This window comes from Apium graveolens, chromosome 5, assembly GCF_009905375.1.
Source record: "Apium graveolens cultivar Ventura chromosome 5, ASM990537v1, whole genome shotgun sequence".
NCBI classification, from domain to species: Eukaryota; Viridiplantae; Streptophyta; class Magnoliopsida; order Apiales; family Apiaceae; genus Apium; species Apium graveolens.
The window spans coordinates 9,407,542-9,479,630 of record NC_133651.1 but is presented as its reverse complement, the minus strand read 5'-3'; the positions used below and the strand labels follow the sequence as shown (position 1 = coordinate 9,479,630).

The window sequence follows — 72,089 nt, the reverse complement described above, 5'->3', positions numbered from 1 at the left end:
ATTTCTTGAAGAGGTCTTTGGAAAATCATCTAATCTCCTTGTTGCCTCTATGTCATCTGGTATCTCACACCCGTAATTCCATTCTAATCCGCTGATGTGTGTGTAATGAGTTTTATAAATTTTCATTTTACATGTAATCGTGGACTACCACATAATGAGTTTTACTTATGATACTAAAAAATATAGCTTGACCACATTCAAATGCGGTATAGGAGTGTTACAAACTACTATTTGAAAATGCTAGTTTATTATGACTACATGTCAAACAAGAATTTCTGAAATCAATTATCGAAGCGTCAACATATTAGAATGAACTCGGGTGTCTGATACTAAGTAACACTGGCAGCTGCAGGGATTGAAGTTTCTACTTCATGATGGTGATATGCCTCTAAGTAAACCCGATGAATATAATCCCTTATAATTTAGAAATTCAGTTTAATTCAATTCTTTTGATGGTCCTCTCTTAGTAAAATGAATAATGATATGATAAATAGAGGAGGTAACTCGAAGGAAAACTGGGATTGATTTGCAACTGTTATGATGGAACTAATGGAGAAGCACTCTGCATAAACTACACGGGTTCACTCTTACTCTACCCTTTAGTGTAATGCATGGAAGCGGCCAAGATCAATTTATACTTATGGTCCGTGTATAATATTCTCTAAAAAATGGTTATAACATCAAAAATAACTATTATGATGACTCACTAATTGGTAAACGCATGCCCGTGCCAAGCTCAGCTAGTGTCGTGTTTATGTGATCGCTAGAAAATTAAGAAAAATTTAGGAAGGTATGTAGTTATGCTAATTTTTTTACTTAAATCTTAAACTAGACTCATTCCAAAGGTAGCAGTAATAAAAATTACGCAAACTATATATGGTATAAGTAAGTTCTTTTTGACATATATATGTTATGGGTAGCGACATGAATAAATAGTCAACCAAAGAGGAAGCAAGCTTAACTGAGAGGTGGTGTAATCAAATATCACTATGAAAAGAAGTGTTTAGGCCAAATGACAAAATTGATCGATTTAATAAATTTGGTCGATTTAAAGATTAAAATTGTCTATAATCAATGGTCGATTTTAAAGTGGTTGGTTATAGTATAGGATTTGAATTTCAAAAACATCTTTTTCAATTCAAAAATATAAATTAACACTATATCTTTATATATCATTAACTCGAAATACGAGATTTAATATACATCTGAATTTAAAAATTAATAAACGCAGCGTTAGTTTGGTTGTTATAATTTTATCGAGTTATAACTCGTAGTTCATATACATTAAACAATTTTTAAGTTTATTTTAGAAAACTTACTTTTAGGTTAATAAATTATGAACAAATTTTGTATTTCACATAATTTAGACATTATATATATAAAGTTGTTATATAACTTTATCAACAATATTTTAGACATTATATATATAAAGTTGTTATATTTAATAATCAGACAATATTTTAAATTTTCATAATTTTTAAAATGATAGATTAATGATCCGTGAATCGAATTGAATCTCAACATGAACCGATTTTCAATATGAAATGAAATTGATTGGATCTGAAATTGACCCTAAACGACGTCAATTTAATACTCAAAATTTTATAGCAAAATCAATGTAAAAGTAAAACTTGTTAAAAAAATCAGTCGCTCTAAGATTCAAAGGAGGTGTTAAGATGAAAATCTTTCAAGGATCTTATCTTAATATTTTAACAAAACTTAAAGTACATACAACAACCATCATATAATTTTTCTTTACCCTTCTCTACAATATATAAAATTTGAGCAAAATATGCAATGAGTCAAAAAGAGAAGCGTTTAAATATAATTTTATCATAATTTTAGATCGGGGTATGTTTGGCTAATATGATAAATCAGCATAATGACTTATAAACCCGTAACAAAGCTTATCGTTCGACGAGTGTTTGTCAACCCAACTTAAAAGTTGAATCTACAACTTATAAGTTGATAATTTGAATGTTAGTAACAACTTACTTTTTCTCAAATTATTTTTAATTTATTGTTTTTTATTAATTTTACTTTTTTTAAAATATTAATCTAAATTAAAATATATGAATTAAGATAATTATATTTAAAAATTATATTTAAAAGTTATATTATTGAACAAGTCAAAAACAAAAATAAAATCAAAAGACAATTCGTTAGTAGGTATAATAGCCTCGGAACAAAAAAATATTAAAAATTATATACACTATCCATCCAAGTTTAAATAAAACTATACTATTGATACGGGCTATAGAAAAATCGAGTACATATTTAGTTGGATTTGCTAAATCGGGATAAAATAAAATAATAAATTCTTTTGACGCAATTTAAAAATCTATACTATAATATAATATACTATAATATAATAATCGGAATGAGTTATATTTTGTTTCAATGATTATCGTCTTATTTTGGTTATTAAAAATAAAATAAATAGTGTTATATACATGCTAAACTACTAAATTATTAAATTACTAAATATAGTCTAGTTATCCCGCTAAATTATGACGAAAACTTATCCTACTAAACTACGATCACAGCTCATTCCTCATTCTTTTATTATTTTTATTATAAATCTATACTTATTATATATTCATATAAATATATTAAAATTAATATATGATTGGATAAAAAATTCAAAATTTATTAAAATATTAACGGAAACCGGAATTTAAGCTAGTATAATTTATAAGCATTTCTCAACTTATCATTATCAATTTAAGTTATAAGTCACTTTCAGATTTTCCAAACCGGAAGTATCTAATGAGAGCGTTATGTTGAAGTACATGCATCGTTTCAAAATTCTATAGGGCGGGTAAAGATAACGACAAGCTTGAATCATTTCCTTCGCGCACACATACACTTAGGCCATGAACATGTTTGGAAGGATTATAATCCAGGGATAATAATCCTTTCACTATAATCCCCTCCTTATTTTTTTAAGGATTATAATCCTTTAAAATAGTACAATCCCGTGTTTGTTTCTAAACATATCTTAAGAATTATAGTCCTTTAACTAGTCCTATCCCTTGTTTGTTAGGTAAAAATTTATAGATAGGATTAATCATATTTTAAAAAATAATTTTTAAATTATATTCAGATCATAATCAATTTGGTTTTATGTAAAAGAATAAATAAACATATGTTTGCAGAAAAATATATAAATTTTGCATACATTTGAATAAACTAGAAATATTTCATGATCATTAAATATTAAAACATAATTCAATAATGTTGCAATAATAAAAGGTTCCAAAATGACTCCATTAAAATAGCTTATACAAAGTTACTGTTATGTCCTGTTACTGCACTGAGTTGAGAAATCTAGAAATTAGCATTTTGGAGTAGTCTCACACGTGACCACCTAACTTTAAATGCACGAATTCAGCTTGCATTTCTTCTGGGATGCTTAAAAATAAATCAACATTAGACGGGTTATCAACTATTTTTGATGCTGCAGACAATTTTTGTTTGTTGTCCAAATTGCTAATCTTGTTAATAATGCCATACACCTCTGTTTGTGACTTGCCCAAATCATGCTCATATCCAATTCTTTGACTCATGACACCAAATTGTTCTACGATTGTTTTCAATAGGCTCTCAACATTTTCTTGCATTTTTTCCATTGATGCCAACAGAGCATCTTGTAACTTTCCTTTTTTCCTTTTTCCTTCATTTACATGTGAATCACCGGTAGAGCATGAAAATTCAGCAGTTTCACATTGCTCCTTATCCAGATTTTCAATAATATCCGCAGGGGCCTCTGCATGTTCACCAGTAGCTCTGTCCTTGCCAAAAAATTTCTGCCAATCATCATACCACTCTACGGGCTAGTTACGGAGTTTAGCCAATTCTTAATCTCGCTCCAACAAAACAATATTGAAGTGTCACAATCACATATGTTTTTGTTCAACTTAAAAAATAGAAAAAGACGGCATAAAGCATCTCAACTTTAAATTTCAGATTCAAAATTACACATAGGTATTAGCAATAAAATTAAACATTGAGCTATACTAGAGCAAGGCAATATTATAGTCTATAGATAATAAATCCACTACTAGTACTTGTACTAACCAGACTAAAAAATAACTAAAACCGTCGTAGCCTTGAGTTAAATAACTAAAATCAGACTACTACTAATTTATTCTTTTAAATTAAAAAAGTTATTATTAAATTGGTTCGCGGTACTTGATTTATATATATTTCAGGTAAGCCAGCAGATATGCATCATACATATGTGCAACTTTAATACTAAAACACAAGTCATTGCTTGGCTTATAGTATCCATATACTGAACTCAGAACAGAACCAAAGATATGTCAACTAAATTTACTAAAAGATTTTATAAAAATCCAATTACCTTGCACATTTGAGTCCACACATCTTCATCATCAATACTCAACATTTTATTAGAGTCATTCCAAGCAATACCACTGGTCGCCAAAGCACTGTAGACGGAACCCCATAATTTTTTCCACGTCTTTATTTTCGACTCTATATGTGGCTTTTCACGCAAATCAGTACGCGGAATGAGTTTGATCATATATTTTTCCAACTCGATTAGATAGCCAGTTTTGTATTGCCCATTATCCAACTTGTAGCCATCTGCAATTATTAGATAATAAGAATCTATGAAAGCCCTTTCTTGTACTAATGTCCAAGTCCTCCTATTCCTTCCTTCTCTGGGATGTTTTCCAGAGGATGCCATTAGAACTTCAGCAACAGACAACACGATGCCATTAGATTCTAGTAAAAATCATAACATCAGGGTCAGGGTCACATGGGTCACATTCTACTAATGTATGCTTTGATACATTTAGGCATATAGCCAAAGATACACTGGTTCACTTTCTATCAAACTAACAGATTAATCTATTTTAAAATGCAGAAGTAATATTGGTAAAATTTTGTTTTCAATTCAGTGTTGCAAGCCAAATGCATTTTCACAACATACAAAAAAAATCAGACTCAAACCTAGCAGAATGTAGTATATAGGTTTGTTAAAAATACATTATCCTTAATTTTAAACAAACAGTTTATCTACATTAAAAATTAAAAAAATAAACTACTAAAAAATAACAGAAACATATCACACAAAATAAAATAACATAACAGATACATAACATTGCATTATCTGAAAATTGAACTTGTTTTAAATTAAAAAATTATTCTATAATCAGAATGCATCAACAAGAATTTATCTGATACACAAAAACACAAAAACTGATATCAATGTAAAAGATTCTTACCAGATAATAATAGAGATTGTAGTTATTTAGAACCAGAAGGAAAGTTGTAGGTATATATTTGTTTGTACAGAAGCCATGGAGGCGGCTATGGAGGCGGCTGAGTAGAAACAAATGAATGAGAAATGGAGGGTTGTAGATATACATTGGTATGGCCGTAATTATTGTAACAAAATAAGGGTAGTTTTGTCTATAAAATTTTAATATCCTTGTTATACCTTCACCGACGAGGTATTATATTATCCTGTTGGATAGTAGAAAATGTTATCTAGCTCTTATCCTAGGATTATAGTCCATTGCTCTAATTTGTAAAACAAACAAGGGATAACTTTTTTTAAGGATTATAATCCAATCCCCTCCTTTATCCCATTAAACAAACATGGCCTTGCATTATAACAGAAGTTCTAGTATTTCCTGCTGTCAAATAATTCAGGCGAGCTCAAATTTCTCCTACACTTTTTTTTCTTAAAAATTCTTTGCCAGTGGTCACCTTTTGTATCAAGAATATTGGAAATTATTAATTGCAGTAATCTATTCTTTTGAATTTTTTGTTTTAGAATTAGTTACAATCAGGTTCTTCTCACAAAGGGAAATAAAATAATTGTATTTTGGCTGTTTATTAATAGTAGGTGGTAGATGTTGTATATCTTGAATTGTTTGTTAATCTTGTTTGATCTCAAATTACGTGTACTTAATTTGTGCGTTTATGTGATGTTAACTAGATTTTAATTATTCAATCAGTTGGTTTAAGGGATTAAGAGGTTGAGCCATTTCTGAATGCTGAATTTTTATCTGGATTTTTCTGCCTAATTGATTAGGTGAATTTGTTTGTTAAACTTTGAGCACATACTTTTTTATGTTTTTGGGGAATTGGGGTAGATATGAATTTGGGGGCTAAAATCTGGGAAGAATCAATACGATTCTGAGAGATTTGGGGCTAAAAAAGTTTACTTGTCACAAATTTTCCAAGGTCAGCTTGAACCGGGGTTTAATTCATTTAATTTAGTAATTTTTTAAAGATTAACTTTGTAAGACTTTGAGCATATAGTTTATTTTGGTATAGGGAATGGGGGTAGATATGAATTTTAGGGTTAAGAATCGAAGAAGTCTCTAATTTTTGTTTAATTAATTTATTTACCGATGTTTGAAGACTGTTCAGAGTTTGAATTATTTACTATGTTTTTAGAGGAGGTCAGATTAGAGTAGCCTCCCATCGGTGTGACTATTGAGATCTCAACCCAAATCTCACATGAGTGAAAGGAAAATTTTCTTTAGATATATCATATTAACACATTATTAACTCCTTTCCTATTAGTATGAGAGTCCAAAAACAATTATTTGCGGGCTTGACACAAAATGAACATTATCATACTACTGTGAAGTTATATATGAGTGCTAGCGGCCCAACATGTGTTATCAGAAGGTAAAGATTTAGAAGCTAGAACTTGAGGGTTGACGGGCTGTAAGTCCTATATATGGTGGAGAACCTTAAGTCTACTCGCAATTGAAGATTTAAGGTTGATGCATTCTTTCGAAAGTCTTCATGCTAGAGGTCATCTGACAGTTTCAATAGATGAATAGCGGCTGTACAAGATGATCAGTCAAATTTATCGTAGGAGGTAAAGCCCCCAGAATTGTAGCTCTTGGTTTGAGGGGAGAATTGTAGGGGTATATTTTAACCCAATATCAGCATAGAGGAATGAAGGAAGAATACCCTTTAATATAAAGCGTTCACTTTATTTGTTAGTATGAGGACGTAGCAGTCCCAACCAATGACTAGCACCCAGCATGTTACAAAGGAAAATAAACTAAAATGAAACAAAGGTTTTAATACATATAAATGTTGACACACAACGCTCTACCTTCCATACATAAAGTTATTAGACATTTCTACATCTATTGTAGTTTGTCATGTCTAAATACCGTATTGTTATTTTGACTTATGTAACCTTTGATGATCTTTGGGTACAAGTTTATCCTTGATATTGTTGATTTAGCTTAAGTTTCCTATTTGTTAGTTACATGTTGCCTTTAGTCTTTAATAACTTTCCTCACATGTAGAATATAAAATCAACTTAATTTTTCAATTTTCGGGTGTAGAATCATGATAATTAATCATTTCCACAACTGTGCAATATCTTGTGTTTTCTAGGGAAGTTGGTATTGGAAGAAAGGATCTCACTCAAACTCACAAAAGACAATTTAGGAGAAGAAATGTATTACTTGAAAAATTACTTGATTACAAATGACTTGGTACAAAGCTTTATATAGGACTCCATAGAAAGATCTAGATAACGCTTAGACTCCAATAGACATCACTTGACCAAGATACATGTATCTAGAGATTACATGTACCTACACCAATATATTGAACATAGAAAAATATTAATACATGTACCAAGATTATTCTAGAGACTCCCACACAATTCTATTATTTTAATAGTCAAAAATATATTATTTATTTTTAACACCCCCCTTAATTTTGACTATCCCAAGTAGACCTCGGAATTTGTTGAAGGCGTCACTTTTGAGAGGCTTTGTAAATATGTCACTAATTTGATCTTGGGACCATATAATTCAACTCCACTTCACGCCTTTCGATGCATTCCCGAATAAAGTGATATTTTGTGTCAATGTGCTTGCTCTGTTCATGAAACACTGGATTTTTGGCCAAAGCTATTACCGACTTGTTATCAACCAATACTTCCGTTGACACATTTTGTGGCATGTGGAGCTCTTTCAAAACTCTCCTTAGCCATATAGCTTGACAAACACAAGAACACGCCGCCACATACTCTGCCTCACAAGTGGACAATGTAACAATGGTTTGTTTCTTTGAAATCCATGAAAAAGATGTGTCACCAATAAAGAATACATATCTGGTGGTACTCTTTCGATCATCAATGTCACCGGCCCAATCACTATCACAATAACCAACAAGTTTGAACTCATTTAAGTAATGATACAACAATCCACAATCCATTGTGCCTTTAAGATAACGAAGAATTCTCTTGGCCGCCTTCATGTGTGTTATTGTTGGAGTCTCCTATAGCGACTAATAAGTCCAACACTATAGAGTATGTCGGGCCTCGTGCATGTAAAATATCTCAAACTTCCCTCAAGACTTTTGAAATATGTAGGATCCACCTTCTATCATTCTTTAAAATTTCGACAACTTCGTTCCACTTTACGGCTTGACAATTTTCCATCTTGAATTTCTTCAAAATCTCCCTTGTATAGCTTCGTTGTGATATTTATATTCTATCATCCATTTGCTTTACTTCAATGTCAAGATAATATGACATAAGCCCAATATCGGTCATCTCAAATTCTCTTATCATGTCTTGTTTAAATTTCTCAAACATACTTGGACTATTTTCCATGAATATTAAATCATCCACATACAAGCACGCAAGAAGAAATTCACCATTTTTAGCAACCTTGGCATATAGAGCATGTTCATGAGGACACTTGTAAAATCCTTGAGCTTGAAAGTATTTGTCAAGTCTACAATTCCAAGCCCTCGGCGCTTATTTCAATCCGTACAAGGCCTTCTTTAACTTTAACACTTTTCCTTCTTGTCCTTTTATGATGTATCCCAATGGTTGCTCCACATACACGGTTTCTTCAAGAACACCATTCAAGAAAGTGGACTTCACATCCATTTGATGAATTTTCCATCCATTTTGAGCCGCTAATGAGATGATTAGCCTTATAGTGTCCATTCTTGCAACCGGGGAAAAGACTTTGTCATAATCAACTCCATGTCTTTGATTGTAGCCTTTGGCCACCAATCATGCCTTATATTTTTCCACTTTACCTTGGGCATTCTTCTTCACCTTATAAATCCACTTTACACAAATAGCTTTTTGTCCTTTTGGAAGTGTTGCTAACTCCCATGTGTCATTCTTCTTTATAGACTCAATCTCGTCGTCCATTGCTTTCTTCCACCTTTCATCTTGCACGGCTTCTTTGAAGCTTGTTGGTTCGGTTTCAGCTAAAAGACAAAGAAGTGTTAAGTCGGAAATAGTGGGAACCTCTTCCGTTTCATCGTATATTTCTCCAAGACTTCTATAACGTCTTGGTGGTGTATCATCATTATCACTTGAAGAAGATAAAGGAGTTTGTCCATCACTTGTTGCTCATGGTGATGTGGGAGGAGTGATATTTTCTTCACTTTCTTCATCAACAAATGGGAAGAAACTATAATCTTCTTGTGTGTTGCTCCAATCCCATGAGCTCTCTTCGTCAAATACAACATCTCGACTAATAACAATCTTTTCATTGATGGGGTTGTAAAGTTTGTACCCCTTTGCTCTTGCATCATAGCCAACAAACACATACTTTTCACTCTTGTAATCCAACTTTGTTCTTAGCTCATCATCAACGTGTGCATAAGCTATGCTTCCAAAAACTCTTAAGTAAGCAATAGATGGTCTCTTTCCTTTCCATGCTTGTTGCGGAGTTATGACTTTAACACTTCTCGTGGGACATCTATTTGACATGTAGAAGGCACAATCTACCGCTTCGGCCAAAATTCCTTAGGCATATTCTTGCTCTTTAGCATGCTTCTAGCCATGTTAAGAATGCTCCTATTTTTTCTTTCGGCGACTCCATTTTGTTGTGGTGATCTTGGAACCGTTGCGGGTCGTCTAATACCATGAGCTTCAAAAAATTGCAAGAACTCCTTTCAATTGAATTCACCTCCTCGATCCGAACGAATGGCTTTTATTTGATACTTGGTCTCTTTTTTAACTTGGGCTTTGAACTTTTTGAAGCATTCAAAAACTTGAGACTTCTCTTTGAGAAAGTACACCCATATCTTGCGGCTAAAATCATCAATGAATAACAAGAAATAGCGATTCTTACTAAAAGATGGAGGATTAAAAAGCCCACATACATCGGAATGAATGAGTTTAAGTGGCTCCTTTGCTCTAGACATAGATTCCTTTGGAAAGCTATTTCTTGATTGTTTTCCGAAAAGACATCCTTCACAACTTTGGTTTGGATGGTTGATGTGAGGCAATCCATTCACCATATGCTTCTTTGATAGTGAATTTAGTCCATCAAAGTTCAAGTGCCCAAACCTAAGATGCCAAAGCCAAGAAGAATCTCTAACACAAGCCTTAAGACATTTTGCAACATTATTTTGAATTTTGAGAATAAACATACGATTCTTGGTCATAGGCACCTTTGCAATTAAATTATCATTAGAATCTCTCAAATTGAGAAATCCATCTTTCATGGTGATGGTATAGCCTTTCTCCATTAGTTGCCCCAAACTCAAGATATTATTTTTCATGCTAGGCACATAATAAACACTTGAAATAAAATTATGATCTCCATTTTTCAAGTGAATTAAGATGTTACCTTTGCCTTTGATGGGTACTCCCGAAGAGTCTCCAAAAGTGATTTTTCCATTCACTTTCTCATCAAGATCCACGAACAAATTTTTATTGCTATACATATGATAACTTGCGCCGCTATCAAGATACCACAAATTATCTTCACAATTTACTTCTCCTTTATGCACTAGAAGCAAAGTGGGCTCATCAACATTGCCTTTATCTTCAACAAAATTAGCTTTCTCCTCCACTTGATTTTTTGAAGCGTGACACTCGGAAGCATAGTGACCAAAATTTTGACAATTATAGCATTTAACATTTGACTTGCCATACCTTGGTGTAACTCTTCCTCTTCCACGGCCTCTTGAATTTCTTGTATCGTACAATCTTTCATACCTTTGACTTTCCTCCCTTTGTTGGCCACGCTTGTCCATATAGAAATCCTCTTTCATGTCCTTGTCCAAGACCTCTTTGGCTCCTCATATACCTTACATTATTATCTTTAAAAGATAACTTTGATTATAAGGCTTGTTCAATTAGCTCCTTCTTTAACATTTTTTCTTCATGGGCTTGTAATGATCCCATAAGCTCATCAATAGTCATTTCATCTATATCTTTAGCCTCCTCAATTGCCACAACTTTGTAATCAAATTTAGAGTGAAGTGAACGAAGAACTTTTCCAATAACACGAACATCATTTACCTCTTATCCATTGCTTTTCATTTGATTGACAACGGTCAAGACCTTTGAAAAATAATCTGAGATTGATTCAGATTCCTTCATTTGCAAAGCCTCAAACTCGCCACGAAGTGTTTGTAGCTGAACTCTCTTTACTTTAGCATCGCCACTAAAAGAAGATTTGAAAGTATCCCAAACTTTCTTTGATGTTGTTGCGGAAGCCACTTTTTGTAACATAGAATCTTCCAAAAATTGATGAATGATCATGATCACCTTTTGATCCTTCTTTCTTTGGGCTTGAAGTTGATCTTTTTAAACTTGATTGAAATTTCCTTCATTTTCGGGCACCTCCAATCCTTTCTCCACAATTTCCCACACATCATTTGCTCCAAGGATCGCCTTCATACGAATGCACCAATTCTCATAATTATCTTTGGTGAACTTTGGCATTTGCCATTGAGATATTCCATTTGCCATGATCTCCTTCTTCTTTACACCACACAAGCCTTCTTTGAAGACAAGTAGAAGTAAAACCTTTGGCTTTTGATACCACTTTGTTGGAAGAAAGGATCTCACTCAAACTCACACAAGACAATTTAGGAGAAGAAATGTATTACTTGAAAATTTACTTGATTACAAATGACTTGGTACAAGGCTTTATATAGGACTTCATAGAAAGATCTAGATAACTCTTAGACTCCAATAGACATCACTTGACCAAGATACATGTATCTAGAGATTACATGTACCTACACCAATACTTTGAACATAGAAAAATACTAATACATGTACCAAGATTATTCTAGAGACTCCCACACAATTCTATTATTTTAATAATCAAAAATATATTATTTATTTTCTATAGTTGGGGTTAGAGGGATTGTTTTAAATATTAAAAGTGGAATATAATGTAGTTTGTGCTAAATTTGTTTCAGTAAAATTTTAACTATCTTCTTTCCATATGCAAATGTGTTGACGAGCATGATGCTGGGAAAATAGGCCGATATTTGTTGCAATATAAACAATTTTATGAATGAAAACTAAGAGAAACATAGATATGCCGGAACTTACTATTTTATTTCAAAGAGAACATAACATGTAAATAGAAAGAGCGTACAAAAGATAAGCTGGAAAATAGGAACTAATGCAACAACTTTCCTAATAACAATATGCCACTACAGATTATTCCACTACTTCTCCTACAAACATGCTAATGCTGAATGACCAAGTCCCATGTATCAAACAGTGCTGCAAACCAGCAACACCAGCAACAAAATAAAACACCTTGGCAAATATAGTTTAGATTAATAATGTCAACAAACTCCCCCTTAATCTAAACTTGCACAGACAGATCCTTCAAGCCAAGTAAGCCTCGCATTTTCTCGAACTTGAATGCTGCAAGAGATTTCGTCAACACGTCTGCTCTTTGCTTCTCTGAGCTAATATGCTTCACCAGAATATCTCCCTTCTCGACACATTCTCGAATGAAATGATAGCGTATATCTATATGCTTGCTTCTTCCGTGAAATATCGGATTCTTAGCTAGATCAATAGCCGACTTATTGTCTATATACAACACCACATGGCCAAGACTCTCACCTGTGATTTTGGATAGCAAATTCTTCAACCATATTGCCTGGCATGCTACAGCTGTAGCAGCCATAAATTCAGCTTCACACGAACTAAGAGAAACACATTTCTGTTTTTGTGAAACCCAAGTTATCAGACTCTTATTCAGGTAAAACACCTTGCCTCCAGTGCTCTTACGATCTACCAAGTTCCCAGCCAAATCACTATCTGTATATCCTGTCATAATGTTGTTACCACTGTTCTTTGTATATACAAGCCCGTAGTTCAAAGTTCCTCGCACATATCGAAGCACACATTTTACAGCATTTAGATGCATTGTAGTAGGCTTCTCCATGAACCTACTAATTATTCCAACGGAATAAGCAATGTCTGGCCTGGTGTGAACCAGGTAACGCAGACCACCAATCAAGCTTTTATAAAAAGTCGCATCTACCTCCTTTCCCCCTTCATCCTTAGTGATAACTTCTTTGGGATCCATGGGGTACCTTGTTGGGTTACACTCTGCTAATCCCGCCTTCTCCAAAATGCTCTTGGCATATGTCGTCTGTCTTAACTCTATATGTCCCATGCTTTGCTTTACCTCAATACCCAAATAGTGAGACAATAAACCCAGGTTGCTCATGTCGAATTTTTGATTCATCTGCATTTTAAAATCTTCAATGACTGACTTGCTGGTTCCGGTTATCAAGAGATCGTCGACATACACAGCTACTATCAACGTCTCCTTCTCAATTCTTTTGGTATAAACAGCGTGCTCATGTGGACATTTAGTGAAACCAAGCTCCTCTAGGCATTTATTTAATTTCGAGTACCAGGCCCTGGGCGCCTGTCGAAGCCCGTAGAGAGCCTTATGAAGCTTATACACCAAATGTTCTTCTCCCTTCATAACGAACCCTTCTAGTTGAGACACGTACACCTCTTCTTCAATCTCACCATTTAAAAATGCCGTCTTTACATCGAGGTGATGAACTTCCCAACTATGTTTAGCAGCAAGAGCGAGTAGTAGTCGCACTATTTCCAATCGAGTCACTGGAGCAAAAATCTCTTCAAAATCAATTCATTTTCTCTGTACCTAACCTTTTAGAACAATTTGTGCCTTGTGTTTTACTATATTACCAGCTGTATCTTTCTTTAACTTGAACACCCACTTCAAATTTATTACCTTTTGTCCAGGTGGCAACGTTGTCAAGCTCCAGGTTTTATTCTGTTCGTCTGACTCCAGTTCATTCTTCATAGCTTGTTTCCACAGTCGATCCTTGGATGCCTGTGCATAATTTATTGGCTCATCTGTTGCTACAAAAAATAACTCATCATCCTCCAATTCTACGTGTTCAGCATCATCATATATATCTGAGAGAGACCAGTATTTATGGGGTGCACTACTCGAGTCCCTTTCTGTATTTGACACTTGAGAATTTGTCGAAGATAAGGATTCTACTGATGCATCAGAACTCGAGTCATATTCTGACTCTCTTGAGTTACCCACTTCATCACTCAACGTGTTGTCTTCACCTCCTGTTTCATTATCTCGAGATTCACCAGACCCCAGCCCAAACACTACGAAATTTCCTTCATCAGATTTTTCACTCTCAAAATCACATGCCCAAGCCCACGACCTTGTTTCCTCAAAAATCAAGTCCCTGCTTACGTGCACCCTTTTGTTAACTGGATCATAAACTCTATACGCCTTGGTTCCGGGTTCTTTCCCTAAGTGTACTACCACCTTGCTTCTGTCATCCAACTTCTGCAAATTAACATTAGGAATACGCATATAAGCTATACATCCAAACACACGTACATGTCCTATATATGGGTTTTCACCAGACCACGCCTCATATGGAGTAATTCCTGACACTGCTCTAGTAGGCAAACGATTTAACAAATAAATGGCATGTCGGATAGCCTCACCCCAAAAATAACTTGGCATCTTCATTCCCTTAAGCAAGCTTCTTGTCATCTCGATCAGAGTTCTGTTACGTCGCCCAACCACTCTGTTTTATTGGGGTGAATATGGTGCTGTGAAGTGCCTGTTTATTCCATTATCTTCACAATAATTCAAGAATTCCTTGGAGCAAAATTCACCTCCTCGGTCCATTCTAAAAGTCTTGATTTTTCTCTCCTTACCATCTTCAACTAAGGCCTTAAAGCGTTTGAATGCTTCAAATGCCTCATTCTTTGCCTTTAACAAATAAGCCCACATCACACGTCTATAATCATCAACGAATAAAAATACATACCTATTTCCAGCTGTTGTTAAAGGCGTGATTGGCCCACACAAGTCACCATGCACCAATTCTAACTCCTTGCTTGCACTGTAATTACTTTGTTGAGGAAATAATTTTTTGATTTGTTTCGACATTAAACACCCAGTACATACCCCCTTCAAATGTTGTAACTTTGGCAGCCCGTGCACCATCTATCTCATTCCCATCTCTTGTATTGCATTAGCATTTACATGACCGAGTCTTGAGTGCCATAGCCATTCTTGGCCTTGAATTCCTTCCGAGAGTAAACAACCTGCATCTCCAGTATTAATTATAATCTTATATAATCGATTCAAGGACCTTTTTACCTTCATGAACAGAATGTCTTGCGTGTCTCTAACCCACAGAAAATCTCCATTCATTGATATCTTATATCCTTCCTCAGTCATTTGTCCTAAGCTGATGATGTTACTACAAAGTGCCGGTATGTAGTATACATCGTGAAGAATTCTCTCGTCCCCTGCTATCGATCCCTTTCCTTTTATCTGAACCAACGAGCCATCACCAAATTTCACCTGCCCTTTTATCTCTTCATTCAATTCCTTAAATTTTGATTTTTGTCCGGTCATGTGGTTGCTTGCTCCGTTATCTAAATACCAAAGGTTTGACACTACCTCACCAGCTCCTTTGTTAATTTTCGGACTCATCTTCTCCTCATTTATCAGCATCACATTCTTTTCTCCTTCGTCACATTCTGTCAGAAGAAGGGCTGGTTCATTGTCTGGCACTTGCACCATGTTAGCTTCTTCTCTTTGCTCCTTGACGCGTTTCGGCTTTTTACAATCTGCAGCAAAATGGCCATACCCAAGGCAATTCCAACATCTAACTTTACTTTTATCACGATTTCCTCGGAATGTCTCCTTTCCCCTGAATCTCTGTGAGCTACCTTCACCTCTATTGGACCGTTTAATCCATTCCTCCCTTGTAAGCAGCAATTTACTCTCCTCCTTCTCCTTCTTCCTCCATTCTTCCTCCGTGAGTAGCAACTGATTAGTGCCCCCACTCGCATCAGGTTGTCCATAGAGCCTTTCCTCATGCGCCTTCAATGAACCTATTACTTCCTCAATACTCATCTTCTCCAGATCGCCAAATTGCTCGATGGCGGAAGTAATTTGCAAGAATTTATATCGCATTGCTCTCAATACCTTTTTAACAACATACGCCTCAGCCATTTCATCACCCAAGGTTCGTATGTTTGTTAGTCCATTTAATTTTAGGCAAAAATCGTCGAGAGATTCACCTTCCTTTATAATCATTGCTTCAAACTCTGATCTTAGAGTTTGAATTCTAGCCGTTTCCACCCGTTCTGCTCCCTGACAAAGCACCTTCACTGCTTCCCAGGCCTCCTTCGCGGTTTCTTTCTCCGCTATCGACAAAAGAATATCCTCAGGGATTCGCTGATAGATAACAGCCAACGCCATCTTGTCTTTCTTTTCTTCAACAACAGCTTTCCGGTCCTTTGGTGACACTGCCACCCATATTCCATGTGCATCCATACACGCCTTCATCTTCAAGACCCACACCGTGTAGTTCCCCCTTGTCAACATGGGATAATTTAATTCCACCGTGCTCTCCTTAATTTTCTCGGTCTCTGTTGTTCTTGGTCTGGCCATACACTTGGGCATCCACCAGCTGTGTGTAGCTCTGATACCAAAATGTTACAATATAAACAATTTTATGAATGAAAACTAAGAGAAACAGAGATATGCTGGAACTCACTGTTTTATTTCAAAGAGAACATAAGATGTAAATAGAAAGAGCGTACAAAAGATAAGCTGGAAAATAGGAACTAATGCAACAGCTTTCCTAATAACAATATGCCACTACGGATTATTCCACTACTTCTCCTACAAACATGCTAATGCTCAATGACCAAGTCCCATGTATCAAATAGTGCTGCAAACCAGCAACACGAGCAACAAAATAAAACACCTTGGCAAATATAGTTTAGATTAATAATGCCAACAATATTCTCAAAGACCACCAGTTCGGAAGTATCTTGCGTGCACGTTCTAATGTGGACCTCAAGGTATGATGAACTTTGCACACAACTTCTTTCATTGCTGAAAAATACGTTACTCTCTGATTGAACAGTAATAAGAATCAGCTAATTATGCACATACTAGTATAAATACTGTCAGCAAGAATATATGCGAGCCTTCCATGGTTCCATTATTATGTTTCTTTTTCTCCACAATACTTTTGAATATAGTTGTCAGGACAATTGGAGAAATATGCTGTTAGCAATGAATGGCAAGTCTCGAGACAGCTGCAAGACTGTTCAAAAGAATATCAAGATGACCAGCAGACAGGGTGATAAGTCTGCGGCTCTTCTCTGTGAGGGCTGTGATGAAGGTAAAACTGATGAATTTGAGCCACTGTCCTCAACTAATGAAGCATTACAAGTGGGAAACTGAAAAACTAACAAGGTTGTCGTATTATATATATCCTCAATTCTCACACTTTAACAGTTAACATGAACTAGGTCTGTACACGGCTGTGGACTTGTATCTTTTTCGGCTGCAACTAAATTAGAACTTGATAATAATTAGTAAAATCTAGTATGTGTGTTAAAGTTAGGAAACATATTTATTTAATTACCGATTGTTCAAGTGCCAATATCTGGTTGCACCACTGCTGAATTAGTGGTGCTGATAACTATGTATGATACTCATTGATGCTAAAATTTTCACCACTTATATTCTACACTAGAACGGTGTCAATTGTAACAAAATCCAGCCAATATTCCACATATATATGTATATCTCTTTCTGGAGAAGATGGAACAAATAACTATTAATAGCACCTTAATTGCAAGCCAACACATCTAATTTTAGCGTAATTTTTTACTCTGTATGTATACTGAATATCAATATTGGAAATGCAGGTTTGATGACTGCAAACTAGAAGATCTAAGGAATGTCAAGCAGCAATCTATTTCTACCAAAATACAGGTTGTTTTCAAACAGTATTTAGGTTATACTTCACAACTTGCTGATGTTTCGGAATAATATTGATAATAATGAAACTTTATGAGCTAGGGTCTCTTAAGTTCAGCGGATATATTCATATATTTCCCAGATCAATCTTTTTCATGTTAATATCTAATGAAGTGTTGATAAATATTGAAAAGAATCATGTCAACTCATTCTAACGATATTTGTAGAATGAAGTGTTAATATTCTAACGACCCTATTTATTTGCAAAAGCCATTGCCACCTCTGAATTTGGAAACGTTTTCTTTGGGAAACATGAGAACTGTTGCAGTTGATGGAAAACTCATCAAGGTAATTAACATTTTCCTCTTCAGAGGAGAAAATAAAGCAGAATTTTTTAATTTATTGTCTTTGCTGCAACCTGGTTGCTATGCCTTTATTTTGTAAGACTGTTTGATTCACATAGAGGGTTAATAAATAAATTAGATATACCTTAGAGTATTGCTAAAATCAACAAGTATATTGAGTTCATAGGTCAAATATTTTCTTTTTGTTTCTTATTTAATTCATAGTGAAGTTTCTACTTTGAGATGTTATTCCTCTAATTATAAGCTTGCATTGCTTATTTGCTGATATTGACAAGCATATTAACGTCTTAGGTCAAGTGCTCATTTGTTTCTTGTTGATTTGACTGTGAAATTTCTACTTTAAGTTGTAAATCACAGGCCTCCGAAAATAGCAAAATATAAGGATTTAGTTTCTTGCCTTTTAGGAAACTTATCTAGTACTTACTGATTAATCATAACTTATCTAGTACTTACTGATTAATCATTTCTCAATACAATCTATGTTGTTTTCCTTGGGTTGAAATGCGGTTTTCGATTTGACTTGCATACATTCTTTATGTTATAAGTATTCTGGTTCTGCTCACACCATCTTGGCACGAAACTGTGTCATATTCTTTATATTTAAAAGTGGTCCAAATTCAATTTTTTTTTGTCATTTTCACTAGATTTTTCAAGTTTTTTAATATTGAAGTGCTAAAAATTAGTATTCCAATAATTTAATCTCTAATTATGATCATATAACAATAAATAAATTAAAATTAAAAATAACTCAAATTATGAAAGATTTATTAGCATTATAGGGCACTTAAACTTTTTGAGTGGGAAACTTTACAAAATATACATAATTATATCTAAATTTTTTATTAGAAAATGCTAATTTTGGGTTTAGTGGGTGGGGACGCTAATTTTGGGTTCTTGGCGGGCACATGTCCCCTAAATGAATCTGCCCTTGATTTGAAAGTACTTCTTATAAGTTTTCAGTCAGGGGTAAACCATGCAATAAAATATTTTGCTACTATATTTTCTGGTGCAGCACCGAATGGAGTACTCAAATAGCCCATGGCCCGAAGTTGATGCTGAGCTGATGATGCTAGCGCAGATGAGTCCTGAGGATGCTGCTGCTGCAGTAGCAGCAGTTAAGAAGGCCGAAGCTGCTAGAGGCTGAAGAAACAGAAAAAGAAGCTGAAGAGACTGAAAATGCCGCAGAAGAAGTAAAAGAATTTTATGAACAAGTAACAAAGGAATCATGGGAAAAGAAGGCTAGACCTGGTAAAATCTCATTCATTTTAGTACTTAAAAATGGTCCAGTTTTACCTTTTTTTTGAAAAATACCCCTTCTAAAAATTTAAGTCATTAACGGTTATTATCACCTGTCAAAAAATGATTATATTAACTTTTTTAAAAATCCACTTCTAATCGAGTGTGAATACTCAATTATATTTTTCTTACTTAAATCTACAGAGATCATGTAGAAAGAAAAAGATGAAGTAAATTAGCCAAACACGTGAATTTACTTAAAGAAAAATATTTTTGATTAGAGGCGAAATACCGATTAAAGATAAAATTAATAGCTTGTTTTCTCTGTCAAAATTGTTCATTCTGTTTTATAATACTAAGATTGTAAATAGTCACTAAAAAAGTGGTTGGAAGAATTTTGAATTTATTACAAGCTTGGGTTTATTTATTCTACATTTCAACTTATTGTTTGCTAAACAAATGCAGGTTATGCAGCATTTCAAAGAGGAAAGCGCCGTCACAGTCAGAGAACATGGGTGGAGATGTCACATCTAATGTTGACTAACATCTCTACTATTGAGCACTATTTTTGATTCTCCTTACATATATAGAGTTTGCATACAGAGATATGCCAGAGGAAATGATAGTTTATGCTTTACAGAAATGTCTAAACAGTGGTCGGGTTTATATATGATTTGTTCCTTTAAATTGTGAAAGCCTGCAAATGATTGTTGAATTGTCTAAATTATATTGTGTTCATGTTGGTCTTGATTTTACTGAACCCAGTTATCCTTGCAGTAAATGATCAGGAATGCCTAATATTAATTTATTTCACCAGTAACAAGACTCGGAGTTTGAACATGCTTTCGAGTCTACACATATTGTTCCTAGGACGTTTTAGTAGAAAATTAATGATACTTGTAGTTCGTAGGCCATTTTTGTATTAAAATAACTATTTTTAATGACATGATTTAAATTTGTTCCGAATCTATAATTAATCTTGTAATTTGCAACGGTGAAATGTATGTGAGGTGAACTTGACAAGAAGTTCTTTATAAAAGTGTGTTAACTGTTGCTAACCAACTCGGTAATCGATTCCAACATTGCAATTTGGCGACTTCTGTTTATTGTACTTTTCTTTTTCGTATACTCAAGGTCTATATATGGGGCTTCAGTCATCAGACATTGAAGAATTTTAAATAGGAGTGGAGGTGAAGACATATGAAAATCCAACATGTTTTATGAATTGATCCACAATTGCCATGTCGATTTACCAAACATTTAGAGGACACATTTGTAATAAATTTTACTCGTTTAAAAATTTTAAAAAGGCGGGGGCAAATAGCCTCAACTCCCTTCACATATACAAACAAAAATCTTTAAAAAGACACATCAGTTACGAAGACTTTAGCGTTTTTTTGAGCTGTCAGAGGATACAGTAAGCTCCCATTTCCTTACCCTTCATTTCTTGAAAATTCGCGACCATTGTTTACTTTCTGCAACCAGAAATTTTAAAAATAAATGTCAACTTTGATCTAACCTTCTTAAAATTGCATTTTTTTGTTGTTGAAATCTGGTTTCTTTGTCCACGAGAATAAAAAGATCTTATTTGATTGTTATTGTGTAAGTTTTTGATGATATATATCTTCAAATAAATATATCGTTATATGATCTTGGCCTATACATATGTTTGTTATGTGGTAGAAGAGTTTTATTTTTGTGTTATTTGTGAATGCTAATTTTCGATCTGAACTTTTAATGCCTAGATGAATTTGCTTGTAAGACCGTAGGTACATATATGAAATGGGAAAAATATTCATCGGCCATGATTAAAGCTTCTGAATTTTGTTTTCTTGTTAAAAATTATGTTTCTTCCACAAGAAAATTATAAAGATTTTGCTTGCTATTCTATGAATTGTTGATGATGTACATCTTGAATGGTATGTGTGTTTATGATAATGTTGTACAAATTATATAGTTTTTAATTAGCCTTCTAATTTAATCATTTGGTAACAAAGATTAAGTTTGAGTCATTTTCTCTATGATGATTTTCCATTTGAATTTTATGTCAAGATGAATTTGTGCTAAAGATAGTAAGTTTACATCAATTTTATAAAATATTAATCGACCATGATCTAACCTTACGAATTTTGTTTAGTTTCTAAAATCAAGTTTTTTTCACAAGAAAATTAAGAATAATTGCGGCATATTTTGAATTGTATGTGTAATTCTTTTTAGACTGAATGGTTTATGAGTATTGTTTTGTGATCTAATATACACTTGTGTATATATATTAGGCTTTAATTAGCTTTTTGTATAATTTAGTAAAAAATAAAATTATGTTTTTAATTACTCATCATTTGTTAGAAGGGAGTAAGTTGGAGTCATCTCTGAATGCCTAGCTTCCACCTGAATTTATTGCCAAGGTGAACCTGTGTACAAGACTGTTATGTGTATGTATGCGGAGAAAGAAGCCTCTAATTTATATATCCCGAACAAGAATGTACTTTTTTTTGAAATAAACAATTTCATTCAACTACAATCATACGAAAGAGCCTCCAACAAACACCTAGGAGAAGACGTGAACGTAATCTGGGAATTAGCTAAACAAGGGATTCTAGCGATATTGTGTGCTACCCTGTTAGCTGTTTTCCGAAAAAAACTAAGTGAAACAGATGGTAAGCCTTGCAATCCCAGCTTACACTCTTCTATTACCTCACCTACTTCTAATAAATTCACCTTATTTTCCAGAATAGCTTTGACACTGAGTAGTGAATCTGTTTCAAGCTGCACTGGGGCATTACTGTATTGTCCCCCCTTAATCCATGATAAAGATTCTTTAACCCCTACCAACTCCGCCTCAAAGACAGTATCAACCATGGGAAAGCTTCCAACTTTACAAGCAACAAACGACCCCAAGTGATTTCTCATAATCATACTGACAGAAAAGAATTGAGCATTTGGGAAAACAGACGCGTCTACATTGATTTTAAAAGCTTCTGGACCTGGGCATTGCCATTTGTGATCAACTTGCTGCAGCTCTGGATTACCTTTAGGACGAATCATCACCTGTTTTTTTCTAGCTTCCTCCCATTCTGAGAGGACCTTAAAATTGGTATCCATAGCAAAAGCAGGGGTAACAGCCTTACTCTCCCACACTTTCTTGTTACACCAAAACCACACTCCCTAGAGAACCATGCAAATCTTTGTTACTTCTTCCATAGGCGCAGAGCGTATTTGTGCTAGCAACCAATCACTAGCATTTTCAACTGCACTCCAATCGTACCATAAACCAACATGATGCTAACACTCAGCAGCAAAATCACAATAAAAAAAGGTGACCCATATGTTCAATGTCAAATAAACACATTGGACATGTGACACGTACATTTAATCCTCTAGCACTCAGTCTCTTTCTGACCGGAACCACATTACGACAGAATCTCCATATAAACACTTTCACCTTCTGAGGAATTTTCAAATGCCAAACTCTCTTCCACCATACACTCTGAGGAACACTGCCAGTACCGTACCTTAAGTTAAACCAGTAATGATAGCCAGATTTTGCATTATACACACCATTCTTTGCACCTGTCCAGACCACCCTATCTGCAATATCCCGTTGAGGAATGGTTGTAGCCAGTACAACAATTGCATCCTCCTCCAAAAAACATTCTCTAACCAGATTAGTATTCCACTTCCTGTCATTGTGCTGAAAACAGCTGGAGACCACTTCATTCCTCCCTTCATAAAAAGAACTCTGTTCAACGTGAAAATCACTCTTTAAACGTAACCAAGGGTCCTTTGAAGCAACTATTGTAACACCCCCAGATCCGGGGTCGGGGATCCGGGTTGTCACGGTCTTTCTTTCCACAATATCACTTCACTTAATTAATAATAAATAACCTCATGCTGTGACCCCACCCTAACACACACCACAACCCGTTATAGTCTCAGAGATGAAATTGAAATAAGTACAAGTCTTTGAATCCACAATTTAAAATTATTACAACCCAAAATGATTACTTGATAATTTACAGTTAATTGCCATTATCTGCCATAAGTTATAATTATACATAATTTGATTCTCAAAAGTAGATGGTCTGAACTACAATGGATCTACCTCTGCAGCTATAGCAGCTACAACATCATTGGGAAGAGGCGGGACGCTTCCCACGCGCTTGCGCTGGGTCTGCTGGAGTCTGGCCATCTCTCCTAACCGTTGTTGTGTGATGAAGAAATAAAGCAAGAGTGAGCCTTACAGCTCGCAAGATAATATATAGTGATAACAATAATATAAGTATCTAAATGGATATTTACTAGAATCTTTATCGTGCGTAAGATAATTACTAGTATATACTTACTAGTATATGAGCCTTCTCATAGTACTCATGAAAGTCTTGGTCAAAAGAAATGAACCAAGTTGATAAATTAATGCGATGAAGTCGCAAAATATTTAGTATATATACATATATACTTTTCAAAATATTGGAAGTCCTCTTCCATGCATAATATACACAAAGTCCTAGTGTATAACTGTATAAAAAAATATCGTTGCAAGGTGATCTCATATATCTAACCTTGTCTCAACGTTTTTCTGAAAATCTTTGTCATACATAAGACAATTATTAATTAGATATAAGTTTAAAAGATGAGGTTACCAAATGCCCCAATATACTTATATCTTTCCCAATACTACTTCAACTACCACCGTTCAAGTTATAATTAGTTTTAAGAAAAACATCCCATAGATGAGACCACAAGTTAAGACTTGAATAGATTCAATCTTTGAAATATTGTTGAATGAAAAAGTTATGAGATACTTTATTTAGTCCCGATATATATATATATCCACATATATATATCTCTAAAACATTTCCTGGAACCTCTGTTATGTAAAGTATGAACAGAGTTTGAAACATCCAATGAATTTTGGAAAGGAAAAGAATTTTGGCATAAACCAGATATCTTGCTGATCAGGCAAAGATACCAATAAGTAACCTTTTCTACTGTAGATGGATGAATTCCTCACCGGTCATCACCCTGGCCGCATTAGGACCTCGCGCTAGACCGTTACCCGGCCCCTCACGCGTTGATGGACTGCCACCCAGCCACTTACACAATAATAGACCGTACCCCGGCCTGTCGCTTATGCCGACTCAATTAGATGGGCTTACTTCCCGAACGTTGGGCAAGTAATCAATTCATTTACCAAAACTGCAACCTCGTTGCGAATATAAAATACACCACAGAGCCGGATTCCCCAGGTTTTGAGCGAGTATTTAAATCCCCTTAAAAGGAAGATCTTAAATATAAAAAAAGAGTTTTGGGATCCACTCTGACTTTTAAAAATCATTTTGAAGACTCGAAAACACTTTAAAGAGTGTTTGGAGTAAAGCTGATTTAATGAAGTAAATCAGTCCCCAGAATATTTAGAAAATGATTGAATATTATTATTTAAATAATATTCCCATAAATAATAATCTTTATAAAAATAATTGAAGTAGAAGTATTAAAACTTATACTTGAAACGAGTATTAAATAACCAAAGATATACTTATATGAAAGTATTATCTTTATTTGAATAATCGAAAATAAGTTTGATTATTAACACCTTATTCTTTAATAAAATAAAGAATATATTTCAGCAAATAATCGGAGTCATAGATCCTCAAATGAATATTCAATAATATTCACTAATAATATAAAAGAGTCATAAGCCCTCGAATGAATATTCAAATAATATTCAATAATTAATATAAAAGAGTCATAAGCCCTCGAATGAATATTCAAATAATATTCAATAATAATATACAAGAGTCATAAGCCCTCGAATGAATATTCAAATAATATTCAATAAATAAATAAAGTTAAAGTTATCGAATAAATCTTATTCGATTAATAGTTTGGAAAACTATAACCATATATATATATAAATATATATATATATATATCCATATCCATATATACAAATCTACTCGGGATCCTCGACTCCCGGTTTTAGAAAATATTTTCACCTTTGGGTCCCTATACTAAGGGTATATGCAAGTTACCGCTATTCTCTAGCATAGGTATTATCAACTGAACCAACAGATATATAAGGCAAGAATACGAAACAGGCATGCATATATATACCATATCAGCATGCTTCAATATATCGCAACATTTTCTAATTAACCAACATGCATTTATCGCAAGATAATGCATATACATATATTCATCACAACAACAGTTATAACGGGTAGAAAACTTGCCTGAGCGACTTGGGGTGATAAAAGGCTCGGGACGAGTCTAGTAACCTATAAACAACAAGTAAGTTGGAATTAAACCAAAATCACTTGTAAATCTATACTTTAACTAACTTAGACTCTAACGCTTGTTTTGCGCTCACTGATTTGCTTAAGTCACTCGGGTACCCTCGGCTCCACCATTTTTAATAATTTAACCTTTACGAGTTTTAAAGCGATTCCTTCGCGAATGTCTTACCAACTGCCTAACACACTCACCATAAATGTTTCATACATTAATTAACCCTTTTTGGTCTTTAACCTATGTTTCAAAGTAAGGCGAGGGGAAAAGTTTCGTTCACGAAACGCCGTTACTTGAAACGGTCGTTTCTCCTAAACCGTGCATCGGAATCGAACGAACTACATATCAAAACGAAGCTCGTAACATGAGCTATCTAAACATGACAGTGGTCATAATCTAGCAGGGGGTTCTCGGGTCCTAATGCTATGCACAAAAACAGTCCAAAGAAAATCGGACGTTACAACGGCTATGTTTACGCGATTTCCAATATTTTAAACCATTCAAATCCATTCCAAACCAACCTCAAATCCAACCTCAAATCCATCATACAACAAACATCCATCCTTATCACATCACAACAATCCCAACCAATTCAATTTAATCATCCATACTTATGCCTAAACTTAACTTAAATCATACTTAAGTTCTTTTAAATCAAAACCACAACATTTACCATTCCATTTCACTACCATTCCAAATCCCAAACTCTAAATCACAACAACAAGCTACAATATCATCCTACTAATCAAAATCATCTTATAATATATAGGAACCTAGGGTTTGGAGATGGTATACCTTCCTTGAAGCTTTTTAACACAACACAAGAGCTTTGAATGCCTAAAGAACCTTGATCCTTGCTTGTATAACCTTAATCTTTCATAAAAATTCAAGAAAACTAAAGTTATTTCTTGAAGGTTACTATTCACCATCTTCTTCCTTGATTTATTGGAAGAGATTGTGAAGGAATTAGGAGCTTAAATTTATAGCATATCCATATCTATGTACAAGGAAGCTTAGATAATTACCTTGTGATTTAACAATGCTTGGAACTTGATTTTTGATTTTTCTTCCTTTGAAAAAGATGAAAAGCCGAGAGCTTCAAGAACAAAGCCTTGGTTGCTTTTGATTTTTGATGAAAATGATTTTTGCTTGGCTTGGTTGCTTGGTTTTTGTGCTTGCTTTAGTCAATTACCTTCTTGCCCTAATCGCTTATATCATCCTCATGATGTCATCTTCCCTTCCTTGTCCTCTTTCTATTGGTTGGATGACATCATTCCCACTAATCCCTTTGATTAACTTCCTAATCGCTTGCCTAATGACCGCTGATCTGTTATACGGTTCGCTTAACTTTCGTTCTCGTTTATCGTTTGAAGGATCATACCCGGGATCTTATTACTTAGGTTCCCTTAACCTTTCTCAATACATTATATTCCTTTTTATGATCCTCTATTATAATCCTTTAATTTAAATCCTTTTTATCCTGTTACCTTATACTCAATTCTCTCCGTATCTTGTGGATTTCCGGGAAAAACCAAAGTGTTCGGAATTGGATTCTGACGATCTTTACATACACTTATATACCACATAGAGTACTAATAATATCCCATAAGATCAATAACAGAACCCCTACATAGCGTGGCATGAACAGTTTTCTCATTCAGCAAAAACACTATTCATAAGGGTTTCAAAAATTTCCAAAAATTGGGGTTATTACAGTCTCCCCTCCTTAAAAGGATTCCGTCCCGGAATCAGATAGAAATGAATAGGGATACTTTCTTAGTATTGCACTTTCTAACTCTCAAGTCAATTTTCCCCCATTGTGGTTCTACCATCAAACTCTTACTAGTTTGATAACCCTTCTCCTAAGCACTCGTTCCTTCTTAATCTATACCCTTCCTGGTTGCTCCATATAGGTTACGTCGGGTTGCATATCTATGCGCTCATATGCCTCTATTTATTTGGCATCTGAATTACACTTCCTTAACATTGATACGTGAAACACGTTACGACCTGCTACATGTTCGGGCTTAGGGCTAGCTCATATGCTAACTTCCCAAACATCTTAATATATCCAAGGGTCCAACAAATTATAGACTTAGCTTTTCTTTCTTTCCGAACCTCATAAATCCTTTCCAAGGGATACCTATAACATTACTAGGTCCCCTATTTCATACTCTTTATCCTTTCGTGTCAAATCAACATACTTATCATGTCCATCTTGGGCTACTACCAGCCGTCCTCTGATTAGATCTATCATATCCTTGGTCCTTTGGACTACTGCGGGTCCGAGCATCTTGCGCTCTACAACTTCATCCTAACATAAGGGAGATCGACATTGTCTTCCCTCAAGGATCTCATAAGGCGACATCTCGATAATGACATATGATCTATTGTCGTAAGATAACTCAATCCGCATTAAGTGATCATTCCAAATTCTTTCAAGTCTATTACACAGACTCTCATCATAACTTCTAATCATTAGAACTTTTGCTTCTCAATACCCATTCTTTTCCAGTTCGTAATCGCTACTACCTTCCGTTCCTAATATTATACTGGTTATACTTTTGCTCGTTAGCGTTCTATAACCTTTTAATAACCACGTCAACCTTAGTATCACGAATGTGTTCCCATTCCGCATACTACCACCACTTTATTACTCCTTTTTCAGTTGTTTCTATTTTCCAAAATTTGATCAATCAAATAGAAGTAAAGGAATTTGTTGAGGAATCACTATGATCATGAACACTTGTTATATCGCTTAGTTAGTACAGAAGGTGGCCAGCCTTTAGTACTTGACAAGCAATTAAACAATAGTTGGTATCCTACTAGGCTTCTATCACACAGATAGACAGTCATTCGGCAATACCTCCCCTTCTGGAAGGGTTGTTCTTCTCAAATTACATGAAATGAAAAGAAGAGAAAAGAACGAACTGAAGAGAATTGTATATATATAAAAAAATATACTGCCACAAAATATCTGGCTTGGAACCTACCTCTGAACTATAAAGGTTTGTCATAGGAGAACAAAATATATATGTATTTATATCAACATCAAGTATTATAGCATCCTATTTCACATGCCTAAATATTTCTATTCCGTTCATCATTCTATGGACCCATGCTCTTCCTCGAGCTTATACACAATCACCTTTGAAACTCCCTCGACATCGAAAATCGAATCTGGGATCTCATTCTAGACATCATCGTTACTTGAATTCTATGCTTGCACCGCACCCTTCCTTGTATAATAATATGACTCTCTATTGATAAGAAAGAATAATAATTCACCAGGTAGATACTCTACTTAATTAGTCTATCAATGATAACTTATACACTACCACGACCCGATTAGTGGTACTCAATCTCAACACCCATTCCAATACAACTCTCATGGTTGTAATCAGCTCACTACTCGCAGAATCATTGCTGCCTTACTATGGTCCATCACTGACCCACTGTAGTCATTCATTTTCCCTGAAGTCTTAATAGCTAACCATACGGAGTCCATACATCTCGTATCAAATCCTTCTAAGGAGGTAACATGATCACCGTTCTTGATTCATGAAGAACACTCCTGATCCGGACGTACATTCATGACGTGAAGCAGATAAAATTGCAGAAGAGTTTCAATCAAAGCAACGATAGCAGGTTAATACCATTCTTAATCATATGCCTTAAATAGAAGACTTAACTCAAAGGTTCGTCTAGTCCTTTTGGAAACATGGTCCTGGCTTATCCCAAGATAGGACCTCCTAAGATAGATAGCCCGCTCATGGCGATTACACGAATTAAACCTTTACTAACTACTATTACGGTTGGGTATTGCACAGTCATCAGAAGGAATGTCAATCTTCCAAACCATAATTCAACCTTCACATTTTTAACCATCATCACTGTATTCTTTTGGCACACGCGCCTATAATTATCCACTTACCTTTAAAGTGTCGGCCACCTCTTTGGCCTTTCCTGATAGTAAAATTTCCTTACAGTCAATGTCATTTTAACCACCTCCAAATAAATTTTCTACCTTATTTCCGATCATTGCTTGAGTGAAGATGTTTTCCTTAAAATCAGATGGGAAAAAAAATATCACCATTTTTCCATAAGTTATTGCCTCATTCTTTAGAGGCTAATCACTGTCAAGACTGACTCTCAATCATACTTAGAACATTTTTTTTTTAAGTCCTAATTGCCCTGAACAATTTCGACCATTACTGGTTCGATCCATACTTTCTCGTGGTTTAACACGTGCCCCACTTGGCATCATTATAATTACGTCATATTTCCTTTATCCACATTTCTATTCTTGAGAATTTTGAATATTACCTTTTTCCTTATAAAACCTCTAAGGTTATCCTTCAATCGTTCCTCCTGTATTCCCTAGATACAGGGCATATCAAAATACCATTTACTAATACTAGAACCATTGTCTATATACTTCTGAAAAATTTCTCCACTGATCCTTAAAGGTTATTATTACCTTAATCCTTTCCAATTCATCCTGTCAAAACTCATACTGTCCCTATTAAGGGTGAAATGCCAACCTTTATGCATTCCCCTAGGATTCATTTTAAGTTACCGATGTTCTATTCTTAATTCCACCTTTAAAAAGGTACATGCATCCTTCCATGGATAAATCAAGTCATATATCCTTGATAGATTATCTTATTCATCATTCCCACCTCGATAGTCTATACCTAACTTCATAATAGCATCCTTATTCAAATTGAGGTCAATTCATATGGCCTCCAAAAGATAACAACGGTTATCCGCTTGTCTTGCCTAATTTGGTAACGATAACAAGGATGTTCTGGAAGATATTGGTCGTGTTCAACGTGAACTTCTTCTTAATAATTCCTTATTTACTTTTGTTGTTTATCTCAACAGTCACCTCAATGTTGGGATATCTTTCATACCTGGCGTCTCCCTTTCTGGGTATCAAGCCACCGGTCTTACATTTCACCTTCTTGAAGGTCACTTCCTTCATCCAATTTTTCCTAATTTCTTACTTCCTTATCCCCTTAGTCTATCCGCGTCTCATTATTTATCCTTCGAATTATCTCAAAGTTTCCTCGAATCCTCCCAACTTACAGGGGATAAACTATATGTATCTCTTATGCCCTCAACCATCAATTTTAACTTATGGTGAATCACCCTCATCCCGACGAATGCATACTTTTCTATTTCTATTACTACGAGTCGTTAGGGTTTCCTCATACCCAACTCCCTTATCATTCCTCAAACTCTATTGCCGTTATATTCCTTTCCACTTCAATTTCTTTTTATTTTCCTTTCTCTTATCATTATTTCATGAACCAACACAACATAAGCATTGATTTCAAACATCCCGTCATTCTGGATTCGTGTCCTCAGAACGAATCTTGACAACTTTTACAACTTAGATTCATAATTTATCATACTCGTCTGCCTTTGTTATGGCTCTAAAGCTTTTACATTATCTCCATAACCTAGGGAAGTACTTTCCTAAAAACAATTGACTGAACTTAAATCAGTTTATTATAATCTCTTGCTCCGTGCCTTCCTTGGCCTTTCACCAGCGGGTGGTCTCTCTCTTAGGAGGGTGAGTGATAAAAACAGTCTTTTGTGGTTCATCAGTCATTTTGAATCTCAAATGATTCCTATATTTCCTTTAGCCAGGCTCTTGCCTCGGCTGGGTCAGCCTGTTCCTTGGAACTCTGAGAGCTTAGCGATTTAAAGGTCTTGAAAGAATTTCTCACCGTACTGTCTCCTCAGGGTGGTGGTTGGGGATAATAGTCTAAGTTCTTTTTAGACAGGTCCATGAATTGCCGTATAGGTGTACCGTCTTGGGTCTCCTTTCCTTACTCAACTTTCTGTTTCCTTAGTATGAAATGTTTCATCCTACTCCCCATATCGGGGTCATCTTTTAATTTAAAATCCTCATTTTCCACTCCATTATGTCATGGGTTCCTTCTATCTTGATGGCGACCTCCCTGACTATCACGTTCAGGGTTTGCCCTAAATCTTATTCCTCAAACTATGGCTCTCATCTAAGTTCTCATCTTTACGCTCTTGAACTTTCGGAACCCAAATTCTATAGGAATACCTCATTATTCCCTTATCATCTTTCTCGATATTAATCTTTTATCTAATTGTTGGCTCTCTGCCTTCATTCATAAATTTTTCTGGCACAATATGATCTTTTCCAATAATTCGGGCTGTATTACAATCTCAAACAGCATTTTGGTACCGGCTCCGGTGACCTTCACTTCTATTTCCATTTTCTCAAAATCTCTTATAAACTCTCCAAAAGACATTATCATCTTGAGTCTCTCCTTTTTACTAAGGGCATCAGCCACCATATTGGCTTTCCCCGAAGGATAAAGAATCTCCCAATCATTATTCTTGATTAGCTCTAACTGCCTCCTCTGGCATATGTTGAGCTCTTTCTACGTGAAAATGTACTAGAGCACTTATGGCTTAGGTAATTCTGGCACTTCTCTCCATACAAGTAGTGCCTCCAATCTTTAGGGTAAAACTATTGCCACGAGTCTAAGCTCATGGGCGGGGATATCGAATTTCATATTACCTTAATTGTCTTGACATGTACGCGATTACCTTACCGTGCTGCATAAGCACGCACCCTAAGCCCTAGTGCGAAGCGTCACTACACTTCACAAAATCTCCTTTCCCATCCGGCAACGCCAGCATAGGGGCCATCACCAATCTTTGCTTCAGTTCTTGAAAGCTGTTCTCGCATTTCTCTGTCCATTCAAACTTCTCAGTCTTACGAGTAAGCCGCGTTAAAGGGGCTACTATCTTTACAACTTGAACGAACCTCCGGTAGTGACCGGCCAATCCTACCTCTGGTAGTCGACCAAACCATGGTCATCAATTCATCAGTGGTCCTTTATTCATTCTTGTCAGGATCCTCCATGGGATCCTCCTCAGCAACTATCCCTTCTGGGACAACATCCTCAACCGCTACATCCTCAATATCAACATCATCCGGTCCTGCATTAGGACACTCTATCGGATCCACAATCCGATCTCCAATTAGTAATAAAACATCATCGCGCTGTTGCTCCTCGACCTCAGGGTTCGGAGTCCCGCTACTCTATACGATAACGAACTACGCTTCTATCGCTACATTTATAAGGGTTCCCATAAGGGTTTTAACTGTCAGTACTACGTTAGGTAGTCCGACTATGAACTTGGCAAGAGTTCTTATTATCTTAGTGAACTTATTATCTTAATGTCCCATCATCTCTGAGGTTTATAACGCTTGGCTCTGATACCATTTCTGTAACACCCCCAGATCCGGGGTCGGGGATCCGGGTTGTCACGGCCTTTCTTTCCACAATATCACTTCACTTAATTAATAATAAATAACCTCATGCTGTGACCCCACCCTAACACACACCACAACCCGTTATAGTCTCACAGATGAAATTGAAATAAGTACAAGTCTTTGAATCCACAATTTAAAATTATTACAACCCAAAATGATTACTTGATAATTTACAGTTAATTGCCATTATCTGCCACAAGTTATAATTATACATAATTTGATTCTCAAAAGTAGATGGTCTGAACTACAATGGATCTACCTCTGCAGCTATAGCAACTACAACATCATCGGGAAGACGCGGGACGCTTCCCACGCGCTTGCGCTGGGTCTGCTGGAGTCTGGCCATCTCTCCTAACCGTTGTTGTGTGATGAAGAAATAAAGCAAGAGTGAGCCTTACAGCTCGCAAGATAATATATAGTGATAATAATAATATAAGTATCTAAATGGATACTTACTAGAATCTTTATCGTGCGTAAGATAATTACTAGTATATACTTACTAGTATATGAGCCTTCTCATAGTACTCATGAAAGTCTTGGTCAAAAGAAATGAACCAAGTTGATAAATTAATGCGATGAAGTCGCAAAATATTCAGTATATATACATATATACTTTTCAAAATATTGGAAGTCCTCTTCCATGCATAATATACACAAAGTCCTAGTGTATAACTGTATAAAAAAATATCGTTGCAAGGTGATCTCATATATCTAACCTTGTCTCAACGTTTTTCTGAAAATCTTTGTCATACATAAGACAATTATTAATTAGATATAAGTTTAAAAGATGAGGTTACCAAATGCCCCAATATACTTATATCTTTCCCAATACTACTTGAACTACCACCGTTCAAGTTATAATTAGTTTTAAGAAAAACATCCCATAGATGACACCACAAGTTAAGACTTGAATAGATTCAATCTTTGAAATATTGTTGAATGAAAAAGTTATGAGATACTTTATTTAGTCCCGATATATATATATCCACATATATATATCTCTAAAACATTTCCTGGAACCTCTGTTATGTAAAGTATGAACAGAGTTTGAAACATCCAATGAATTTTGGAAAGGAAAAGAATTTTGGCATAAACCAGATATCTTGCTGATCAGGCAAAGATACCAATAAGTAACCTTTTCTACTGTAGATGGATGAATTCCTCACCGGTCATCACCCTGGCCGCATTAGGACCTCGCGCTAGACCGTTACCCGGCCCCTCACGCGTTGATGGACTGCCACCCAGCCACTTACACAATAATAGACCGTACCCCGGCCTGTCGCTTATGCCGACTCAATTAGATGGGCTTACTTCCCGAACGTTAGGCAAGTAATCAATTCATTTACCAAAACTGCAACCTCGTTGCGAATATAAAATACACCACAGAGCCGGATTCCCCAGGTTTTGAGTGAGTATTTAAATCCCCTTAAAAGGAAGATCTTAAATATAAAAAAAGAGTTTTGGGATCCACTCTGACTTTTAAAAATCATTTTGAAGACTCGAAAACACTTTAAAGAGTGTTTGGAGTAAAGCTGATTTAATGAAGTAAATCAGTCCCCAGAATATTTAGAAAATGATTGAATATTATTATTTAAATAATATTCCCATAAAGAATAATCTTTATAAAAATAATTGAAGTAGAAGTATTAAAACTTATACTTGAAACGAGTATTAAATAACCAAAGATATACTTATATGAAAGTATTATCTTTATTTGAATAATCGAAAATAAGTTTGATTATTAACACCTTATTCTTTAATAAAATAAAGAATATATTTCAGCAAATAATCAGAGTCATAGATCCTCAAATGAATATTCAATAATATTCACTAATAATATAAAAGAGTCATAAGCCCTCGAATGAATATTCAAATAATATTCAATAATTAATATAAAAGAGTCATAAGCCCTCGAATGAATATTCAAATAATATTCAATAATAATATACAAGAGTCATAAGCCCTCGAATGAATATTCAAATAATATTCAATAAATAAATAAAGTTAAAGTTATCGAATAAATCTTATTCGATTATTAGTTTGGAAAACTATAACCATATATATATATATAAATATATATATATATATATATATATATATATATCCATATCCATATATACAAATCTACTCGGGATCCTCGACTCCCGGTTTTAGAAAATATTTTCACCTTTGGGTCCCTATACTAAGGGTATATGCAAGTTACCGCTATTCTCTAGCATAGGTATTATCAAATGAACCAACAGATATATAAGGCAAGAATACGAAACAGGCATGCATATATATACCATATCAGCATGCTTCAATATATCGCAACATTTGCTAATTAACCAACATGCATTTATCGCAAGATAATGCATATACATATATTCATCACAACAACAGTTATAACGGGTAGAAAACTTGCCTGAGCGACTTGGGGTGATAAAAGGCTCGGGACGAGTCTGGTAACCTATAAACAACAAGTAAGTTGGAATTAAACCAAAATCACTTGTAAATCTATACTTTAACTAACTTAGACTCTAACGCTTGTTTTGCGCTCACTGATTTGCTTAAGTCACTCGGGTACCCTCGGCTCCACCATTTTTAATAATTTAACCTTTATGAGTTTTAAAGCGATTCCTTCGCGAATGTCTTACCAACTACCTAACACACTCTCCATAAATGTTTCATACATTAATTAACCCTTTTTGGTCTTTAACCTATGTTTCAAAGTAAGGCGAGGGGAAAAGTTTCGTTCACGAAACGCTGTTACTTGAAACGGTCGTTTCTCCTAAACCGTGCATCGGAATCGAACGAACTACATATCAAAACGAAGCTCGTAACATGAGCTATCTAAACATGGCAGTGGTCATAATCTAGCAGGGGGTTCTCGGGTCCTAATGCTATGCACAAAAACAGTCCAAAGAAAATCGGACGTTACGACGGCTATGTTTACGCGATTTCCAATATTTTAAACCATTCAAATCCATTCCAAACCAACCTCAAATCCAACCTCAAATCCATCATACAACAAACATCCATCCTTATCACATCACAACAATCCCAACCAATTCAATTTAATCATCCATACTTATGCCTAAACTTAACTTAAATCATACTTAAGTTCTTTTAAATCAAAACCACAACATTTACCATTCCATTTCACTACCATTCCAAATCCCAAACTCTAAATCACAACAACAAGCTACAATATCATCCTACTAATCAAAATCATCTTATAATATATAGGAACCTAGGGTTTGGAGATGGTATACCTTCCTTGAAGCTTTTTAACACAACACAAGAGCTTTGAATGCCTAAAGAACCTTGATCCTTGCTTGTATAACCTTAATCTTTCATAAAAATTCAAGAAAACTAAAGTTATTTCTTGAAGGTTACTATTCACCATCTTCTTCCTTGATTTATTGGAAGAGATTGTGAAGGAATTAGGAGCTTAAACTTATAGCATATCCATATCTATGTACAAGGAAGCTTAGATAATTACCTTGTGATTTAACAATGCTTGGAACTTGATTTTTGATTTTTCTTCCTTTGAAAAAGATGAAAAGCCGAGAGCTTCAAGAACAAAGCCTTGGTTGCTTTTGATTTTTGATGAAAATGATTTTTGCTTGGCTTGGTTGCTTGGTTTTTGTGCTTGCTTTAGTCAATTACCTTCTTGCCCTTGAATTTGTGTGGTTCTCATTCAACCACACCTCCTTCCTTCCCATGTCATGCTTATATCATCCTCATGATGTCATCCTCCCTTCCTTGTCCTCTTTCTATTGGTTGGATGACATCATTCCCACTAATCCCTTTGATTAACTTCCTAATCGCTTGCCTAATGACCGCTGATCTGTTATACGGTTCGCTTAACTTTCGTTCTCGTTTATCGTTTGAAGGATCATACCCGGGATCTTATTACTTAGGTTCCCTTAACCTTTCTCAATACATTATATTCCTTTTTATGATCCTCTATTATAATCCTTTAATTTAAATCCTTTTTATCCTGTTACCTTATACTCAATTCTCTCCGTATCTTGTGGATTTCCGGGAAAAACCAAAGTGTTCGGAATTGGATTCTAACGATCTTTACATACACTTATATACCACATAGAGTACTAATAATATCCCATAAGATCAATAACAGAACCCCTACATAGCGTGGCATGAACAGTTTTCTCATTCAGCAAAAACACTATTCATAAGGGTTTCAAAAATTTCCAAAAATTGGGGTTATTACAACTATCTCGTTCCCATTCTCGAGCACCCATCTAAAGCCTTTACAGAGATCCTCCTTGGCTGTCCAAATCCCCTGCCAAATAAAGCTGGCTTTGCAACCTTTCTTAGCTTTCAGAACACTCGTATTTGAAAAATATCTAGCTTTAAAAATTCAAGACACCAGAGAGTTTGGATTGTGTAGGAATGACCAAATATGTTTACCCAGTAAAGCAATGTTGAAATCATAGAAATCCCTAAACCCTAGACCACCTTTGCTCTTCGCATTACTCATGTTATTCCACGATAGCCAATTCAAACCTTTCTAATCCCCAGCTTTACCAGACATCCACCAATAGTTGTTGAACATCTGTTCCAACTCCTTACAAATTGTTTTAGGAATCAAAAAACAAGACATACTGTACGCTGTAATGTCTTGTGCTACGTTCCTGATCAGAATTGTTTTGCCAGCTTGAGAAAAGGGTTTAACTTGCCATGCCTGAATCTGGCAACTAGCTTTATCTTTTAGGTAACTAAACACCATCCGTTTTGATCTTCCCACTAACGAGGGTAAACCAAGGTACTTAGTATTCGACAAATCATTAGAAACTCCCAGGATAGAAGATATTTCCTCCTGTTTGTCATGCTTAACGTTTGCACTAAAGTACACTCCTGATTTCTGGAAATTAACAGATTGTCTAGAACATGACTCATAGTTCAACAACAACTCTTTGATGCTTATGGCTTCCTCAACTGTTGTACGGAAGAATATAAAATTGTCGTCGGCAAAAAGTAAGTGCATTACTGTTGGGGCTGTCGGGCAAATTTTACAACCAGTAATTGTTCCATTATCAGCTGCCACATCAAGAGCATTAGAGAGCCCTTCCACACATAATAAAAAGAGGTAGGGAGAGAGAGGATCTCCCTGCCTTAACCCCTTCCTAGGTGTAATAGGGCCAATAACTGAATCATTAAAACAGAAATTGTAGGTTACCGTTTTTACACACATCATCATCCATTCAACCCAGGTGTCACATAACCCCATAGTAATCAATATTTTTCTCAGGTAAGACCAACTTACTCTATCTTAAGCTTTACTGATGTCTAGTTTTAGAGCTACCTCCCCGATTGCACCATGATTTTTCAGGCTCATATGATGAATTAACTCGAAAGCAACCAATATATTATATGTTATGCTTCTATTCTGGACAAAAGCCGGTTGATTTTCCAAGATGATGAATGGCAAAATAGACTTCATTTTGTTGGCAAGAACTTTTGCAAGGATTTTATATAAAACATTGCACAGAGCAATTGGTCTTAGATCTTTCAAACATGAAGCATCTTCTTTTTTCGAAATAAAGATAACGTTGGTATAATTAAGCTCACCTGGAAAGCTTTTATTACGCAGCCATTCCTTGCAATATTTAAACACCTCATGCCCCATAATAGACCAAAAACTCTGAAAAAAGCAGGATTAAGGCCGTCGGGACCCGACGCCTTATCCGGATGCATTTGCTTGATAGCTAAAGTGAATTCTTCAAACGAGAACTCTATCGTTAACATTCTATTTTGAGCCTCCGTAATAGTTCTATGGCCACTAGGATTTTGAACTGCTCCAACAGTACATCCACTGTAAACAAAGACATGGAATACTCCCTAACTACTTCACACATACCCTCCCGATCCTCCACTTTATTGCCATTATTATCGATTAAAAAGCTAAGCTTATTCGCCTTCTTCCTTGCTGAAGCAAAGGAATGGAATAACTTAGTGTTCTCATCACCATCTTGGAGCCAAAATAATTTAGCTCGTTGTTTCCAGTATATCTCCTCATTAAGCAGTAAATTATTCAATTGATCCTTCTCATTTAAGTACTGCTGCACACTCTTAGGATCACAACAATCAACTAACTTACTCAGCCTTGCTTTATGCAACTTGATTTTTTCTCTGAATTTATTGAAAAACTGCTTGCCCCATCGATCAATGAATGATGAAACATTGATAAGTTTGGGAAGCAAATGAGTAACCGGAATGCATCTTCACACATCAGTCACTTCTTTTATAAAATCTTGATCTCTCAACTAAACATTCTCAAACCTGAATCTAAATCTTCTCGTACTCACATCCGCCTTAAATAATTCCAACATCTTGTCGTGGCAAAACCTCGATCAAGTTTCTCTCTGCAAATTATACATAGGAAATTTCCTCCACCAGCTTGTCGTGGCAAAACCTTGATCAAGTTTCTCTCTAACCCAATCATTCCCCCCCTACTCTTTTCCCATGTGAATTTACCCCCACTCAGCTCGAGCTCAGACATATTATAATCCTAAATAACATTACGAAATTCTTCAAGTAAAAACTGAGGATGAGAATTTTTACCTTTTTTGTCCGACTCATGTAATAGATCATTAAAATCTCCCCATATGAGCCATGGAAAAGAAGATATATTAGCCAACCTGCGAATTATACTCCAAATTCCTTACATCTTGTCCTCTCAGGATACTCATAAAAGCAAGACATTCTCCAGGAAATACTATTATTCTCCATGAAAAGGACATCAATATGATGTTGTGAGTATCCTGCAATTTCACATTGAACATGACGTTTCCAAAGGACTGCTAAACCTCCACTACGACCTACTCTGTCAACCGAAAAATAGCTATCAAAACCAAAATGAACTCTCAATTCTTCTAGCTTGCTTGCAAGGGAAATAGTTTCTATCAAAAAAACAAAGTTGGGTTTACAATCTTTCAAAAGGTCATAAAGGGCACGAACTGTTCGAGGGTTTCCAAGCCCTCGACAGTTCCAACTGATGTAATTCATGGCATCTGGCTAGCTTTCTTTGCAAGCTTAGCCAATAAAATTGATGAGGTCTCTAGACAATCCGTTCCAGAAAGACTAGAGTCCATAGATGTGGTGTTCTTACTTACTTGGGCTGCATTAACTTGAAATTCACTTCTCAGTCTTTTCCTCTCTTCAAAAATAAGCCCATTTTATTCCTCCAAGTCTAACCCATCAGGCCTAACAACATTTAAAATTCCCTCCTTGCGTAACTGATTAATATCTCTGAGATTAAATTTACCCTAATTATCAGCAAAGACAGTTGTTTGATCCCTTGAACCTCGTGATGACATACCAGAATGCATAAAATCAGGAATTTGAAATCCCTGACTTCTCGCCTTGGAGCTATTCGTCCCCACTTGTCGTCCCCAATCACCATCGTCGTCCTCCCTAACCCCTTGCTTCTGCTACCTCCCCCCACCCTTCACGACTGAACTCGAAGCCAAGGACCCCATTCCCTATTTATCTCCTCAGTATCAGCCTCCAATTTTCGTTGACAGAATCGTTCCGTATGTGAAAGTGAACCATATACAAAACAGAAGTCACCCAGTTTTTCATACTTGCAAGTTACCATCACCTCTGTTTTATCTTTTTTAGAAATCTTCTTTCTCCTTTTCAGGGGCTTATGAATGTCCACTCTGACTCTCAATCTCAAAAACTCCCTCCATATGCTGGAATTATTCTTAGAATCATATTGCAAGAAGCTCCCAAAAAAATTGCCTAGCTGCTTCCCTACAACCTCAGACATGTAGCCCACTGGCAGATCGTGAATTTGAATCCAGAAATCTACCTCAAACAATGATACTCTAGTAGGGTCTTCTCCCACTTTTATCACATTCGTCACCAACAATGCACCTTCAAAAGTCCATGGACCATTAGATGACACCCACTGCAATTTGTCATAAGTGCCGGAGCTACATAGGGGCAAGTGGAATGTGCACCACAGAATGTTGTGGCACTGTTTGTCTTATCTGATTGTTGTCTGAGTGTTTATATAAGGTGCTCATCCTGTACTTACTCGTTCTTGGGTATGTTGATTTAAAATAATTTTCCCTCTCAGCTGATTGTTATTATATGCTCATTAGCTTTTTCAAGCTTCTTCACTGGATAGCACATTTAAGTTTACTTATTTGTAAAACCACATTAGAGATCTTGTGTGATTATAATGTATGACTAATTGGGAATTCCATGCCTGTTCCAGTTTCGTGTGTGCTGAATTAGTTTTTTGTACAGATATTAGAAGGATATGGCTCAGGGCAGGATTCACTGGTCAGCAGAGGAGGAATCTGCCCTAACTGATGCTGTAAGCAAATATGGTGTTGGAAAATAGTGTGTGATTCTTGGTGTTGCAATTATCGGTAGCATATTACTTTTCTAGGTCAAATATGATTCTTCTGTTTTTATCGACTTGAACCTGAAGTTTCTATTTCTTTTTTATGCGTATATATATAGAAGACCTAAACGCAGTTGAAGCATTAAAGCATGAAATATTCAGGGTAATATTTTTGGCCTTGTCATCAGAAAAAAATAACAGAAGGCTGTTGTGATTAAAGAGTCCCTTCCTTGTCAAGGATTAATATTTTAAACTCACTGATGCAGCGAGAAAATGGAGTATAATTTAACGGACGCAGACAGCGTGGTCACAGTTGATGCTGAGCTCATGAAGATAAGGTATATGGATTCTGAGGGTGCTGTTGCAGCGGTTAAAAATACTTAAGCTGCTATTGCAGACGCTGAACATGCTGCAGAAGAAGCAAAATTCACCATCTTAGATTTATAAAGGAAACTAGAGTAAAGAGGGCTAGATCTGGTACAATGTCATTTATTCTATTGCTTCTTCTCTAAATTTATTAAGTCGTTCTCCGTTCTTTGCTAAAAAAGTCGGTCTCCGTTAAAAAAAATTATTAGATTTTATTTTCTTTTTTTAGTTCTAGTTGAGTGTTATAAATCAAAATCTCCTTTAGTTCGCATGGCTCCCATGTTGTTGACAAAAAGTAAACATGATCTTGTTGATGCAACCTAATTTAGCTTAGTTCTTATATGTGCGCATTTCTCAGTTAATGTAACGCCCTCTAAACCTGGGTCAGAAGTTTGTGGTCCACAACACACACACACACCATATTTAAGCATGTATATAAAATTTTATATGCATTGACCCTTCTTTACACAACCACGGATCGTAACAAGTTAAAGTATGAAAATTAGCCACCACTTAAACTTTTACTTCATCGTACCAAAACCCAACTAGTTCAACTTACAACTGATAATGATATCGTTCTTACAATCTTGCATAACTCATTTACAATATAAAGCTCATGGTAGCTCGATCCAACTTAACCTGAAATCCAAACTCACACACTAGACTGGGAATCCTCGTTACCAACAATTTACTTTTCAACTGTTGAAAACAAAAAAAGGTTTACAAGAGTGAGCTAACTAGCTCAGCAAGTCATAATAGCAATAACCGAGGTTAAACAATAATCAATTGAAATGATTCAGAAGAATCAATTGAATATTCACTTTTCATTTTAAAAACCAAGGTTAGGCTGCTGATTAGTCACACACTAACCCCGAGCATGTCTCCCAAATTTGCTCTATATACTGGATCCAAGGCACGCATTGGCCTATTATGACCACGAATCTGGTCCGACCAAAAATCTGGTTCGACCACAATTCTGGTCCATATTTATAAAACCATTCAATTCTATAACAATTTAATATGATAACCAATGTAATTCAATAAGCTGAATCATAAACAACAATTATCTTGAAGCATAGGGTGATTCACAATACCATGAAGGTATAACAAGGATTCAAAAAGATTGGCTTTCAATCAAGGAAAGAATCAGGAAGTGGAAGACCAAGGGTTCCAAGGATTGGTCTTCTGCTAAACAAGGAATAAGGGTTGGTATGTCAAGCAATTCAATATCAGAAATCAGTATGTGGTAGATATGTATTTGTGGAGTAGTATCGTATGTGTCTGGCTCGTATCTTGGAATTCAACAATCAATGGTTTATGAAGAATAAGGCTTATGGCTCAAGATCAATAAGAATCAGGGTTCAAGGTTGAATAGTTAAAAACGCTTGCAATATAAAATATAATTTAGTTTGAATACTAGCAACATGTTATGAGAAAGTTTGAAAATATTTGTAATATATCTTGAAGAAGGTTCAGAAGTACTTGCCTTATCACAGATGATTACCAGCTTCACTTGTATTCATCTATCGTTTCTACTCAACAACCACTTATCTTCTTTTTCTATGCCTTGCTTTTATTTACCGTTCACTTGCTTTCTTTTTCTACGCTTCAGTTCTATTTACTGATCACTGGCTTTCTGTTGTTATGCCTCGATTACTCTGCTAGGCATCATAATAATCTATCAATACTCAATCTCATATCATTATAATCGTCGCATAGACGTTATAAGCTTTTATCTACCCTTCATTTTACTCAAATCTGATTTACGGATTGAAAGTTACAGCTAAAACCGTCAAACAATAACCATATAGGCATATAACACATCAACCAGATAGCACGTAGCACATATCACGCAGGATATTTGATCAAAATAATTTTTTAAAGAAGACATGGGGTTAAAATGATTTTCCAGGTATTTAATACGAATTTTTGAACATTTTTCAGAATTAAAACGGGTCTCTAAATCATTTTAAAATTAAATAAAAGGGTTCAAATACCTGAATCTGACTTTCAAATAATTTTATAATAATTATTGAGCCTTGAAAATAATTTAAAATAATATTTTAAAACTTAAAACTATTTTTCGGGATTTTTAAATCAAAAAATATAATTAAATCTAATTATTAAATTAATTAAGATTAATTAATAATTAATTAAGTTAATTAATCAATTAATAATTAATTAATCGATTAATTAAAATAACTAAAAATTAATTAAAATTAATTAATTAATTAATTTTGATATATTTTTGAATAAATAAATAATTAAAACAATTTTCTCAATTTAAAATAATTAAATAAACATTTTCTGAATTTAAAATAAATAAATATACATTTTCTGATTTTTGAAATGAACAGAATATTGTTTTTGAAAATAAATAAATATACATTTTCTGATTTTGAAACAGTAATCTGGTTTTTAAAATTTTTTATAACTAAAATACTAAAAATACAAGTTAGGCAAAACGCTGGGGCCGAATTGCAATTCGGTCATCTTCTCCGACAACCTGATGGCGGCGACACCGCCGGCCGTCGTCCCGCCTCCTCAAAACATGCTAAAACCCTGCAGATCAGAAGAGTGCAAGACCAGGATTCCATTATTGCTATTACTTCGCACAACCGACTCTTGGTGTGGCCGAAAAATTGACCGGAAGTTCCTGACTCCGGCGAACTTTAAATTTTCCGGCCAACCCTTTACTTCTATCGTTTGCTAATTACGGATACACCAACAAATTTGTCTTCTCACGATCTATATTATGGCACGACCAATTTTAAAGAAAAACCTTTAACAAAGAAATCCCCAAATCTTAATTAAGAAAATTCATATCAAGAACCCTAATTTTATTTCTGAGAATTAAACCACCTTTTCTATATGTTATTGAACTCCAAATTTGAAGTATAATATACCAATATGACCAGAAAAAGATTATCTACACGATTATGCCATCAAATCATATCAAAAACATCAAGAACAAAAATTCCTAATTTAATACATAAATAATTCAAATTAAAACAATTAAATATGAAAAATACCTTGATTTCTACGCAAAAATAGATGGTTGATTCAGAATGTTATTTTCAAGAGCTTCGTTTTGATATATTGCAGGCTTGAATCGGAGTTCGATAACGCCTTCGTTCGTACGTTTGATTATGAAGAACGCAATGTTTTTAGGGTTTTTCTCTATAAATTCTATATTTTTACTGATTGATTATGATTATACGAATAAAATGAAATAATAAAAGGGCTATATATATTTATGGAATATTGGTTCGTGTTGGATCATTTTGGATCGATAAAGTAGGTGCTTAGCCGCTAAGTAACTGCAAAAATAATCCGATTTGGTACCCGTATCGGATAATTATCCAAACCGGGCTTTTTATAAAATACTTTATACAAAAATAATGTAATATTATCCCGTCTTTTGGGAATACAGGTTTTGTTGATACATCAACATAATTATCGTATCAAAAATTGTGTGCCAGGATGCGCACGGGTCAAACCGTAATCCGGATCGAAAAAGTCAAAACACGAAAAATGTCCGGAATTACCAGATTAGGTTGGGAAAGAGTTTCAGAAGAGATTCGGGTTGTAAAACGTAAAAACGGTTGAAGTCGGACGATTCCTGGCTTTATAATTTTTTTTGTAATTATTCAGAAAATAATTAATAAATTCATAAATCAATATTAAATTCTATAATACTCCAAAAATTACTAGAAAAATACCTTAATTATCTGTATTTTATTTTGGACATAATAAAATTAACATACTTTTACTTTACCACATATCAACATCCATATAAGAACACCAATCATCAAATAATTCATAAAAAATCACATAATAATCATTTATCGATAAAAATAATTACACGTTATGTCCCGGATATTACATCCTTCCCCCCTTAAACGGATTTTATCCTCAGAGTCACACTAAGGATCATATAATGATATATTCAAGTATCTCACTTCCATTTTCTCAGGTTGGTCTTTCAACCTTACAGCTTTTCATAAACGTTTACTCACAGCATCACTCACTACTTAACAACCTCTTGTTGATATCAACTTCTATTAGTTGCTCATATAACTCAACTCAAGCCTCCATTTTATATATATAATAGAGCTTAATTTCTTTTCCTGAATATACACACATAAACACTCTATACATGTGGCGGTGAAGCCAACCCACTTACACTTATCTTGCCTATTTACTGCTTCAAAAGGACCGACATAATGCCTATTTATTCTCTGTTCTTTCTAATTCTATTAATTCGTGCTCATAAACATTTGCAATAGTTACTAGTTATTGAAGCCCATTCCCACATGTTTCTCTATCCAATTAACTTAGTTTACAATCGCTTTCAGTCGCATTCGAGGCTCTCTAATTGTCCTCTTAATCTTTTCGTCCATCTGCGAATGATATACTGAAAACATGGTGTATTCAATTTCTAATGTTCTCGACATTACTCCACAGTTAAGAATTAACGAGAAAATCTCGACTGAATATGATTGACGTACAAACTTATCACCATATCTTATTTTCCTTGAATCACAATCGAGTATAGTTGCTGAGCGAAAATCTCTTACTACTTTGAAGAAAATAGACTAGCCTGGAGGCATCACCGGCATATTCGAACCCATATTCTCAATTATTTTGGTTCTATGAAGTTCTCATATGAAACTAACCGCAATGCTTTCCTTGTTGTCTAGTCACATATAACGTTTGTTCTTTCTTTGTGCCATACCATTAGAACATCTTCTTTGACATCTATGTCTCGTATCATATTCTCGGTGTAACTTGAATCCCTTGAGTTATCGTAGCCAGATTCTTATCTTTTAGTTCTGCCTTATTTAATGCCCATTCATCTAGGAGTGGTAAATACTATTCTGGTTTTATATAATTTATCGGATTCTGAATACTCCTGCCAAATCTCATCAGACAATATTGATTATCTACAATTAGTTTTCTGGATCTGATGACGTACCACCATTTCTTCAAGCATCAACTAACACACTTATTGGACAAATAGTTTATTAAAAAATGAGAATGATTAAGTTTGAATAACCTATCAATAATAATGCACTTAATGCTTTCCTCACCTTTGGTTCTCAGGTGACTCCACTACTGCATCTCTTGGCGAAATGTATCCATCTAGTCTTTGATGTCCTTCCTTAACTCTTGGGTAGGGATAACATTTATTTACATGTTTTCCACCCATTTCCTCTTCATGTCTGGTCTCTAGATATCTTCTTTTAGCTCTCGGTACTTGTTCGTACTCCTGGGATGCATTCCCTATCTCAACTTTACCGATGCTTCCTAAATTTTTCACCTTCCTTCCATCCTTCATATTACCCCTACCTTACCTATATCATGGCATCTTATAAAGTTTCTTTATCATCCTTTTGATTCCACTTTCTTTTCTATTTCCGCTCTTCATTCTCAGAGCTCATTCAAAACTGAACTATTGATATTAATACTCATTTTGATGTCATATCAAATTAGATGTCAATACGAACTTTGATCCTCACCACATCCCATTCTGAAGTAAATATCAATCATCTATAGTAATACCACTTTCGATATTTAACAACAACCTAATTATCAACATCAATTAGATACTGAATTGAAGCAATATCTCATATTTTATCCGAAACAGAAACACTTCATAAATCATTTGTTGTATGATTATCGAAACAATTTAGAAACAAGACATCTTTTAATAAACTTTATTGCAGATGATAAAATTTCTTTGATTGTCTAGTAAAATCCGTATTGGTATAGTTATTAATCTCTTCTTTATTCACCATCCTTTCTTCCTTTCTCTTTGCTCTATCTTAAATCTTTTGTTCTGGAAAACATTCTTCTCACTTGTCCATACAAATAACTTTTATTTTTCTTGTCCATTATAAAGGGAATATTCTTTCAAGTAAAGCCTCATTCACTTGCAGAAATTTCTGAATTTTACCGGTGTCCTTACTTTCTCCAAATTCCTCATTGCTTTAATTTCGGATTTGAAAGTCACATCAAAATTTGACTTAATCCAATTAGAATCGATCTTCATCTAACTGACCATTAATTGGTAAAATTATCCAATTAACTCACTTAATTGATCAATTGCACCAAGTGGTGACTAGCTATATAAAATCAAAGACCAATTATATATAGTCGGATTGGATGTAACAAACTCTTTCAAGAACTGAGATCATAATTATTTGGAGTATCAACATGAATATCAATAACACACGGAAATATACTTTCTATTTTTAAGAGCAGGGTATTTTCCGAAAATTTGGGCAGCATCTCTTTTATATTATTGACTACTAGTCGGTCTCAAGCCGACACCAACAATCAATCACACAACCAACAATCAACCCTCAAATATACCAACCCACTACCACTTTCTAAACTCACCACTTCACCACCTCATATAATATTAATCAGTACAACCCATGTTTCTAGTTCAACTTAAGATTATAGCGATCAATTTTTATTATACCATACCTTTTTCTCATTTTTTCTGATTATCACAGAATATCACTGTTGAGTACCATTACAAATTACTCTAAAATTCTTTCAGTTCATGTTTCAATTCAATCTCTCTCATTAATAATTCGTTTATCCTTGACAATATACACTTGTTCTTATTAATTGATTTGTTCAACTTCTGATAATCAACACCTGGTCCCAACCAACACTCGTATAATCTTGTGAAATAATTCATTTGGTTTTAAAGGATCATTTTTTTAAAAAATTATTGCAGTCAAACCATCATACCTTTATTTCCCTTTATGTCTTTTCATCCTGAACCTTCTTTGCTCACCCAATTATAAGCATCAAATTTGTCGTAGCTTACTTATTCGAGTGGGAAAGTCTAACCATTCCTTGATGAACGCACTCAAAGTTTATTCGTAACTAGCATTTCTTCGATCTTGAATCTCCATGACAAATATCTCCCACATGATTGAGGTATGCTTCATCTTCACAACATATTAATCAATTATCTGGTTATTATTAAGAATTTATTCATTTGCTTCCGTTGTCCAGTTAATGATTTGCCTTATCCGTAAATGTCCACCATTTATTAGCTTGCAATTATCCATACTCATCATATAACTCCATCCGCTACACGGGTGCATTTCACCTTTTTTTATAAAAAAAAAATTCAAAGGATAGACCGTACACAAGAAGGAATTTGTGTATATGATTTTGATTGGAAACCTTTTGTAAGGAATAAGAGTACAAGGAAACAATCGGAAAGATCCATGAATAAAAAATTAATAATTAAGGAGGAAAGAATGAATGATGATTTGGATATGAGTGAGACAACAATATTTGTACTCAAGATGGTCAGTCTTTCATACTATATGGCATACAACACATGATTAGGTGGCATCCCACCAGACTCTTTGTCATTTCGACAAATCATCACACCATAACACTGTATGTCTCAATCAGAAAGCAATATTTTGAAGGAGAAATGATTTAAAAGAGATTCATCAATTTTCTTGTCACCTTATAGAGCTGATCATGAAAGAAGTTTATACTTTACTCTAGATTCATAAGAATATATAGGATTATTGGAAAGAATGATATCATTGGTCGTCATCCATATTTCATCTGTTTATAGCTTCAACGCTTGTCTGATCAATAGATCGCATACTGAGTCGTATATTAACTTTAGAAAGTTCTCTGAATTGCTTTCTTAAATCGATCATTAGAATAAATTCCCATATACTAGGTCTTGTATCTTTCGCAATGCGCATTCACGTTTATAATTTGACTTTATTTGCAGTCTTACTAGATTTACACTCATAACTTCAAATTTTGCTTATGCTGCTGATCGTTCAACATGTCGCCTCTTTTTCTAATAGCGTTCTTCCTTTAGAAAAGTCTGGAAATTTCTCAATCTTCTTTGATTATAGTCATCTTCTTTTAAATCGACGTACCCTTTGAACTCTAATAATCTTAAAAATTGGATGAATAGTTTCTCCGTATATTGGTTCCATCATTTAAACTTATCAAATAATATTTGCATTCTTGTGCTAGGAATAATCAAATCTTCTCCATAATAGCGGGTCCACCTGGCCTTCGAAATGAACCATACTAACTTCTAGAAGAAGTATTCTTCTTGATAATCCAAATCTTATAACAATCAAGAAACTCAAGGAGTAATTAGACAACCAAGTTTTAAAACTTGTTTTATTTAAAGGACTTTTTAGAAAAAAAATTGTTAAGAAAATCTCATTTGAAAACTGGTTTAAAATTTTAAAAATCGTACACCTAGTCGTCATTACTATATAAGTTGGTTGTCGTCCTTCTCAACTACTGCCGAGTATCAAATTAGGGAAACCTTCAGATAAGAGTTCATTCATTTCCATATATCTTCTACCCTTTATTGAGTCCATTCTACCTTCATTGGTCGACAAAAACTTTAGTTACCGTTGCATATTATCTTATTCGTAACTTCACTTCTAGTCTTCCATACTGATAACATTCTCATCATCATCTCTTACGATTACTAAGTATAACAGGTTTATCCAATAATCATCAAATCTATTTTTATAAAACAAGGTTGACTAATATCACATCACATTACTACTATACGCATCATGTTTGGTCACATCATTATTATCTACTTCCAAGAAATGCTTGATTTCTGATCTTCTCAAACTCCCTTAAAATCCATCTAGCTCACTCCACAAGATAATCATAGGTGGCATACTTACTATTAGCTCCATATAACCTGGTAGCAGCTATTCTCCGGAACACAGAAATCTTTTCTCTAGGTTTTTTCTCACTCTTCTTAATACCTCGTGTACTCACCATATGTTGTAGCTTTCGAATCCATTCTCATAGGTGTCATTACTTCATAAGATGGGTTTTAAATTGATGGTATAGAACAAGGTGTAGGGTAGATAGAAAAGATACACTCACAGCTGAATATCTGCTAGAACCAGAATTAGCATGTAGGGGATTCTCGAATACGTAGTCTCACATCAGTGGATGAGATAATAACGTGAAAAGGTCCAATTTCCGCAATAAGATGTGATATGGCTAACACTGGTGGATGGGCGGGGCATGAATCAAATGATGGTCCTCCGACTGAATGGTCCAATTGATCAGACGATACCGGAATAAAAGAATATGCCATCGCTACTATTTGAAAATCGCGTCGCCAGATAAGAATCTAAAATCTCATCACGAATCATACCAAAATATATTATACAATCGCACTCAACCTCTTGACGTCCTATTTTTTTCTATTTCTTAATCCTAATCCTAACCTTCTATCCATTCCCGACAATCTAAGCTTGTTTCAGTAACTTATAACATGTGGCTCTGATGCCAAACCTGTAACGCCCTCCAAATCCAGGTCAAAAGTTTGGGGTCCACAACACACATACACACCATATTTATACCTGTATATAAAATATTATATGCATTGACCCTTCTTTACACAACCACGGATCACAACACGTTAAAGTATGAAAATAAGCCACCACCTTAACTTTTATTACATCATACCAAAACCCAACTAGTTCAACTTACAACTGATAATGATATCATTCTTGCAATCTTGCATAACTCATTTACAATATTAAGCTCCTGCTAGCTCGATCCAACTTAACCTGAAATCCTAGCTCCCACACTAGACTGGGAATCCTCGTTACCATCAATTTCCTTTTCAACTGTTGAAAACATAGAAAGGTTTGCAAGAGTGAAGTAACTAGCTCAGCAAGTCATAATAGCAATAACCGAGGTTAAACAATAATTAATTGAAATGATTCAGAAAAATCAAGTTTCTGAATAAGCAATGATTAGAATTGAATATTCACTTTTTATTTTAAAAACCAAGGTTAGGCTGCTGATCAGTCACGCACTAACCCCAAGCAAGGCTCCCAGCTTTGCTCTATCTACTGGATCCATGGTACGCATTGGCCTATTATGACCACGAATCTGGTCCGACCACGAATCTGGTCCGACCACGAATCTGGTCTGACCACGAATCTGGTCCACATTTATAAAACCATCCAATTCTAAAATAATTCAATATGATAACCAATATAATTCAATAAGCTGAATCATAAATAACAATTACTTGAAGCATAGGGTGATTCACAATACCATGAAGGTATAACAAGGAATTCAAAAAGATTGGCTTTCAATCAAGGAAAGAATCGAAAAGTAGAAGACCAAGGGTTCAAGGATTCCAAGGATTGGTCTTATGCTAAATAAGGAATAAGGGTTGGTATGTCAAGCAATTCAATATCATAAATCAGTATGTGGTAGATATGTATTTGTGGAGTAGTATCATATGTTTCTGGCTCGTATCTGGGAATTCAACAATCAATGGTTTATGAAGAATAAGGCGTATGGCTCAAGATCAATAGGAATCAGGGTTCAAGGTTGAATAGTTTAAAATGCTTGCAATATAAAACCTGATTTATTTTGAATACTAGCAACATGTTATGAAAAAGTTTGAAAATATTTGTAATATATCTTAAAGAAGGTTCAGAAGTACCTGCCTTACACTACTAGAAATATGGGATCAGACATCGGTTCTGAACCGATGTTAAAAAAAAACTGAACCGATGTCTTCGCGTGTGATGTTAAATATCATCAGCCTTTGACATCGATTCACAGCCGATGTCTATTACAGTGCTATACATCGGTTTTAAGAATAATTCTGATGTCTTTGCAACAAATTTCAGCTTATATTACAGTATTTCTAGGTGAATATGAGTATATTATTGGGTAATTATCCATTAAAACATGAAACCTACAAGCTCTAAAAGACATTTTTTTAAAAATCTTTCAAACAAACCGATGTGAAAATCTAGATCAGACATCGGTTATGTTGTCTGACCGATGTGAAATGGTCCATCAGACATCGGGTACTTTTATCAACCGATGTAAAATACTGGGTTAGACATCGGTTTCGTTCATTTGGTGATGTTAAATCCTTTGGTTTAACATCAGTATTTTTTTCTAACCGATGTTTAATCTTTAATATTGTAAAGTTTAAGACATCAGCTATTGAAAATTCGATGTTATTTGGCTTAAAATACATTGATTTTTTTACAGAACCGATGTCAAATGACTATTTGATATTGGCTTTTGTAGTTCTTTTTCTTTTTATATTGTTTCACCTGATGTCTTTTATTCATTTTTACATCGGTTTTAAATTACCATTCTGATGTTAATGTACAATAAATTGCATATGCCATCCTGGTACTATTAATAGCCCGGGGAACCAATTGCATTTTCAACCAGAAAAATACCAACAATATGCAATACATCCAACCAAATTTGTAAAAACATAGAGGTATACATTGATACCAAATTTACTAACATTCAATCCAACAAGAGCTCAATTTGGACATTACATTCCAAGTCTAAAATAAACATCCCAACTCAAAATAATAAAACCCAAATTCTCTAGTTATTACATCCAACATTCTAAACATATTTGACTAGTTAATATGTACCACTTGTCAAATTTTGACAATTCCAAACATAAATCAGAATGATGGATGTAATTGTCACCAAACATCCCTTAATTAACCACCAACCACCAGCAAACACAATATTAATTCACATAGTTCAGAGGAAAGCTATATATATATAGATACTTATCATTTTTACATCTTGTCTTGTATAAATTCAAGCACCTCCATCCGCACCTCATCCAGCTCCTGCCTTGTGTAGGACTTTCGAGTTTTGGCTGCCCACTATAAAACACACATAAAAATTAGCGACCAGAATATTATTAACCAGAATTGCCATATGTATAATTAAATATAAACAGAACCAACTATTTATAATTTAACCAGAAGAGGACCTTTTCTATATTTAACCATAATTTTCTTCATTAATCCAAAACTATACCAGATAGTTCCTTATCACTAATAGTTATCTATCATTAACAATAATAAAAACAAGATCCATCCGGAAATCACTAATAATAAAAACTGATAATAAAAATGGCACTCATATTTATCTGTTGTGAAAAACTACACAAAAAAATTCCACATGCCATCTATTCGTCAACCGACACACGAACATGTCCGGGCTTTAGAGGCACTCCGTGTACTGAAACATTCATCTCTTCGTGATCATCAAAAACTGTTCCAAAAGCAACCTTGTTCTCTATGCAATCCAGTGCAAGCTCACATGACTGTGGACCCTACATTATAGTGAGGGATCAATTTAATGTTATTGCATAAATCCCAAGTTTATAGGCATATATCTAGTAGATCTTAATAATATTCTACCTTCTTTCCGTTCGGAGGAGAGGGGTCAAAACCAACAAAGTCTTCATCATTTACCAACAACTGTTTGGCAGGTTTAACAGCAAATCCAACATTCCGTTTAGCAGCAGCTCCCTCTTTATTAACAGGTACTTGATAACGTGATTTGTTAGAGAACATAGGAGAGTAACCATTCGAAGTATTGACCAAGGCCTTAAGTTCAGCCATCTCCCGTTGATTTGTTTCCAACTGATCCAACAACTCTGCCTTGGTAATTTTAGTCTTTTTCGCTTTCGGTAAATTGAAGAATGCTGTTGGAGTGACAAAGCCGCCAACCCCTCGAACCCTTCCTGCGTGCTTAGGAGTCTGAAGTGCCGTAGTCAACACATCTTCTGTTCCATGAGGAACAAATTCACCCTTCTCCTTCATTTCAAGTAACTCAGCCTATAAAATAAATACAAAAAATTAGTGCATTATTTATGACGCAATTATCTTCGAAGGGAATGCAGTATTAAAAATATCACTTACAAATCTCACATTTATTTCCGCTTGCTCTTCAGTAAGCTCATCAGGATTCTTTGGCATCCTAACCTTCCACCAAAAAATTGCACGATCAGGTTTCTCTTTCCGCTTTAAGTTCCCTTTCTTTATCTATTAAAAAAGAGAAAATGTTTAAACTCCCTTAGAACTTAGAATTGCAAAGCCAAATAGATATTGTTCTTACTTCTTCTTCTCACAAACCAATATACCCCTTCCTTGACAAGCGGTGATGATATTTCCGTTTACCCACTCTATTGCTCTGTAACTTACGTTATTCCTGCACCAAAATAAATTAGTAAAAATTAATAAATATTATTTAACCAAAATCTATTTAATCATTTAGCAAGTAAAATGGCAATCCTGTATATTTTATTAGTAGAATATATTCATACCATCCATTTGGGGCTCGTCCTCTCTGCAACAAATTTCTTCCAAGGTTCTTTACCAACAAACGCATACTTCTTCGGAGGCTTCATCAATTTCTTCTTTTTTCCAATAAACGGCATCACATATTTTACAGTTAAATCAGCTTTAAACTGCCTCCATTTTTCACCTGCCGATTGTAGCACAAGCTTCTCACTTTCTGGGGCAATTTTGAATGTGTCCTAAAGAGCCACATAATATAAATTAGCCACATAATTTACAGTTACAATTTAAATAAAATAAAGAAGTTAACAAGGGATATAATTTACCTGGACATCATCCCATAATTTTGCTTTTAGATCACAATCCACTTTTGGCCAGTTTTCAGTGTCAATTGGAATCATTGTCCTTGCGAGCATTCCTATGTAAGACTGTAAAGTAGGCCTGGTATTTCTGATTGGAACTCCAAAATCATTGTATCTAATTTTAAATTTCTTTCCTCGAGCTTTCTTCACCACTACTTTGTGAAGAGCTGAAACACCACGCGCAACTCCTAGCCTTTTTTTTGCAGATTCAGAAGTGGTCATCGTTTCTTCACCACTACTTTGAATTTGATATTGTGGAGGGACTTGAACCAACTTATCATTACAAGTCTCTGAAGTTTTAATATCAGGAACAATCTCATCCTCAACCTTTTCAGAGTTATTATTCCCGTCATTTTCCATTTTGCTTCTTTATCATTTTGCTCCCTTAGTCTGCATTAAATTGAATAATAAAGCCATCAGTTGAACAATATATTTTCAGTCCGTCATTAATTACAGTCAAGCATAAATAATAAATTGTAAAATCAGCAAGTACGAATACAACTATACAAGAACAATAATTTACCTAAACTGCAATCAGTAATTAATCACATCCGAAATAACTCTAAAGCATTTTATAGAAGTATAATTAAATAATACAAAATAATTAAAGAAAAAATAATGCCATCAATCATTAATTATGGATGAATTACTTATATGATTATAACAATACAAAACAAAAGAAAAAAAATTACCAATATATTTTACACATTATAACACAATTAAAGGCAAATATATATGGTTCATTCAGTCATTAAAATTCCCATTAAGATATATATTATACATAAAGCTACATCATCAGTCAGTAACAACATTAGGTGCATGAGTTTTAGTAGCAGTATTTTTAATCCAAATTCCCTCAACATTAGGTCTAGCAGTATGAGCGACATCATCAGTAGTGACATCAGTTACGGGGATTTCAGTGCAGAATGGGGGATGTTCCATGATCGTGTCTCCTAAGTCATCTTCATTATACAATTCATGGTAGTCTCGAGTTGTGGAGGACAGAACAATAGACCAGGTAGCATCAACAGGATCTTCAAGGTAAAACACTTGCTTGACTTGGTCAACAGAAACATATTTATCTTTTTTGTGACCTTGTCGACTAAAATCCACAAGTGTGAACCCAAGATCATCAACCCTTATTCCTTTATCATTACTTGCCCATTTACACATGAATAAGGGAGCTTTGAATGCATGGTAGTCTAATTCCCATATCTCTTGTATGATACCGTAAAATGTCAAATCATTTTCTACGGGGTTCAAATCCTTGGCACTAGAAACCTGGACCGCTTTAGCAATGAAAGACACCCCGCAGTTTTGAACAACACGTATGTCATCTCGTTCATTTGCAAAATATCGCACTCCATTCACTAGATAACCTTGATAAGTTAGTACTGAAAATGATGGCTTGGCAGCGAGCCATCTTATCATATCTGAAACACCTTTGTTGTTCTCCCTTAGTTCATCATTCACCTACAGATATGATAAGAAATTTTAAATCCTAAATAGCTAATAGTCGTCATTACACTACAGATCAAAGAACCTAATACAACACTGACTTTGTTTTGAAACCAATCAGCAAAGGGCCGATTGTGCTCTCTCATGAGCCAATGTAAGCTTTTCCTTTTCCCTCGGTGAATTTCTTAAAGATATTCCTTATGCATTCTGAAAAATGCATATGGAATGATATATTAAAGACACATTACAAGACTAATTACTGGATAATGAGGAATTGAAAACAACAAACTATATAAACTCACAGAATATATGGAAACACTTCAGCGTTGTTCAGAAGGACATGTAGATGTGCTTCATCTCACTCCTTCTCTTCCACTGATTTTATTATCACAGCGGATAATGGACCTGATATGTTATTATCTTGGTCCTTTGGAAGACCGGCAGTGGAGTAATTCTGACTAAGAAACTCGGTGCAGAATTCTACGGACTCTTCTCCAAGTTAACTTTCTGCCATACAACCTTCGGGATTATAACGGTTTCGAACATAACTCTTTAGTACTTTATTAAACCGTTCAAATGCATACATCCACCTATAAAATATTGGTCCACATAAGCGTAGTTCCTGGACCAAGTGGACTACTATATGTACCATTACATCAAAAAATGACGCATGGAAAACCTTTTCTAGATCGCACAAGGTTAGTATAACATCTGACTGCAGCTTATCCAGTTTTGACACGTCTACTACTTTGTTGCACAAAGCATTAAAAAAGAAACACAATCTAATAATTGTGACCCTAACATGCTTCGGAAGAACGGAGCGTATTGCGACCGGGAGTAATTGTTGGAGAAGAATGTGGCAATCATGTGATTTCAGCCCGTAAATATTCAAATCAGACATGGAAACACAATTTTTTATGTTCGATGCATGTCCGTATGGAAGTTTCATCGACATTAATGATGACAAGAAAGTCCTTTTTTCTGCCTTTGACAAAGTAAAGGGAGAAGGAGGCAAATAGGTTTTCTTTACTCCTACTTGGGGAGCCAAATCAGATCTAACGCCCATTTCCATCATATCACGACGGGCTGCCGCACTATCCTTTGTCTTATGGCGCATATTTAGTAATGTGCCAATCAGACTATCACATACATTCTTCTCGACATGCATGACATCAATATATTACCTAACATGGTGAAATTTCCAGTATTCTAACTCAAAAAATACTGACTTTTTCTTCCATGGACTTTCAACCTTCTTTGCCTTCTTCATTTTCTTCCCAAATTCAAATTTGATTTGTTCTTACTCTGCTAACACTTCTTCTCCGGATAGGGTTCGACGCGGCTGCCCAAACTCTTGTTGTCCATTAAAAGCAGCCTTCTGCCTTCTATAAGGATGATGTAGAGGCAAATATCAATGATGCCCTTTGTAGCACATTTTCCTACTATGAGTCAAATATTTAGCTACGGTGTCATCTCCACAAACTGGACAACACTTATAACCCTTATTAACGCAGCCAGATAAATTTCCGTAAGCAGGGAAGTCATTTATCGTCCACATTAAAATTGCTTTTAAAGTGAAAAATGATTTGTTATACGCGTCATACACATTTGGTTCCCCTTCCTTCCAAAGCTTTTTTAAATCATCAATCATCGGTTGTAAGTAGATGTCGATGTTATTACCAAGCTCATGCGGGCCAGGGACCAATATCGACAACATCATAAATTTTCTTTTCATACATAACCAGGGAGGAAGATTGTAAGTCACCAATATGACTGGCCATCAATTATATCTATTAGATAGGCCATTATTGTGCGGGTTAACACCATCCACCGATAAAGCCAAGCGAAGGTTTCTCGGTTCACTACCAAAGGATGGCCACCTATAATCTATATTTTTCCAAGATGGAGAGTCGGATGGATGTCGCATTTTACCATCTTGTGTCCGCTGTTGCGCATGCCAACACATTAGTTCAACGGTGGAAGGAGATTTAAACATACGTTTAAATCTAGGAATTATTGGAAAATACCACATGACTTTGGCTGGAAGATTAACCCTCTCTTCACCTTTCTTTGTCAACTTCCACCGAGAAAGTCGACACTTAGGACACTTGGTTGCATCAGCATGTACACCCCTGTACAGTACACAGTCATTCATACATGAATGGAACTTTATATACTCTAGACCTAAATTGGAGAGGGTTTTTTTTGCTTCATTTGCATTACTAGGTAACACATTATCTTTGGGAAGTAGAGACCCAACATAAGAAAGGAGGTCAGTGAAGGCACTATCGGTAATACCAAACCTAGATTTCCAGTTATGCAACTTCAACATCGACTCTAACTTAGTACATTCACTACCCTCATATAGAGGTTGCTCAGCATCGGCTACGAACCTCCTAAACTGATATGAATCATTATCATATTAACCCGAGTTATATTCCGCTTCACAAACATCAATAGTTTCCGAAGCAGCGACATGCTCCTGATCTTGCTCTGACGCTTCATCAGAGGCTTGCTCAGGAGGTGGGTCTGGAGCTTGCTCTTCAGGTGGACAACTAGCACTTGAAGATTTAGGACCCGTAGAAGCAGTCTCCTTGTGCCAAACCCAATGCACATAACCTAGACAAAAGCCATTGTCATAGATATGGCCCCTGATTGTTTTTATAAAGAATTTTTAAAATTGGCGCATCGTCCACAAGGGCAAGGAATTTTGTTACGATCTTCAGAATTTTCTTCAGCATATATCAAGAAGTTTTCCACCCCCATTTCAAATGCTAAAGAATCCCTATCTTCCAAAATCCATGTCTTATCCATCAAATTTCCCTACCTGATAGACACTATAAATATTAAAAATCCAACACATACCTATTTATAGTTATTTAATAAAAGGCATATCAAATTTGTGTTGGTTACTGTAGGGATTAATTATATAAACTTAGAAAGGAGTAAATACCTTGATATCCTAATAATTTATAGTACTAATTCATTACTCTAAGATCCTATACATATACCCAATTAATTACAAAACTAGACTAGATTTATAAACTAGACTAAATTAAACCAAGATAATTAAAACAAATTAAACCAAGATATTTGAAAATATCACATAATTAAAAACCAATAATTCCAACATTCACAGCCCAAACAATTGTTAAATTTCCTTCACATAAATAAAACTCAGTGAGAACTTGAGTATTGAAACAAATTCAGCCCATAAATAAATAAATTAAAATTATCTGTTACTTGTATCTGTGAGAAGGATAATTATACAAAACAATTACTATAATACACCACAAGTAACATATAGTTCATATCAGGAATGTAGAGACTTGTTCATATCAGAGAAATGACTATCATACAAAACAAGAAATGCAGAGACTTGTTCATATCTGAGACCTGTTCAAATGCAGCCCCCAAAACCCCCCCAAAACACACTAATATGTATGAACAACCCCCAGAAAACACATAATTAAAAACAAAACAAAAACATTTACATTTACATCAATGTACCTAAAACATTGATTTACATCAGTGTACCTAAAATATTTAACACGACATAAAATTCCCAAAAATAGGACATAAAACCCCCAAAAAGAAACAAACATAAAACCCCCAAAAACATAAAACATTTACATGCACAAAGAAGAAAAACAGTAAAGAAAGAAAAGAAGATAAACATAAAACTTTTACATGCACAAAGAAGATATTAAACATAAAAATGAGGGAGATAAACAGTAAAGAAGTAAAGAAGAATATACCTCTGGATGCTTTCAATGTTCCGAAACCCCAATGTTCTAAAACCTCAGTGCTCCAACCTCCAGATGCTAGCTCAATTTCAAGTTTAATTTGCTCTAATTTGAAGCTCCAAATATTGAATTAGAATTGGGGCTAAAATTAGGGTTTCGGAGAAAAGAGACGGTTAACAGAGACTAAGGTAAGAAGAGAGAAGAAAGGTAAGAAGACTAAGAGAGAAGGAGGGGAGAGACGAGAGAGGCGAGGGTCGGGGAAAGATGAGAGGCTCACGGGAGGTTTTTTGGAAAAGGGGGAAAATATGTTAAAGTGAATTTTTTGTTAAAATTAAAGGGGGAAGTGTACTGAAAAGCGGGGGGGAGTTAAGTAATTTTTATTTTTTTTTAAAAGGCCATAGACAACGGTTAACAAAATGAACCGATGTCAAAGTTAAAAACATATTTGTGGCCTTTTTAATTTCTGAAGATAGACAAAGGCTACTAAGTGAAACCGATGTCAATATGCATATTCAACATCGCTTTTTACAAAACCGATGTTAAACTGCATTTTAACATCGGGTGCATTACATGCCGATGTCTAAGGACCGATGTCGTATCTACTATTTCTAGTAGTGTTATCACAGATGATTACCAACTTCACTTGTATTCATCTATCGTTTCTACTCAACAACCACTTTTCTTCTTTTTCTATGCATTGCTTTTATTCACCGATCAATTGCTTTCTTTTTCTACGCTTCAGTTGTTTTTACTGATCACTGGCTTTCTCTTTCTATGCCTCGATTACTCTGCTAGGCATCACTAGTATCTATCAATACTCAATCTCATATCATTCTAATCGTCACATAGACGTCATAGGCTTTTATCTACCCTTCGTTTTACCAAAATCCGATTTACGGATTGAGAGTTACAGCAAAAACCATCAAATAGTAACAACATAGGCATATAACACATTATTCAGATAGCACGTAGCACATAGCATGCAAGATATTTGATCAAAATAATTTTTCAAAGATGGTTCGGGGTTAAAATGATTTTCCAGGTATTTAATATGAATTTTTGAACATTTTTCGAAATTAAAACGGGTCTCCCAATCATTTTAAAATTAAATAACAGGGTTCGAATACCCGAAACTGAATTTCAAATAATTTTATAATAACTATCGAGCCTTGAAAATAATTTTAAATAATAGTTTAAAGCTCGAAACTATTTTTCGGGATTTTAAATCAAAAGTGAATAATTAAATCTAATTATTAAATTAATATGATTAATTAATTATTAATTAATCAATTAGTAATTAATCAATAGATTAATTAAAATAATTAAAAACTAATTAAAAGAAATAATAAAATAATTTCAATTTATTTTTGAATAAACAAATAATTAAAATAATTTTCTGAATTTAAAATAATTAAATAAACATTTTCTAAATTTAAAATAAATAAATATACATTTTCTGATTTTTAAAATGAACAGAATATTGTTTTTGAAAATAATTATAACAGTAATCTTGAATCGGAGTTCGATAACGCCTTCGTTCGTGCGTTTGATTATGAAGAACACAATATTTTTAGGGTTTTTCTCTGTAAATTCTATATTTTTACTGATTGATTATGATTATACGAATAAAATGAAATAATAAAAGGGCTATATATATTTATGGAATATTGGTTCGTGTTGGATCGTTTTGGATCGATAAATTAGTTATTTAGCCGCTAAGTACCTACAAAAACGATCTGATTTGGTACCCGTATTGGATAATTATCCAAACCGGACTTTTTATAAAATACTTTATACGAAAATAATGTAATATTATCCCATCTTTTGGGAATACGGGTTTTGTTAATACATCGAAATAATTATCATATCGAAAATTGTGCGCCGAGACGCGCACGGGTCAAACCGTAATCCGGATCGAAAAAGTCAAAACACGAAAAATGTTCGGAATTACCAGATTAGGTTAGGAAGGAGTTTTCGGAAGAGTTTTGGTTTGTAAAAATGTAAAAACGGTTGAAGTCGGACGATTCCCAACCTTATAAAATAATTTTGTAATTATTTAGAAAATAATTAATAAATTCATAAATCAATATAAAATCCAATAATATTCCAAAAATTACCAGAAAAATACCTTAATTATCTGTATTTTATTCTTGACATAATAAAATTAACATACTTATACTTTATCACATATCAACATCCACATAACAACACCAATCGTCAAATAATTCACAAAAAATCACATAATCTCTACTAAAAAAAACACCTTAGACATCGGTTAAAAACCGATGTCTATGTAAAAAATGTATGATGTCTTCGCGACTGATGTTAAAGATATTTTCTCATAGACATCGGTTAAAAACCGATGTCTAAGTAATCTTACACAACGTTTCTGGAAAATTTCTAATGTCTAATTAACATTATTGTTATCTAATTGAGTTATGTCAAGTTCAGAAATGCAATATTAGAACGATTAGGCCTATTTAAAACTATAACACACCAACAATATTTATGAATTAACATCGATTAAAATTAAAAAATTGATATCTCAAACATATTAGACATCGGTTGTTTTTAAAGAATCGATGTTAATTTGAACAATAGACATCGATTGTTTTCTAAATAACCGATGTCAATTTGAATAATAGACATCGATTGTTTATTAAATAACCGATGTTAATATGATAAATAGACATCAGGTGTTTATTTTTGAATTGATGTTATTGCCTTGTTTATATGTGCTAATATCCTTTTATTAACATCAAATATTAGATAATGTATTAACCACAATACTGAAAAAACTTAATTCTCAAAACTCAACCAATATATATATACATTATTACTCAATTGAAATCAAGATCAACAAATTCTCAATGTGTATAACTAATATCAAATATGTTTATAATTCTAAACAAAGTACAGCTAATGTGTAAAATTAACCATATTTCTAGTACTCAAGTCATCCCTTTCCATGCGGGCTCCAATTTTCTTTACCATGCTTCCAATCAATAAAAAGATTCTATCTCGCCTAAAACTTTTCCAAGCCTTGTGCGACAACAGGGTTGTCAGCAGGGTTGTCAAAGCCAGACCATTTCAATGACTCGAACTGAAAAAGAGGGAAGCCGGCATCTGGCTTGCCACGATATTTATAAAGCATATCCTTGTATTGGTTTCCGCATTCAACAATTCAAATGTTATATTTACCTTTTTTCATGTCAAAGACAGCTTTAACTTGTATCTGAATATCTAAATAAATAATTACCTCGGCTAAATGCAGCACAAACACCAGATTGCACAAGGGTAAATATAATATCCTGGGCAGAAACTATCTCAATTACTTTTGAATCAAAGACTTTCTAAGGCTATAACATGTATCATAGACATTGGCCTATATTATAGACATTAACACTAATTTTATGACATTATAGACATGTAACCTGTGACTAAAAAACTGGCTATAAACACGTATTAATCTTAACCTGTGATTAAAAAACTAAGACTTTCTGAATCAAATTAAATAGCAGCAAGAAAGTTATGGATATAATACTCAAAATAGAATTGTGACATGCCATATAAAGTATAGCAGCGGCCTTCAGCGATCCGTTGAGTTTGGTTCTTCTTAGTCGAGCCAAGGCTTCCTGTTTCATGCCCTTTGCAACTACCTGAAAATATATTCCTTAAAATATATTTAAAGTGTTTTTTTCTAATTCAACTTAAAGTAGTTATAATTTTAATCAAAACATAAATACATATTAAATTATCCTATCCCGCGCACAAATCCCCGTTTATCATAATTATCGAATCACAAAAAAAGATCAAACAACAACAAAAAAAATTACGCAATCAAAAACGAAAACAATCAGCAAACACTATAATACATATATAAGAGGGTTGGTGTGATAACCTAAAAAGAAGAAGCAGGAGAAGGATGATTAAGTACAGATTGCCATTCTCCAAGCATCCGATTAACTTGTTCTTCTAATAAAGCAACATCATTAGTACGACTCTCTTTTCCAGCTGATTGAAGATCACAGAACATACCCTGTAGATCATCTACTCTATTGTTTACTCTTTCTTTTATCACCTGTAGAACATACACTGTATCAAAGCTGAATGAACAATTTACAGTTAACATCTACTGAATAAAAAGAAAAAAACTGAAAATACATTTAAATTTACGTGGATAGATGTTGCAATCTTGTAGCACAGCTGCTCCGTTGCCAAATATAAAGTCGACTGTGCCATATATGTCACATTCTGTGTAGAATTTCCTATTGGAGTGGGGATACAGGGTATCTTGATACCCTTCAAAGCTGTAGCTATAGAATGTTGACGTATCTTCCCTACTTCGCATTGCAACTGCCTGGTGATTTGCTGCCCCTGCTGTGTTCCAGAATGTTATATTTACTGCTACGAATCCCTGTCCCACTACAGCTGCATAAACAACATTGTATCAGTATATGTTACAAGTATTATATAATATCGAAGTATAAAATATTACAAGTTAAAATTGACTCAATTAAATCAAGAAATTAATAATGTCTTACCAAATATTACAGAGTTAAAAGTTGCCAAGCCATCAGCAGTACTATGGTTGCCAGTGATTACTGTCTGGTTAATTCTATCACCAATCATCATAATGTACTTGTTATTCTATGGAATGGACACATATTCTACATAGACCCCAATTGTGACATATATCACAAAGTAGCCATCACTAGCTACAGTTTTGTTGGGAGCCAAAGTTAAGGCGTCTTTGATGGTTGTAAAGTCCCTTGTTCCATCTTGACTCACGACAAGAATGTTACTCACTACTATATAATCTTTATCATCTTGTAGAAGATGTCTGCGATCTATCTTTTAAAGAATTGCTTTATTTTTGCTAGATGTTTTAAAGGGGAATCTAACATGTGCAAATGCTCCTCTCCTCTTAGGAGTACGAGATAAAACTCTTTTTGTAGTTGGAACTCGACCTGTTTGGAAAAGAGATAAAGAAACACTATAAAACTTAGTTGCATTAACAAGAGGAACATATACTCTATCTTTCAAACTCCAAGAAGAAGCAGTTTCTTCGAGCCCGTCTAAACAAGTTTGTGTATTGGTTAAAACAGATATCATTAATGTATGAACAGTGTCTGCTTGAGAAACAAATAAGGTCTGAGCTTGCTTGATTATTGTTGAAGACTGTAATATATAATCAACGTTAAGCTCACCTAGTAAACTACAATCTTTAAGACCAGCAATAGCTAAAATCTACGAGCAGTTGATAAGGAGTTGGTGAAGGATGAGCATCCATAGCCATGCACTTTGGCATTGTTGTTATTCGGAAGAGATGATTGACATCATATACACTATCAAACTTGATGCATTACACATCATATACAACACAAAACATAAAATTAATTATGAACACGAAGATACACATAATAATCATACCTTGAAAGGCCAATTTTCATAATAAAATTGGCAAACAATGCGATCACTAGCTTTAACAACAGAAAAGAACACCTTCAAGACATAAATCTCCATGTACTCACCATAACCTAACGCAACTCCTTGTCGCCTCTTCTCGACCATTTCGTTCATCTTATATAAACTCCGCCCTCTCAAAACCTTGTTATCTTCCAAATCGAGACGATCTAGAGCTGACATCCCTCTTGCTCAAATTCTCTCACTCTTTGATAAAAAAAAAGTCAAATGCATAAGAGAGATATAGAACATTCATAAATCTAGACCAAAGAGGTTTTCTTGAGAGTAAAGTTTTTAATTACTTACCCCAAGCTTTCTCCTTCACTTTCTCGTAAATCTCATCCACAAGCTTTGAAACCTCCAATTTGAGATGGGTACTGATATTTCAAAACTTGTTGAAAACACCAATAAAAAATAAGAACACGGAAAAACAAATCTTGATAAAGAAAACAAAACCCAATTTAAAAACAACTAATCCAAGCCGGGTCGAGAAATTAGGGTTTCTCATAGCAGGAGTTTGATTAATTGAAGATCTATAATTTGGTGTTTAATTGGAACCCTAATTACTTGCAATGTCAAATGGTGATAAAAATTAGGGTTTTAATTATGGAAATATGGTCACGGATAGAGAGAAGAGGAAGAAGAAAAGAGAGGGAGAGAGAGAGAGATATGAGAGAGAATGGGAAAGATACAGAGAGGGATATGAGAGAGAATAAGAGTGAAATACCGGAGAGGAAGAGAGTTGAGAGGAGAGATATACAAGAGAACATGGGTTTAGTTATTGGTTAAGGGGGGAATAATTGGGAAATAAAAGGAGGGAAACTTTCCGCGTGTTTTTTTAATTTTTTTAGTTAATCATCGACAACGGTTGTAAACTACAACCGATGTCTATAAAACAAAGACATCAGTTATATAAAAACCGATGTTTAACTAACATTTTCATTTTTCAAAAATAACTATAGACAATGGTTATTTTCTCGATCGATGTCTAATATAAGCAGTAACATCGGTTTTAAAATAATCGATGTCTAAAAGAACTTTAACATCGGTCGTCTGAGCAACCGATTTCTGAGGACCGATGTCTATTGACAGAATTCTAGTAGTGAATAATCATTTATCGATAAAAATAATTACACGATATGTCCCGGATATTACAGTTAACATAGTACATCGTCCATTTCATCTTGGATATCGACTCTGCATTTCTAAAATTAATTATTTTCCAGAAATACGCAACACCTAAAAGAGGAAAACGTGGTCGGGGTGAGTGCTAGAGTAGTCAGTCATTATGCTACTGTTGTCTTTTGTCGGCCTAATCATCAACCCTGGTTTAAATAACATCAGTAATTTGGCTAATTAAGGAAACCTGGATATTTCAATGTCCCCGTAACTCTGATAAAATTAAATATGATTTTAGCCAGGCTATTACATCATTTATTCAATCATCTAAATTTCATTGTGTTTTTTTCTCTATTATAATAATAGTGTACATTCTAAATTCATTTATTTAATAATAGACCTTGATTTCTCAACTCACTTGATGAAACACATTCAAAATTCCCTATTTATTGGTGACTCAAAAGTGAGGGAATTGTATTCCATGCAAATCCTTCAACTACACTAGTGAGAATCAGAAGTGTAAAGAAAACACTCGGATGGAAGTCGCGTGTGCTTAAACAAGTGGATAACATAGGTGTATCTGCGTAATAAGGTACAACTTAATATATGGTTTTGAAGATATGGTGGCAAATGCACTACATGTAATAAGTTACATGTCCTGAGTCAACAAAATGGTTTGTTGCAATGGGAGACGAAATTAAGTCACTTCAGAAGAATAAGACTTGGGAAGTGGTCACGCGACCTCGAGACATAAAGATTGTCACTTGTACATGGGTCTACAAGAAGAAGGAAGTAGAAACATTTGATGAGGGTATCAAGTATAAAATTAAGTTAGTAACTCGAGGGTTCATTCAATAAGAGGGAGTAGCTCTACAATGAGATATTTTTGCCAATGGTCTGACACACTTGCATAGGGTGCTTAATAGTTGCACATTAGAATCTGGAGTTTGAACAATTGGACGTGAAGATAACTTTTCTACATGAAGAGCTGAAAGAGGAGATATACATGACTCAGCCAGATGGTTTTTAGGTTCCTGGTCAATAAGACAATGTTGGCAAGTTTTTAAAGTCCTTGTATGGACTAAAACAGTCTCTGAGGGAGTGGTAAAAGTAATTTGACAGTTATATGATAGGTATTGGCTACACCAGGAGTCCGTATGATTATTGTGTTTATTATAGTAAGACAATAAATGGTTCTTTGATTTATTTGAACATGTATGTGGATGATATATTAATAACTGCATAGAACAAGTCTGATGTTCAGAAGTTGAAGTGTCTTCTTCGTGCTGAGTTTGAGATGAAAGAAATAAATGAAAACTCTTCTTAGCCCATCATGAGTGGACTAAGCACATAGACATAAGATATAAGATATCATTTTCTGAGAAATGAGAAGAGAACCATGGTGAACGAAATGGGTACAGCTAACGACCCAACTGATATGCTCACCAAGTCGGTTCCACATAAAAAGTTTCAACATTGTTTGAACTTACTAAATGTTGGGATTTGTTAATTACCCTTTTTGGGCAAAATCTGAGGCATAAGAGTTTTTTCTAGTATATTTGGAATTATTATGGTGCATCTGATATATCTGTTTTTATGAGAGAATTCAAGTCAAGGTGGTAATTTGTTAGAATATGCCTTAAATCGGTATATGTCCCAAACAGTATCATATGTTTTACGATAATGTTATATGTTTTGGGCCTATTTTTCCGGGCTTTCTGTAACCGCCTAGAGAGTATTATATAAACTCTCCGGGGGTATAACCTAAACGTATAATTTCCTTTTCTGCCTATTTTTGTTCTTTTCTTTACATTTATTATAATCTTTCCTGCTTCTGTTATAACACGATTAATCATCAATGAATACTAGCTTAAAAGAAATACTCTACGTGATCATATAATAACAACTAGTTTATAGATACACTACTTAAATTTTATGATGTGTTATTTTAAAACATTTTAACCTCGTACATGTTTTAGGTAATAAGGAGGGCTCAACAAGACGGCGAAAATGGCATGAAATGAGACGTAATTAATATTTTGTTTGCTTTGAAGTATAGTTTTATTGTTTGTTGAACATACGGCTGTTCAAGTATATATTTATCTTGAACGTACAGTTGATTTTTTTATATTTGAATTACGTTATATTTTATATATATATTAGTTATTGTATTTGGTTTGTTATTTATGATTGTAGAATTTTTGTAAATTGTTGGTTTGGATTGTAATTTGCTTGAAGCTGGTATTGTACGCAGAGTTACTTGAAGCTATGATTGTAATATTATTGCATACGGGGAGAAACGACTGCAAGCCTAATTAGAAAAATAAATTGCATCAATACCGACAAACTAGAACAAGTAATGACTAAAAGTAATAATTTTTGGGCAACCTATACCGACTGTATTCATACAATACCGACTGTCTCCTTCCCTACCGATTGGTATATATTGGTCATTACTGGATTTTACCCAATTCAGTCGCTTCTTATACCAATCAATTATGTCGACCAACTGACGGTCGTAATAGATTTAAAATAATCGAAGTGTGGTTGGAATACCCGGTCGGAGTTTGCGTGTTAAATTGAGGTACAAGCCACGTGTTTGTGGGCCCAATGTGGCACTAACATGTCAGGTCGTGGGCCAAACCACATTAGATGGGCCCCAACATGTGACTTGCACACGTGGTAGTAGTCCGGGTCAGTTAACGTAAAATTTAACTAAAAAAATAAATAGCGATCAGGGATCATCCGACCGTTATGATTCCGGTCGTTATTCGTGAATATCGGTCGATTTTGTCCTTATAACGACCGATTTGGCGGTTAGTAAAAGCCATGTTTCTTGTAGTGTACTAACAAATTCATTTTGCCATAAATAATTTAGATCCAAAATTGGCATTCAACTCAGAATTTTAGCCCTTCTTACAAATGGCAAATGAGTATTATTTAAAATTCGAAGGGTATTTAATATGAAGTTTAGTTAATGCATTAAAATTTGAAGGTATTCAATTTGGATTTTAAAAAATCTTTTAATATCTTAGGGTATTCAATTAGGATTTCAAAAATATTTTAAAATATGATGGTATTCAATCAAGATTGAAAACAATCCACTAAAATCTCGTAGTATTCAAAAAGTCATTGATTTTTTTGGATTTAATAAAATGATAGATTTCATTGGATTTGCTACTATATTTTACATGTTTTGAAATCCATTCAAATTAGATGAGACTTTGAAAGATTTCTAAAATCATCAAAATTCTATGAAAACATGTTTACTCCCAAATTTATGAGATCTTGAACAGTTTTGAAGAACCGTCCTCTTATTAAACATGTTTACTTCTAAATTCTAATGAACACACTCGTTCATTGTTAACAAATCCTAATATCATATAATTACATATGTATATATTATTAATTTTATAATATCTTGAAATTTAATAAGTGATATTATAGGCTAATTTAATTTTAATATTGAATTTTATATCATACAATTTCTTTTTATAGTGAGACATGATGAGATGACCGATATTCGAGCACGAAGAGTATAATAAACTTGAATCAATTATATCAAGTCAACAACAACAAAGGACCGAAATAAATGAAGAAGTTGATGGACAATAATATAACGAGTGTGAGGAACATACGAGAATGACTGATGACTTAAACTTGTTTTTTGAATCTTGTTATTTATTTTGAACTATAATATTGTTATTAGTTGATACGTGAAATTTTGAAATACAATAAATGATAACAAATTAAACCAATAAAATTCATGGATTTTATTTAGTCCACCAAAATCTTGATAAATCAATTCATTAAAATCAATCGAAATTAGTGTAGAATTTAAAAAATCAATATACAATTCTTCATGGAATTTAAAGAATCAACGAATTTAGAAAATTTAATAAAATCCATGAATTCTTACCAATCCATTAAAATCTTAAATGATTACACCCCTTATCTATACTATATTATAAAAGATGAAACATTAAAAGTTATTAGAGATTTCTACATCTATTATAGTTTGTCACGTCTAACTACTGGATTGTTATTTTGACATATGTAACATTTGATGATCTTTGGGTACACATTTGTCCTTGATATTGTTGATTTAGCTTAAGTTTCATGTTTCTTAGCTACCATTTGCTTTTATTCTTTATATAACTTTCCTCACATGTAGAAAATAAAATTGACTTAATTTTTCAATATTCGGGTGTTGAATCATTGTTAGGTAATGAATACAACACATGGGGGGTGAATGTGTTTTGAATATTTTTAAGGCTTTTTGAACGTTTGTTAGTTGGTGAACAAAGCAGATAAGAAATGCAACAATATTATGTTAACTGAAAATAAACAGTGCACACAATATTTCAAAACTCACTTAATTTTGTATTAAAATCAAGCTAGTGTTTTGCTACAAATCCTGGGTACTTTGTGAGTAAAGAACTCAGCTTCTTCCTTGAGAGAGTTACAAGAAATTCTTGATTTGTTTGATACTCTTAAAAACAAAGGAACGATGTTTACTTTATAGATTAGTAAACACAGGTTTACACAACATGCAATAGAATGTAATAAACCGTACTTTAAGTTATCCCTAAAGCTTTGCATTTCTGGCCTAGTGTATCTTTACAAATACTATGAATCCGTGATTTTCCTTTGTCAGTTAATCTTGGCCTTTGATCTTGAACTCTTGAAACTACTTTTGTAGACTTTTCAATCAAAGTGATTAGATTGTTTATTGATTGATAATCTTGAATATTTAACTTTTCTGC

General features: G+C 34.4%; 2 protein-coding genes and 1 pseudogene across 2 annotated transcripts; all 3 read right to left on the bottom strand.

Moving 5' to 3' along the window:
• Positions 1-7,803: 7,803 nt before the first annotated feature.
• LOC141659772 (secreted RxLR effector protein 161-like) lies at positions 7,804-8,277 on the bottom strand. The gene has a single exon (XM_074466699.1). The coding sequence runs from the start codon at positions 8,275-8,277 to the stop codon at positions 7,804-7,806; it is 474 nt and encodes a 157-aa protein (XP_074322800.1).
• Positions 8,278-22,180: 13,903 nt separating this feature from the next.
• LOC141659771 (uncharacterized) lies at positions 22,181-37,776 on the bottom strand. The gene is made up of 3 exons (XM_074466698.1): positions 37,707-37,776; positions 23,037-23,392; positions 22,181-22,834 (listed from the first exon to the last, which is right to left on the bottom strand). The coding sequence occupies exons 1-3, from the start codon at positions 37,774-37,776 to the stop codon at positions 22,181-22,183; spliced, it is 1,080 nt and encodes a 359-aa protein (XP_074322799.1).
• A 26,863-nt stretch (positions 37,777-64,639) lies between these two features.
• Positions 64,640-66,312, bottom strand: LOC141659770 (putative pectinesterase/pectinesterase inhibitor 41; annotated as a pseudogene).
• Between the last annotated feature and the right edge of the window lie 5,777 nt (positions 66,313-72,089).

Coding starts and splice junctions, on each gene's coding strand:
- LOC141659771 (XM_074466698.1), bottom strand. CDS start 37,776: ATGAGTAATGCGAAGAGCAAAGGTGGTCTAGGGTTTAGGGATTTCTAT. Junction 23,393..37,706: donor TTTCAACATTGCTTTACTGG/GTAAACATATTT, acceptor CTTTTTATGAAG/GGAGGAATGAAGTGGTCTCC. Junction 22,835..23,036: donor TGAGTGCTAGAGGATTAAAT/GTACGTGTCACA, acceptor ATGGTTCTCTAG/GGAGTGTGGTTTTGGTGTAA.
- LOC141659772 (XM_074466699.1), bottom strand. CDS start 8,277: ATGAAGGCGGCCAAGAGAATTCTTCGTTATCTTAAAGGCACAATGGAT.